Raw genomic sequence first — 72,089 nt, 5'->3', positions numbered from 1 at the left:
TAAAAATTATATTTTGAGTGGTCTGCAAGATAATCTGTACAATTTGTACAGCAATGCCAAAACCTCAAAAGAACTCTGGGATGCTTTAGAAAAGAAGTACAAAGTAGAAGATGCCGGAATGAAGAAATTCATTGTAGCAAAATTTCTGGACTATAAGATGATAGACAGTAAGACTGTTGTCACCCAAGTTCAAGAATTGCAGGTCATAATCCATGATCTCCTTGCTGAAGAATTGATTGTGAATGATGTTTTTCAAGTGGCTGCAATTATTGAAAAGTTACCTCCATTGTGGAAGGACTTTAAAAACTACTTAAAACAGAAACGCAAGGAGATGAAGTCAACACCATCACGTGGTGGGAAAAAGTATTTCATAACTTTTATTGACAATTGCACTAGATATTGTTATGTCTATTTGCTAAATAGAAGGATGAAGCAATAGATGCATTTAGGCAATATAAAACTAAAGTTGAAAATCAGTTAGATAAATAGATCAAAATGATCAGAAGTGATAGAGGTGGAGAATATGAATCTCCATTTGCAGAAATATGTTTAGAAAATGGAATAATCCATCAAACTACTTCTCCCTACTCTTTTCAGTCTAATGGAATTGCAGAAAGAAAAAATTGTACTTTAAAAGAAATGATGAATGCATTACTTATAAGTTCAGGTTTACCACAGAACTTGTGGGGGGAAGCTATCCTTACAGCAAATCAGATACTTAATAGGGTTCCTCACTCAAAGACAAATATAATTCCATATGAAAAATGGAAAGGTAGAAAACCCAATTTGAAATATTTCAAAGTGTGGGGGTGTCTAGCCAAAGTCCAAGTTTCTATACCTAAGAGGGTAAAAATAGGATCTAAGACTGTGGATTGTGAATTCATTGGATATGCCACAAACAGTAAGACATGTCGTTTTTTGGTTCATAAGTCCGAACATCCGGATATTCATGATAATACTGTAATGGAATCAGATAGTGCTGAATTTTTTGAAAATATCTATCCTTATAAAACTAGACTTGAGTCATCTAGTGGGGGATCTAAACAACCTAGAGAAGAACCAAAAGAGAATGAACAAAATGAAGAAAGTCCAAGACGCAGTAAACGTTAAAAGACATCTACTTCATTTGGATCTGATTTTGTAACATTTCTTCTTGAAATTGAGCCTCAAATGTTCAAGAAAGCAATGTTATCTATCGACTCAACCTCTTGGAAGAAGGCTGTTAATAGTGAAATTGAATCAATATTAAGCAATCATACTTGGGAGTTGGTTGATCTTCCTCCAGGGAACAATCCCTTGGGTTCAAAATGGATCTTTTAAAGGAAGATGAAAAATGATGGAACTATTGACAAATATAAAGCAAGACTTGTTGTCAAAGGTTTTAGACAAAAAGAAGGTCTTGATTATTTTGACACATATTCGCCAGTGACTAGGATTACATCAATTCGGATGTTAATTGCACTAGCTGCAGTATACGGTCTTGAAATTCATCAAATGGATGTGAAAACAGCCTTCTTAAATGGAGAGATTGAAGAGGAAATTTACATAGAACAACCTGAGGGTTTTGTAGTTCCTGGTAAAGAAAAGAAAGTGTGCAAACTTATTAAGTCACTTTATGGGCTAAAACAAGCACCAAAATAATGGCATGCAAAGTTTGACCAAACCATGTTGTCAAATGGATTTAAGATCAATGAATGTGATAAATGTGTTTACATTAAAGATACTCCAAATCAGGAAGTTATTTTATGCCTATATGTAGATGATATGCTTATAATGAGCAAATACATTGCTAATATAAAAGCTACAAAGCGTATGCTTGCTAGTAAGTTTGATATGAAAGATTTAGGAGTTGCTAATGTGATATTAGGAATTAAAATTCTTAAAACTACTAACGGTCTAGCATTGTCTTAAACTCATTATATTCAAAAGATACTTGAAAAATTCCAATTTTTGAATTTTAAAAGGGCAAAGACTCCAGTTGATGTAAATCTTCATCTTGCAAAGAATAAAGGAGAAAGTTAGTCTCAATTGGACTATGCTAGCGTATTGGGAAGCTTAATGTATGTCATGAATTGTACACGACCAGACATAGCTTGCCCTATCAGTAAACTGAGTCGATACACATGTAATCCTAATCATAATCATTGGTTGGCAATGAAGAGAGTTTTGGGATACTTAGATGACACTCAAAATTATGCTTTACATTACAACAAATATCCAGCCGTTCTTGAAGGATATAGTGATGCAAATTGGATTACTGGGTCAACTGAAACAAAATCCACAAGTGGATACGTTTTTACTATTGGTGGAGGAGCAATATCTTGGAAATCATCCAAACAAACATGTATAGCCCGCTCTACAATGGAGTCTGAATTCATTGCTTTAGACAAGGCAGGTGAAGAAGCTGAATGGCTCCAGAATTTCTTAGAAGATATTTCATTTTGGCCCAAACCAATGGCCCTATATGCATACATTGTGATAGTCAAGCTGCAATAGAAAGGGCTAGAAGCATTATGTATAATGGCAAGTCTCGTCACATAAGACGAAGACATAACTCTGTGAGACAACTACTTTCTAGTGGAATTATTACAATTGACTATGTGAAGTCAAAAGATAATGTATCGGATCCACTTACAACAGGCCTAAATAGAGAGGGAGTTGAGAAATCATCGACGGGAATGGGACTATGGCCGAGAACAAGTCATCGTGGCGGTAACTCTACCTAGTAGATTGGAGATCCCAAGATCTAGGTTCAAGAAGATAAAACAAAGTCATTGATGACGGTTCAACATTGTCAAAGAAAAAAAAATTATTATTATTATCTTATGGTTCATTCTCATGATGAAACAATATTTAGTAACTAGGATAAAGACATAAGGACTTTTTAATGGTTTCTAAGTTTGATACAGGGAATATCAAATGGTGTATCTATGTGATAACACATTTAGAAATCACCTATGTAAGTGTGAAGTGTAATCCGCTTTAAGGAGAATCCAGTAAGGCCAGTTCTTTAAGAACTTACTATCCAAGATGTGTTCATGGCTGAAACGAACAAAACAATGAGATCTAAGAACAGCTCAAGGGTTGATTGTGTGACATATGTTGTCTAGGTATACACCAAAGCTCAACGGTTCAAAGATATCAAATCTACCGATTGGCCGAGTATATCAGATATATGTTCACTACGGAAAGTTTAAAGGGAAACTTATCCAGATGCGATTAACATTTACCTACAAGACACACAAGTTTTTTCATGCATATGTTTTAACAATAGCCTTCCCCATTCATGCGGGGGATTGTTGGGTTTTAGCAAGTGTGAATGGAAAAAGAAAAGAGAGAATATGAAAAGTGAGGGAACTACTTTGGAGGGAAAATGAAAAGTCATTTGCAAAATGCAAATGAAAAGTCATTTCTCCCATATCGGCAAAAGAAAGGAAATTGTTGTCCTTATAGAAGGAAACACTTCCATTACTTCTTAAAAGAGATAAAAAGAAGATGCCCCCTCGCGTCGTCGTCGTCGTCGCTTGCTCGGCTCGATTTTGACTTTGGCTTTGGCTTTGGATTTGGATTTGGATTTGGAAAATGATGTGATTGATTGATAAATTTTTTGGACAAAATTTATTTAATCAGTTTTTGTTAAATCAAATAAATCCTATTAATATTATCTCTTATAAATTTGCGGGTAACAGTAACATTACGAAAAGTTGTTATTTTTCTAAAAAGTCGTTACTTTAAAAAAGTAGTTATTTTTCCTAACAGACACATTTTTTCGAAAAGTTGTTATGTTTTCCAAAAGACACAACTTTCTGGATAAAATGGGTCTGAACAGATTTCACTGAACAGACATGTTCCTTGCTGAAAATAGCTATAAAAGGAAGTCAATTTTTGATTTTTTTAAAAAATACTGAAAATTTTTGTTTCTCTCCATTTATTTTTTCACTCAAAATAAAATCAAAGTATCGATCGACTGAGTTTGTGTGACTTGTTGTTGTTCTTCAGTTCGTTGAAGTTAATGAAGTTTGAGGTACCGCTATTTCTTTAACAGGTTTAATCCGTTTTATCTTGGGAGAAATTAATCCATAACCTTGGGTACAGTGAAGGGATTAAATTTCTTAAAGACACACAGTAGTTTCTTTGGACTCGGATTAATTCTTGTATTTTAAATTTTTTCTGGTTCATCTTGTTTCTGTTTCTGTTCATTAACTTCTTAAATATAAGTTATTGTAAGAATAACAGTTTCACCATAACATTTTGACGGAGGAAACTTATTTATTCCTCAATATCTTATCTTGCCGGTCTACGATCTCAACTGTAACTTCTTCGTAAGAAACGTTATCTTTCACTACTTACCCTTCAAGAATTGTGGATGACAGATCTCCAACGCACTCTTTCAACATAGAGACATGGAATAACGGATTCACCAATGCAAACACATTTTGCAAAACAAGCGCATACTCAATCTTACATACACCTCTCACAATTCTATATGGGCTTACAAAATGGGGAATAAGTTTCCCTTTCTTACCAAAGCTCATTACAGCCTTCATGGGTAAGATTTTAAGCTAACCCAATCATGCACATAAAAATTCAAGGTCTCTCATTTTAACATCGGCATGAGACTTTTGTGGACTCTGGGTCATTCTTAATCTCACTCTTATGAGTTGAACCTTCTCAATGTCCTCATGAAATAACTCGGGTCCTATCAAAACAACTTTACCAACCTCAAGCCATCTTATAGGAGATCTACACCTCCTACCATAAAGAGCCTTAAACTTAGCAATACCAATACCCGAATGGTAGCTATTATTACTGGCAGATTTAATCAAGAGAAAATAGTTATCCTAATTTCCCTTCCAACAAGGAAACCCTCAACATATATTGTAATGTTTTAATTGTTCTTTCCGCTTGATAATCAGCTTAGGAGTGAAAATTTGTTCCAATCTTAACTTTAATGCCAAGACCCTTTATGAAAGACTTTCAAAATGGTAAAGCAAACTCAGTACCTCAATCACAGATAATTTAAAAGGTAACTCCGTGAAACCTTACCATCTCTTTCAATTATAACTTTGCATAATATCCCGGTGTATAGTAAACTTTGACGGGAATGAAATGGACAACTTTGTTATTCGGTCTAGTATAACCCAAATCAAATCATATTGATGCCGAGTTAGAGTAATCCCACTAGGAAGTTCATGTTAAAATCTTCCCACTTCCAAGTATAAATGCTAATAACTTGGGATAAACCTCCCTATTTCTATTGCTTAACCTTTACTTTATGGCACTTAGGACATGTAGCCATTTTCAAAAATATCCTTCTTTTTCCAATTCCACCAATATATATCCCCAAAATTACTATACATCATGGTGTCTCTCGCATGAATAAAGTACCTAGAACTATAGGCTTCTAGAAAAATATGTTCCCTAAAAGTTATCCACATATGGGACACATAACTACCTTGGTACCTTAGTACACCATCTCTACCTTGGGAGAATGACTCTAAGTACTTTTTAAAAACCTTTTCTTTCAATTATACTAATGTTTGATCAAGATATTTATTGGCATACACATTAGCCACAAAGGATGATTCAGGAAATTTATGGACCATTACACCACCCTTGCTGGAATCCACCAATTAAACTCCCAATCAAGCAAAGTATGAGTGTATCGAACCAAACGACCTTGTTTAGAACCAGCCTGACATTATTTGGTCTTTACATCAACGATAAAGGATAATTCAAAACCATAATACACCATGACACCACCCTTGGTGGAATCCACTAATTGAACTCCCAATAAGGCCAACTTATGAATATCTCAAACCAAATATTTTCTCTCTTCATTAATATGTCCAACACTAGCCGTGTATAGTGAACTAAGGGCATCCACCACCATATTTGGTTTACCATGCCGATAGAGAACACTTATATCATAATCATTCAATAACATAAGACACCTTTATTGGCAAAGATTCAGATGTATTTTTGTAAACATGTATTGTAAGCTTTTGTTATCGGTAAACACATAAACATGTGCCCCATACAAATAATTCCCTCAAATCTTTAATACAAATAACACAGCCAGTGATTCAAGATAGTCGATAGAACAACCAGTGATTCATGATAGTATTTAGATTAGTTATTTTTATGAACCTGTAAAAACCTTGAAGTCTAGGCAATGACCTTACTATTTTGCATAAGCCAATATTCTAATCCAACTCTAGAGGCATCAAAACACACCACAAGCCAATCCATACCATCCGGTAAGGCCAACACCAGAGCAGAAGTAACTCTATCTTTCAATTCTTGGAAACTTCTCACACAAGCTTTGGACCATATGAACTTGGACTTATTTCAAAGTGAAGCGATCGAAGGAGACTCAATAGAGGAAAACCCTTCAACAAATCTTCTATAACAACCAACCAAATCCAAGAAGCTTTTAGTATATGTACGTGATATAGGTCTAGGCTAACTATTGACCGCAACTGTTTGTTTTGGATATACCTAAGTAACCTTGCTTGAAAATATATGGCCAAGAAAAGATTCAAATCTTAGTCAAAATAACATTTTCTATACTTTTCATAGAGTTCTTGGTCCTTGAGAATTCGGAAGGCAATCCTGAAATTACAAATATCCTCATTCTTGCTCGTTGAATAAATAAAAATATCATCTATGAATACAATTAAAAATATATCAAGGTATTGTCTAAATATCATATTCATTAAGTCCATAGAATACGTTGTGCATTAGTCAAACCAATGGACATCACTAAAAACTCATATGACCATATCAGGTTCTAAAGACAGTTTTTGAAATATCTTCCTCTTTCACCTCCAATTGGTGATAACGTGATCGAAGATCAATTTTTGAGAAATAACTTGCCCCTTGAAGTTGGTCAAATAAGTTGTCTATTCTTGGAAGGTATATTTATTTTTTATGCTTACCTTGTTCAACTACTAATAATCAATATGCATACAGAGTGAACCATCATTCTTCCTAACAAACAACACTGGAGAACCCCATGGAGAGATACTCGCTCTAATAAAACTCTTATCTAACAAGTCCTTAAACAGATCATTCAACTCTTTCAGTTCAATCAAAGCCATTCTATAAAAAGGAATAGAGATAGGTTAGTTATCGCAAAGAAGGTCAATCTCAAAATCTATTTCAATTTTGGAGGAACATCGAGTAAATCATCGGGGAAAACTTTCACAAACTCTTTTCCAACAAGGACCGACTCAAAATATGAGTTTTTTACCCCATATCCCTCACCCACGCTATATGGTAGATTCGTCTCATCCTGATCTTTTTCCTACATTTAAGGTTAGAAAAAAATTGACCTCTTGGCATATAGTTATTCGTCACGATAATTTAAGGTCGTGTTGAAAGTTGAATGTTTTTCGGCATTTATTGTATTGTTTGTGTTTCCTTTTTTTTGTTATATGATCCATTTAGGTTTCGACCATTTTTAGGTAGTGAAAAGAACTAATGTTCCTTATGTTATTTATCTCGATATTCTAAGGTCATTTGGCGCAAGTCAATTTTTTTGAGGCATTTTTTGTATTCTTCATGTATGATTCTTGAGTATTCGGCCATTTTGGGTCATTTACATATTATTCGGCCATTTTCGAGTAGTAACAAAAAGAAGTAAAATTTTGTTCTAAGGTCATTACTTCAGGTTGAAATTTTTTTTAGGATTTTTTGTATTGTTATGTGTGTTTTTTGATTTTTCAACAATTTTTGGGCATTTTACGTAATGTTCGGTAATTTTCGGAAAAATAAAAAAATAAGTAAAGGTTGTTTCATTTTTATACGTCGCGATATTCTAAGTTCATTGATACAAGTCAACAAAAAAATTGAGGCATTTTTGCTGAGTTTGAATTTTTCTTGACTTTTCATCCATTTTGGGGCATTTACATAATATTTGATAATTTTTGGATGGTTATGAAAAGAAGTAAACTTTGGTTCTCTTTTTCGTCACAATATTCTAAGATCAGTGGTATAAGTCCAAAAAACTTTGCGACGATTTTTGAGTTGTTTATGTCTGTTTCTTCATTATTCTTTCATTTTGGGACATATACGTAATATTCGACCATTTCCTAGCAGTTTCAAAATAAGTAAAGTTTTATGCTCTTTTTTATCAAGAATTTCTAAGTTTATTGGTGCAATTCAAAATTTTAGAGGCTTTTTTATATTTTATTATGTTTGTTTCTTGATTTTTCCGGCCATTTGTTTTATTTACATAATATTCGGTCATTTTTGGTAATTTCCAAAAGAAGTAAACTGTTTTTATTAAATTTATTATAATATTCTAAGGTCATTGGTGAAATTCTTTTTTTTTTTGAGGATTTGTTTGTTCTGTCTGTGTTTTTCTTAATTGTTTGGACAATTTGGGGGCATTTATGTAGTATTTTACAATTTTAGGGCAGTTACGAGAAGAAGTAATGTTTTGTTCGGTTATTCATCACGATATTCTAAAATCAATAGTGGAAGTCAAAAATATTTTGAGGCATTTTTGTATTTTTTGTGTGTTTCTTGATTTTTTTCGCAATTTGGGGGCATTTACGTAGTACTCTATCTTTTTTCAGACAGTTATGAATAAGTAATTTTTTTTATTATTCCTCACGATATTCTAAGGTCATTGCTTTTGGTCGATTTTTTATGCATATTTTTTTTGTACGTGTGTTTCTTGAATTTTTGGGGCATTTACACAATATTCGACCATTTTCGTGTAGTTACGAAAAGTAGTAATGTTTTGTTCTCTTATTTATCATGATATTTTAAGGTTATTGGTACAAGTCAAAATTTTCCAAAGGTGTTTTTATATTGTTTATGTGTGTTTCTTGATTTTTTACCATTTTTGGGGCATTCACATAATATTCGACCATTTTCAAGCAATTACAGAATGAAGTAAAGTTTTTTTCTGTTATTCGTCAAGATATTCTAAGGTCATTGCTGCAAGTAGAATTTCTTTTGGAGGCATTATTTATATTTTTTTGTGTTTCTTGATTTTCGGACATATTTGGGGCATTTATATATTACTAGTTCTGGAAACGTGCCTTACACGTTTGACCTCGGTTACTGTTATAATTTATATAGGCCCAAAATATAAAATAGCTTGACATTGTCTGATGTACTCCTATATGTCTTTTTGTGCATATAAAATAAACCTTTTTTAGTGTTTACTTTTAGCCTAGAACTTAAATATCAACATCTTTTTTTTGGTGAATGATGATCAACTTGTAAGGCTAGAACTAAGCCCCAAGGCTGAAATTTCTTGGGATATGAATACTCCAACAATCATTAAAAATAAAAAAATTGAATGAAGGACACAAACCAATAAGAAAAATAGTGACCAGTAAAAAAATATTACAAGAACTATTAGATTATGTGTTTCTCCAACAACCATGAAAATAAAAAAATTAACGAAGGCACAAATCAATAAGAAAAATAGTGACCAATAAAGTATACTCGTGACAGAAGAACTATTCGATGATGAAAACAAAGTGTAGTGGATTAATATTTTTTATCCAATTTATAAAGGAAGAAATTAAGTACATGAAAGGTTTGTGCATAAATGTGTTTAATGGTAGAAACTAAAAAGTTTTAACAATCAAATTCATTAAGAAATGAAAAATGATAAGTTGTAACATCTAATCATGTATTTGGTCTAGTCTAATTGTCATTATTGATTTAATTTTAAAAATTAGTAAAAGATTTTTTCATTTAAAAAATTGGTGAAGGACATTTTCGTAATCTAACTTTAAACTTAAAATCTTCCCACTTATAATAATATATGATTCGGCCATTTTGAGACAGTTACAAAAAGAAGTAAAATTTTATAATATTTATTCGTCGTGAGATTCTAAGATCATTGGTGCAAATACCAATTTTGAGTCATTTTTATTGTTTATATGTGTTTCTTGACTTTTAGGCCATTTTGGGCATTAACGTAACATTCAACCATTTTCAGTTAGTTACTAAAAGTACAATTTTTTCTATTATGCTTCATGAAATTCTATGTTATTGTTGTATGTTAAAAAAAATTGAGGTTTTTCTTTGTATTGTTTAAGTGTGTTTCTTGATTATTTGGAAATTCAATGTAATATTTTGCTATTTTCAGGCAGTAATGAAAAGAAGTAAAGTTTTTTTCTCAAATTCGTCATGATATTCTAAGGTCATTGGTACGAGGCAAAAAAATCTTGATGTGTTTTTTGTATTTTTTTTGTGTTTCTTGATTTTTCTGCAATTTTAGGGCATTCACGTAATATGCGGCAATTTTCATGCAGTTTCGAACAGAAGTTAAGTTTTTTCTGTTAATTGTGAAGATATTCTAAGGTGATTGTTGTAAATTAAATTTTTTAGGAATTTTTATATTATTTTTATGTGTGTCTAGATATTTCATTCATTTTGGGGCATTTATGTAATATTATATAATTTTCAAGCAATTAGATGAATCGAATTAAGGGACGACTCGAACAAGTAGAGACTAATTTGACAGGGGTAAGAGAAGATGTCATAAAACTGGAAGGATAGTTTCAATAATAATAGCCTCTTGTGAGAACTGAAGAACATGTGAGAACCATGATGGGAGAAACATCCCTTTCCCAAACTAGATTCATCGGAAATCAAGAAGAGGGAAGCGATGTCAACTTGGCTGGAGAAAAAAATGGGAAGAAATTTTGGAAACCATAACCATCAGTTTTCGAAGGAGGTGATCCATTAGGATAGCTTTTTAAAGAGGAACAACATTTCGGAGTAAATGTAATTTTAAAGTGGAAAGATTACAGGCAGCATGTGTTTGTTTGGAAGGAAAGGCCTTAAATTGCTACTAGTGGATAGGGCATTGGCAACCAATGTTTTATCCTGGGAAAAATTCAAAGGTAGTTGTTGAATCGATTTCATAATTCTCTAAAGATCAATCAATATGTTGTTTTAATGGGGCTGAAGCAGGTTACCACAATAACCACATTTCGTAAAGAATTGAAAAAGGTGTTAGCGTCTGAGTAGGAGGTATTGATTGACTGTTATCTGGCATATTTTTGAATGGACTAAAACAGAAAACTTGTAACTTGTGGAATTTATTGAATGTCTAAAAAGGTTGTGACTAGTTATTCATAGGTTATGCATTATATCACAAAAATTTATTTGTGTCTCGGGGTGTTATTTATGGTGTTGGCAGTGTCCCAGTGATTTCTTGTTGTAATATCAATGTATCTAGTCTGAAGCATCAATATTTGTTCCAATATTTACTACTTTAGCAGTAAAATCAACATGTGCCTTTTGGAAATTGTATAAAGTCCCCTTTTAAGCAAGTTGATAATCTTATGAGAAAATGTACTACTATGAACTAAAATTTTGTAAGTTACTACTAACATGAGACATTAGCCTATCATGTTATATTTAAGGTTGAGAATGAGAAATATATGAGCAGTTAGACTATCATGTTATATTTAACGTTGTCAATGAGAAATATATGAGTAGTCAAAGCTAATATTATCAGAGGAATATTTTCTCAAGGATTATATACCCTATAAAGTTCAGATAAAGTGAAAAACTAAATGGTAATCAACTTGCTTAAATCTGTGTAATATATATGAAAAAAATGACATAAAATAGTCGTTCAATAAAATAATGACTCGCAAATATATACTCTCTTAAGTTTCATGCCATCAAAGAAGAAGAAGCTTGCAAAGATAACAACACATCAAGGGTAATGACTTAGAGCTAATAGAGATAGGCCCTGTTAAAAATTGTACAACGTTAGCCCCTATTGTTTGGTTTGAATAAGTCTTCTATATATCTATATTTTAGCTTTCAGTTGATAGTTGTTTTCTATTAACGTGATAGTTTTCCTATTGTGTAGTATTTGCAGAATTGTGTTCCTAATTTTTAGGTGAGTTGGTTTAGTGGAATTACAGTAGTGTTTTAATGGGAATATGATTACATAATATGTAAACCTATATAAGTCTACAGAGCCTATTGAATAAAATCATCCAATAACAATCTCTGCAACCAAATTTGGCTATCTTTGATTCTTCCAATTATTTCCTTTTTCAAGCATTGATTTCTCTATCAAAGTTGTCTTCGTCATGCCCTCCCTTGATATTTGATATGAACAACACGAGGTACATCAAATAAAAGTTTTCCCAGGAAGCACTCACTTTTGAAAAGATGCAAATTCCATTTTCTTCTATTTTAAGTACGTTCATCCACATTGGAACATGGAGCTGGCAAGATGTCTGGGGAACGAGAATGGGGTGTCTGTCCACTTTTCTGATATGATAGAGAAGAATGACACTAAGCAGTATGAAGATAAAAATTTTACTTTTAGGAAGTTGATTATAATTTTTATTGTCTATCCATCGTGAAATTAACAAGAATCGCAGATTGGGTGTTGGTGATGAAATTGTCTATATTGGTATTGTGATTTATCAAGTCAATTTTTAAATTATTTTCTAATGTTCGTGAGTCACGAATTAGGAATGTATATTTTTATATGTACTTCAGATTGGAATATCTTGATTCTCCAAAAAAATATGCTTTTATGTACTTGCATAAAATCGGCAGACAGTTGTGTAATGAATCAAGAATTCGGACCAAAAAAGTTACTTGATGTGCAAAAATTTCTACACCCTCGATGGATATTAGCTAAACTATTATTTTTGTCCCGAATACGTTAAATAACAATGTAATTGGATTTATTATCCCAAACGTAAATGCCAAAATGACACATTTATCCTATGTTATAGCTCTTCTCTGAAAGTCCCTTAACAAACAAGTTTAAAACTTAAATATAGTAACAATTTTCTCTGATTCTCGCTCAAAGTTGGAGTAGAAAATATAATTTGTATCAGAAATTTCTTATTAAGAAACTTGGGATTTATTTTAGTTCATTTGTAACAGTAAGAAGAATTGGGTGGATGACACCACCAACTGAATACAAAGATTTCGTTATCAATTATCCCAATTGACCTACAATATTGATGAAATCAACAGTTAACAGGAAACCTAGGGGATAGGAAATCAATATCACATAGAGGTAATTGTGATACTCTCCAGTGATGAACATTCATGAATATGCTAAGTCATCTTCAATGATGCTAATCACCTTTTGATCTCAAAGCTTCTATGCATATAATCTCTTTTAGGTCTCATCTAAATGTCAATCTAAACAACCCAATACCTTATTCTATTCTCCTTTCAAGAATCGGGAAATTCGATCCAACCTATAACCTCTTTTTCAAGCAAGTCGCACACATCAAACCTAAATTGCTAGTATTAAACTAATTACTCACTCTAATTAGACTCTTTTGAGCACCAACCAGAGATCGAAATTAGGATTTAAGTTTCTATCCTTAATACTTAAGTTAAAGTCATTTTAATTAGATGAAATTCATGTATGAACAAAAATAAAACAAGCATAGAACAACACCACTACATTAAATCAACACCCAACCCCATTTTAGCACCGCCTAGATCTTGGGGTTTAAGCCACCCATAAAAAAGTAAAGAAAATATATTATCCATGAAATAAACCATGGGTAACTTGAAATCAAGAAATTAATGGAAGCCCACGTTTGATTCAACTTCAATTTATCAAATTCAAATTTCATGTTATAAAACCCCAAAATCTAGAAACTGAACTTTAAAGGTGATCTGCTCTAAAAACTCTCTTTACCTATCAAAAAAGAACCTTTTGAACTATTTTCTACACTTTCTAAATACTATATCCTTTGGGATATTTATAATTTTCCAAATTTGTCCCAAAATCTTTTTCACTACCGACTCAACAATATTAGTCGGGCTCACCATACTTTCTCGGAGAATTGTTTTTCTCTCCTTAGCTCGCCTAATGATTCTCTATGATATAGGTGATTGAATCTAAGTTGGAGAACTCGATTGAGTCCAGTTTTCATGTTTTTCAAATCATCGAGTAACACCTTGGTTCTTCTTTCAAGCATTATATATTCTCTTTACACATTATCACTTAGGATGATGTATAATAGGATCACTTTTATCATTCGGCATATCTCCATCTCTATTGAGTCCGTCAACCACTTTTGATAGATACAAGTTTTGTACACTATCAATTTGCGCGAGCTCATTCTCGTTTGGAAATCCTCCCTTCATTTTAGGCGATAAATAATATTTACTTTACAGTTATTTTTTTGTATTTCTTACTATTCTCTCAAACATTAGTCCATGCCTTAGCCAGTTGTCTTCATAGTTGCAAATTATCAACATTCTATCAAAATAAGAAAAAAATTGGTATTGAGGACACTTATTATTGACGTAAGTGGACTTTAAATTTGTGCAAATCTACCAACCATTAACAACCCCAACTTTAAATTTTGCTTCTCCTCAAGTATATCAAGAACACATAAACCTCAAAAAGAGTAACTTCAAGAGTACTTAATAAGAGCTAACATGCAAGTCCCAGAGAAAGACTACTATGGATAACATGTTATGCTTAATTATGATCACAAACTTCAAATGATGACTACATAGTATAAAAAAAGGTCAAGCTTACTTTATCCTCCGGTCTAATGCAAGAACACGTTTAAAAAAATGCATTCAAGTGCCCTTCATCAAGACCGATTTCATATTCTCACAAAGCAAATCAACAAAGGTTGTTACGACCCAAAGTACACTGTAGACGTGAAATGGTATATAAGACCGTGACAGGCCCTACACAAGTCACTTAGAATACATCATATAAGATAACAAAATGTATCGACAGTTTATAACAAAAAGAGTTTCTAAAAAATTAACGGAAGTATGATTATATTGCAAGCCATCTTATACAGAAGAGTAATAAAAAGGTCATCATGTTCAAATTTAAATGAACAGACAACACAAAATAAAGGCTTTGTCTTTTGAATATGATGACTCACCAAATGTCAAGCTTATACTAAAAGATCCTTAGCTACAAAGATGTGGAATAGGAGCGTCGCAACTTACACTAGTGGTGCAAGAGTATGCGTTAGTACACAAATGTACCAAGTATGATAGCAATGCATAAAAGTTACGAAATCATGTTAAAGGGACATTTTCATAATATGCAAAGACCAAGTAAAAAGTAAGATAAAAGGGTTAGAAAACATAAGTCGTGATCATGATCACTTCATGTAAAACCATCTTTTGAGAACATTTTTGTTACTTCTTGAAGTAATATTAGTTTATTATTGTGGGAAGTATCCTCAACTAACATAGAGTCCATGTGAGCTATAACATAAAATTCGGTGTCTACAACTCCGAAAAAGAGGTGTCCTACTTGCCATGGTAATACAATGAACATTAAACTTGGGTGGATCCACTAGATAATGTCTATGTAAGACAACATACTATGGGAGAACATAGGTATGGGATAAGGATATTGCTACTATAAACCCGACCTCAACTATGAGAGAGCTTCCATCTGAATATCCTCTCTATGCTAAGCATAAATTCACAAAGTATTTCTTAATATTAACTATTGTCTTTAAGAAACACGGGTAGTCTCTACTTGTCTTATCACGGGATATATCTTAAGACCATGCGTCCGAAAACCTTTCACTATCCATGATCTTTTCAGAATAGCTTTTAAGACCCATAGTCATTCACTACATGCTAGAAATTCCCTACTTCTAATGGAAGTATTTTTGAAATTTGTGGTCTATAATCATTAATGACATATATGTATACCATACTAATCAAGACCTAATTTAGAAAAATAGCCTGAAAAATAGCCGATGTTAGAAGAACAAATCTTGAGTTTGAGGTAAATATTTGGGTCTGCTTACAAATTTCACCTATGAAGAGTGTGATGAGATAAGAGAAAAAAGGGAAATTTAGTCCCTGATATGTGAGCCCATAACAGATTTCGAGACGTATTGGTAAATTCTCTTATGATCTTGATTTACCTAATATTTTGCATCAGTGCATCAAGATTTCCTTGTATCCTTGCTGAAGAAATGTGCTGGAAATTTTACATATATAGATCCCTTCGAAGGTTTGAGGGTAACAAAAATCTTTCTTATGAGAGAGTTCCAATTGAGATTTTAGACCGGCAACTCGACAAGTTGAGTAACAACTAAGTTGCTTCCGTGCAAGTTTTTTGGAGGAATTAGTTATTTGAGGGTGCTACTTGGGAGGTTGAGGCTGATAAGATATCTTGTTATCCTCTTCTCTTTCATTCTAATGCTTTTCTAGGTTGAGGTATTTAGTACTCATGGTTTACTCTTTTGGTGTCATGTTTCATAGATATTTCCATGAGTTTCTCATTTATTCAAGATTCATGAAAAACTTTAATTTTGAGAAAATTAGCTAACTTGTTCTATTTCTTCATGTCTATGTGCATATGAGTCTGAATTGCATATAAGCTTCATGAAATGATATATTGAAAATGTTTAGCTTGGATTTGATGTTTCCTCCTAGGATATGTGAATTATGTGATTTCATGCATGATGTCCTATTAGATTAAATTCTTACCCTCTTTATTATATATTAAACCTCCTTCGAGGCTGAATGTTCCTAATGGGGGACATATTGCAACACCTCGAATTCAAGAAAGCCTAGAAAAGAAACCTAGTGGGGTAACTCACAAGCCAGAAGTGGACCATGGAACACTCAATAGAGCCCTTGATAGGCCATGAAGGGGAACATTGTCCGTTAAGGGTATCGTGGTAAGTATCGCAGACCTACCTTGCATGATTCCTTCTAACTAAGTCATTGATGGCCTGTGGCGAGGATGATGGACTGTGGTGTTCATCGTCAAAGTGACCCACTAGCAAGGGTTCTTTCCCTAGCAACTAGTCAAGGACCACAACTTCCATAACGACTCATGGGGTCCTTGAATAGCCGTGAAGGACACCACGAAGACGGTAGCATTTGTTTTATGTCAAGGTCTTTTGAGTCTTTTTCTAGTTTTTTTAATCCAATACTATGTCGTTTTTCTCTTAAACCAAGTCCCTATATGAAGGTTTTTAACCCCCCCCCCCCCCAAATCCCCCAATTCAACTCATTCTCCCTATTTTCCAAAAAGAAAAACAAGTCTTCATTTCCAAAAGTATTTATCTCTCTAAAAATCATGAAGAAGAACGAGTTAACCTTGGCTTTCAAGTCCAGTCTCTCATTCCTACTATTAAAGACACACTTTTGGTATTAAGGTATTATAGTCTTCATCCATGGAGTCCTTTCCTCCATGGAGTTCCGAAATTCTCCAATTTATAAAGCTAGAAATTCTCAATTGGGTTACGAGTTTCTTATATGTCATGCGTTACTTTAAATGTTGATTCATTTGATTTATTTATGAACTTTTATGAATAAATTGAGATAATTCCATGTTTTAAAGATGAATTCGCATGAATCCACGCCTAACTCATGTTTTCAAGATTATGTTTATTGACAATGGGCTTTGAACTATAATGAAAAATTATGGAATTATACATGTTCTTATGAAATTGATGAATTATAATGTAAGTTGCTCTGAGAGTAAATCATATATGTTGTTGTTGTTTTTGTTAATTTATGTAAAAGAAATTATCGCAAAAGAAATACTTAGGTTGAATGGTTTATCACCTAAATTGAATCAATGTTAAAGAGCTATTGTAATGAAAACTAGCTTAGATTGGTTGCTCCAATGTACCTTTACATGGATGGCATATGACTTAGCTTCGTTTGGAAATATGACGTGCCATCCACGGATAATAAGGACTAGTTAAGAAAATGACTTTATTGTGGGGTATACGCTTAGCATTGAGAGGATATTTATATGAAATCTCTCTCGTTAGTAGAGATCAGGTTTCTAGTAGCAATCTTTTTACTTAATACCCATTTTTGTCATTAGCTAGTTCATCTAATGTCACATCAGAGGAGCACCCCCTAGAGGAGCACCCCCTAGACGTAAGCGGCGGCGTCGTATTCGGAGAGGACTAAGACTAGCCTCTTAGCATACATCATTACATTCATAAGTAAAAAATGCAGAAAATTCAAAACTTTTCTTCTATATATATTATAAAGTTTACATAGACCTCTCGCTTACACATAATATATTTATATCGACTATACATAGACCCTTGATATAAGAAGACTACATAGTCTCCTACCTTTATTGCACACACACACACACACACACACATATCTGTATATATAGTCTTAAACGGTTGTCTCATCTCATAACCATCTAAACAATAGTATAACAATTGACATAGCCCATACGTCATTACAATAAAGCCACATATAGGATATACAATCTTTAGTACACAAATGAAAAGGGAAGAACTAAAAGTCTTATAACTAGGAAAAAACCAATAGCTTGATAGTTGCATTGCCCTTGAAAAGTGAAAACCTACCCAACTTGGAGAGTGAGAATTCCAAGTGTTCCTTCAAATGCATCTCAAAAGCCCTTCAACGACCGAAACCTAGAATATTAAGAAAAAGGGAGAACAAGGGGTTAGCACATCACATGTACTAAGTATGAGACCATATAGACACACACATCATAGAAATCATGCTAAAAGGTACGTTTCATTAAAGCGTGATATTTTATTTTGAACAGCCTTATGCACATTCCAGGACCAACAAACATAAGTCTAATCAAGCCACACATGCACACCACCATACTTGAGTACATAGTCAATACAACTCTATCATCAAGTTATAACATCAACAAGAATGTTTAACAGTTAATCACATTATAACAAAAGCAAGACAATTACTCATGAGCCCTTATTGAGTCCACTAGTGAAATGACTAAGCAAAGCTCCATAACCTTACTTAATCATGTAAGCCCAACAACAATTATAACCAATGTCCAACTTAACATATCATATTATGAAGAGTACATAACATCATACTTAAGCTATAGAGACCAAACATATATTTATAAGTGAATTCAACATCATATGGTGCCATCAACATGTATGATCATCATATACATACCATTTATATTTATAAGCATATTCAAACATAAAAACATCTTCCTAAGACTCCCCTCAAGGCTAACTAGTGCAATGCATAGGTAGAATCACATACCCTCACCTAGACTAAGCTAAACTCTTAGGTCATCCTAGTTAAAGTTCATTCATAACTTCATTTTAACTTTTGTGAACACTTTCGTTAATTGATGTAGACCATAAGATCTAGGTGTGAAATTCGGAGTTGTAAAACCTAACACCAATGGAAGGTGGTCTACTGGACAAAATAGAACCAAACATAAATGTAGTTGTTTAGGTAGATCCACTAGCTAGTGTTCCTATGGGGGAAACATAGTTAAGGAACTAGGAGATATGTGTGAACTCTCTACACGTCATTTAGCATTTGATCCTTATCTAATGAGAATCCATAGGGTGAGTATCCCTTATAGGGGAGTCAACACCTCATGTGAAACTATATATAGGGTGAATCTTCCTCTATGGAAAGTCAACACCTCCCACTGTCAAGTTCTCTCGTTACTAAGCTAATGTCCCATTTGAAATGTTTTTAACTCATACATTACTATCAACACTTAGTTTAGGTCATAGGCTCTATTCCTTATACAATTATCACCATCATAGCACAATAAGAATTACATAAGTATTTTCCTTTCATTATAATTCATACATGTGAGGTTAGCATATTTACGTATCACATCATGATAAGACATATTGTTAAGTTATCACCATCATTATAGCATTTACATCATAGATAACATCTCACAAACCATAGTCAAGACATTTCAATTCAACATCATACCAACCCTATCAATCTTGATATAACATATATTTCAATGCAACATCATAACTTAATCACAAGTAATCATAATCGAAGAAAAGAGTTGAGATCGCAAGGCTTACCCAATCTCCTTCATAAGCCATCATCCATGGCTTTACCATCAACCAATCCATTCCAATCAAAAATAGGTGTAGCAACATTATACAATAGTAATCTAACACTACTAAGCAAATTATATCATCACCATCCCAATCAACTTCAATTCATAACCTAGGGTTTGAGGGAGAAGTATTCATCATGAATTCTTCAAGAACTAGGTCTAATCTCAACCTTAGAATTCCCTAGGCATCCCATAGATTGAATAAGATGGTTACAACAATAAACATATTCATAATCCCCCTTCTATTAACACATATGAACAAGGACTTGGAGAAATTGGGGAAAGGATATGATTTATAAAAAAAATCCCACAATTAGCATCAATTACACAATAATATACATAAGATTAGTCATAGGCAATCATAATTCAACATAATCAATAATCAATTTCGACTTTAGAAAAATTATTTGTAGAGAAAAGCCCTAAGAATTTGGGCAATTGAAATTCAACTTTTAGAACCATATGGGGAAGGAATCCCAAGAATAAAAAACCCATACCCTTAATGAAGATTTATCCCAAAAAATTGAGTGAAAATCTTGGAGACTTTGTCATATTCCTCAAGCTTCTTGTTCTTCAATGGAGGATGAATGAAGAAAAATAAAGTAGAGAGAAGTGAGAGCAATTTGGGTTTGAAGTTGAGTTTGTGTTTTTTGAGTGGAAATGAATGGAAATTGACCTAACGTCAACATATAGTCCACCCCCAAAATACCCAAACTAACCCTTATTATATTTAACTTCCAAAAGTGAAGTTCAACTTGACGTCACTGTGAGCTCCCCCCTCCCCCCCAATCACCACGTCCCACTTCACGGTCCGTGAAGTTCTCAAAAGACCATGGTGGTGGTTGTGAAGTGGTAAGGCAGTAGCTCCCCCCAAGGAGCCCCTTTCCATTTCTCCCCCCAAAGAAGGAATACTGAGCACTTTCTCCCTTCTATGAATATGCACCAAGGCCCGTCAAGTGGCTCGTGGTGATCTGAGGCAGTAGCTCACCATCTCCAACCAACTCACCTCCTTTTTGGCTAAGGCCTTTTCTTGGCAGCCCTTGCCCTCCGTCAAGTTCACCACGAGTCGTGGAGTGGCTCGTGGTGTCTTGGACAGTAGCTAGGCTACCTTGTCATATTACCCCATGTCTAAGGCCCCTTCATGAGCTCCCCACCTTGTCCGTGGTCCTGACCATTAGCCGTGGTCATTCTCGTGAAGAGTGAGGTAGTAGCCTCCCTTCTTGGGCAGCCTTGGCCTCTTGTCTTTGGCTTGCCCTTGAAGGTTGGCAATCCTCACTTGGCCTAGAATCCTTAAGACTTACTTTGAAACTTTATATATATATATATATATATATATATATATATATATATATATATATATACTCTCATCATCTATGCTAGATAAATAAAAAACCATTATACACTTTTTTCAACCCATCAAGACACCCCACTAGCTTAAGTAGTAAGTTCACCGGACGTTGTAGACATTCCTTGCCGTTTCAACTCTAAAGATTTCTAAATGTTTTATATTCATCATTTTAGGCCTTAGTACAGTAAAACAACCTTTAGACACTCTTGTTAGGCTCTAGAACACATATTAGTCTTTTGGAGTGTTACATCTACAATAGCTAGAAGTTCATGGTCTTACCTTGTAAAGTAGGACACCTCCTTTTGGTGTGGGGTATAAACCGAATTCCATGTTTATAGTTCACATGGTCTCACATGTTAGTTAAAGGTAAATCTCCCATAATAATGAACTAAAGTTACTACTTGAAGTGTCTTATGAAAGTTTAAATATGTTATGTGCAATGACCATGTTTAACTTATGATTTATGTTTTCTCACTCTATTAATTCATGTTTTAGCTTGGTCATTGTATTTCATGAAAATTTCCATTTTTAGAATGCTTTTAAATGTTTTTTTCATGTCTTTCATATCTATTGCATTTTAGTACTAATGCATACTCTTCCCTACATTTATGATCCAAATGTAGGGTCTGACGCTCCAGGTTCGCACTCCCACAGCTAGGGATCTTTATTAGAGATTTGAAGATTAGAGATTCCTCATTTTTTGAGGACCAAGCTTTCATTCGTTCGTCTTTAGTTTTATGTTTTGGATTTGATGTACGGGTTACGTCCCAAGCATTTCTTTGTAATAGATGGATTTGAGACTTTGTGAATTTTCCATTTCGTCTTATCAAACTCTATGATTTGATTTACACTTTTAAATCTCATATAATTCCTATTTTCGTGTACGAAGAGTGCTCAGTGGAATGTATGAGGCTTTTTGGGGTCTTTTACGCTATGTTTCACCCAGCGTCTACCTTGTATCGTGATAATATGGGACCGTCAAGTCATGGATTGTGAACCAGTGGAAATTGATGATCAATAATCCACTCGGATGTGAGAATCAAATCGCTGAATTTCATGTTTTTCTTTTATGTAGTACATGGTTTGCATATCATTGAGCATATAAAGAGACTATGGAGAAAGCTGAGGAATATTGATTTGGGACATCATGAGCCATGGCTATCTATGAGAGATTATAAGGTTATCCATAGATTTGAGGTTAAAATGGTTGGTTCTAAAACCTATGAAGCTAAAACTAAGGACTTTGACTCTTTTTTGATAGATACACGCAATTCTGTGGGTAAATTGTATGGAGTCACATATAGTAGGTTTGATTGGGCACTAGTTAAAGCTAGATGGCTACTATTCATTCAACCATTGGAAGAACAAATAATTGATCCATAATACTCAGATCACTCACCTCTATGTGTTACTTGACACAGGAGGAAGATAGAAGACATAATCCATTAAAGTTTTTAAAACATCTAGTAAAGCATGAGAAGTTCTAGAGGACAGTACAAAGGATTTGGAAAAAAATACATAGTACTGGTACAATGTGTGGGGTGTGATATCAACTTAAGAGTGTGAAACAAGCTGCGAAAGAATTAAATACATTCGAATATCATTGAGTGGGAAAGAGAAATGGACATGTCCTAAATAGAAGTCAGCAAGCTCAATTTATTGAGCCATTGACCAAGCAAGAAATAGTAATGTCAATATTAAAAGACATATTTTTTAAAAGGACTTGGGCAAGCATGGGTGAGAAAATCACAGATGCTTTCTTGCATTTCTTTTCCACATGTATGATGTGTAAATCCATTGAGTCACCTTGTAACTTTGATTCTTAATGTAACACATTCTTCAAAAATATCTGAGTATAGACAAATGGATATATATGTAATCGTTAGTGGACACATTCATTCTATCATCTATAGTTATCCATGTGACACTTGACACATCTAGTATAGCATAACAAAAGGACAAGGCGTAAGTAACCCCTATACTATGACCAAAATTTCTGAGATATTTTAACTAAGCTAAGGTCCTATAACCCTACTCGAACTCTTTTTATTGTAATTTTGTACACTTTGTGGTGGCACACTGCATGACTCCACATAGTTGAGGCGTGTGTGAGATATTTGGATACCACGTAAGCCAAAAAGTATGTAGAATTATTTATAAAATGGACCGAAAGGATAATAAGACCTTAGTTTAATTAATGTGTCATTAAAATTTTGTAATAGTCTATGGGATAGTTATATCATATCCCTACCAAAAAAACAAATTTTACATTCTCTAATAGAAAAATAATAAATTCTTACACAAAATTAGATTCTTCTGCCGACGGGGTGTACCCAAAGCAACAGCAGTCCTTGAAGGCAGTTTTAAAAATAATAATCTAGAAGAAAGGAGACTTCTGAGTTTTCCCATCACATGTTTTCTCAATATAGTTTAAAATTAGTTTCTATATAATATATCATTAGTGAAAAATAACTAAGTGCCTGAATTGCAAGATTGTATATTTACACACTTAATTCAATAAATATAAATATTTTATTTTATGTCAATAAACCTATGTATTAATATAAAGCTTGATGTTCAGCTTGCTGATGTGGCATATCTCAATAATCAGAAAGCCTATTTGTTTATTGTCTCAGATTTTGGAGGATTCTTTTTCCTTTTTTTGTTCAGGCTGCTGATTTGGCATACCTCAATGATTAGGAAGCCTATTTAATTATTTTTTTAGATTTTGGAGGATTCTTTTTCCTTTTTTCAGATGTAAAATGATTTTAATTAGCTATTGTTTAATTTTCTCAATTTAAGGCTATAATAATTAATGAATTTTAATTAATTAAATCTTGAGAAAGAGAACATATCAGTAGCTCTTAACCATTTACTTAAATAAAGTGTTTTAATTAATTTAAATTTTGAGAAATAGAACGTTTAAATTTCTAATTTTTAATTTTGATTAATAGCTCTAATCTGTTTCCTTAAATTAAGCTTACAATAACTGGTGAGAACACTTATAGTTTTAAATTATGAATTAACGCTTTTCAACGTTCAAAATATTAAAGTCCTATAAATTGGCACTTTACTATTTAATTTTCCATTAATCTTTTCATTCTCTTTATAATTTTATTTGGATTTGATTTGATGGTTTGCTAATACTATTTTAAAAGTTAATAGAAAAGATGTCTAATTTTATATTGTAATTTCTCATTTATCTTTTCATTCTCTTTATAATTTTCTTTGGATTTGATTTGATGATACTATTTTAATAATTAATGAAAAAGATGCCTAACTTTATATCGGTCTAATTTTGCAGGAAGTTTAAAATGATTTGACAAGATCTTCCTATGGAAATTATATTAATTATAATGGAATATTGTGAAGGTGAGAACAACATCAACTTTGATTGTCATGCAAAGTTACATATTGTTCTTATAATTTATATATTTTTTGGCTTTCTACATGATATTTGGTGTCTACATTGCAGTGTGATTATATATGATGTCACAACAAGCAAGGCTCCATATGGAAGGAGCACTTCCTACTAAGGAGTTTTTTCGTACTCAAGATTTGACGAGATGTTTAATTAAGAGAGTAACATTCTTCTCCAATACATATCATCTTTTCATGTTTTTTAAGAAGGGTTTACCACCTTGTGAATGTAACATTTTAGTTTTATTGTGAAATATATGTTAATTTATTGTGTAGATAGTTTTTTCCCTTTACAAACACTACTAAAAAAAGGCCAAAAAGAGACCTAGAAATGGAGACCTCAAAAATAGGTCAATAATAAGAACCTCATGAGGTCGCTATATAAATTAATATCTTTTAATTTTTTTTAATGTAGGAGAGACCTCGTGAGGTCAATATAATGAATAATATTTTTTACCTGACTTATTTAAAAAAAATTAATTTTTAATCTAATTCTCATAAAATTGGAGACCTCATGAGGTCTCTAATTTTTTAACTATTCAATTAAATTAAATTAAATTATTATTTTTTATTTAACAAGTAGAGACCTCATGAGGTCTCTACTTGTTAAATTAAAAATAATAATTTAAAATATTTAAAAATTTAGAGACCTCATGAGGTCTTTTAAGCAAAACCAAAAACCTAGGCAAAATTAAAATAGCTCTTTCTTTCCGCTCTCTTAATTTTTGGTCAACCGCGCGCCTCTCTCTCTTTCTCACTGCCCTCGTCGACCACCTCTCTCTTTCTCACTGCCCTCGTCGACCGTCTCTCTCTTTCTCGTCGTCGACCGCCTCTCTCTTTCTCTCTCTCTGTCGACCCTCTCGCTCATCGCTCTCTGTCGACCCTCTCGCTCATCGCCAGCTCTCCGCCGCCAGCTCTCGCGCCGCCGCCAGTTGCAGTCGCCTCAGCAGCAGTGCCTCCATCATCAGGTAAATTTATTTATTTTTGGTTATTGAAACTAAATGTGTTAGATCATTGAGGAGGTGTTTGAGGTTAATTTGATTGTATTATTATATATTTATATCTCATAGTGATATTGTAACTTTGCACATATACTTATGTTGTTATGAATCTTTAATGAAAAGAACCTATTGGTAAAATGTGTGTGATACTACCTTGAAATTTCAAGTCCGTTGAACTAAGGATACTTATGTAAACTCTGCAGCTGATCTCGTGGCATTTAATCTTTATAATAAAAAACTATGAAAATGGCATCTAATAGCAAGTTGTGCAAGTGGATGTTAGGATAAACTGAAAGATAATAGTATAAGCATATTCAGTGATCTAATAAGCTGAAAAATGTTCTGTCAAGCACCAAGTAAACATGAAAAAAAGGTGACTACCAAGAAAATATTTTGACCTAATTATAACTAATTTAAGGATCTCAATGATATCAAAGATATTGAAAGTTAATACTCAATAAAAAACTCATTTATAATTAAGCACGAAACCACTCACGAAATGTTCCCAGGAAAGTACTGAAACTTAGGCCATGTACTGTACTATGATACAGAAGTCTCCATTCATGCAGCTCGTCTTGTGGGAGGGCCCATATATATGCCAAGCATATTCCTTTCTTAACAATAAAAAAACAGGGAAGGAGAAGAGACAGAATAAGAGCATTTTTCCCATGTTTTTCTAATAGAAGCTTTCTGATGAAAAGATGTTTCTATAGGGAGCCACCTTGTTAATAATGATAAAATGTAAAGTTATTTTATGAGGCCAAACATGATGAATGAGAAGGCCATAAGGATCTTTTTTAAGAAGTGTATTCATATGAACCTTTTAACTCAAAGTAGAAAAAAGATGTAAAAAGAATAAGATAAGAGAAAACAATGTGCTGTCATAGACATGTGAACAATTTCACGTGGGAAAAAGATGACTTGTTTGCTCACATGTCATTTTCCCACTCATTTGTATCTAATGCAAACCTATTAATTTTCCTACTAATTGAGTTTGCTTTCAAATCTCTAGTCATTTTAGAGGTTTCATTTGGAGGCAATTCTTACACATTCATCATTAGTAATTTGGAGATTGTAATATGCTGATTATTTTTCAGTGCATGAATGTTTACTTTGATATATTGCAAGTTGATATACAATATATAATTTTGAATATTCTGAAACATTATAAAAACAAAGTTCTCCTATCATTATTTCTTAAGCATAAGTATCAACACTAGTTGATCCTATTGATGACAAAATTGATTTTCTTTTGAAATCAATTTGTGTCCATCTAGTGTTGACACTTAGCTTTAAATTTTAGAAATAATTATTTGTTAAGCATAAGTACCAAAACTAGTTGATCCTATTGATGACAAAATTGATTTTCTTTTTGATAATCAATTTGTGTCCATCTAGTGTTGACACGTAGCTTTAAATTTTAGAAATAATTATTTGTTAAGTTTGTAACTATCGTGTTAGTATTAAGTTAAACTAAACTAATGAAACTTAGAAATTTGTTAAGTTAGTTAATAAGTTAAACTTGTTACTATAGTATTAGAATTTAGTTAAAACTAAACTAATTAGACTTAGAAATTTGTTAAGTTGGTTAATAAGTTAAATTTGTAACTATTGTTAAGTTAGAATAGATATCTTCAAGCTTTGGAGGATTTACAAGAAACTCTGCCTGAAGAAAATTGAGGTATGCCACTTACTCAAGAACATGATGAGAGAGTTTGGTTAGACTTGACTTGTGGGCCAAGTAGATATGGGTATGCATATGGAATGCCTCATAAAAACTTTTGTGAATTTTCTTCTGAGTTTGAAGGTCTAAATAGTTTAAATCATGATGAATCAATGAAGAAAAATTTGGCTATGGAGAAAAAGATTGTTGAGCTATCTAGCCTAGCCGAAGAATCACGGGCTAGGGAAAGGCGGTTGGAATTACAGTTTGCGGGTCTTAAGGCTCAATTCGATGCATTACTTGCCTCGGGAGGGATTTCCCCTTGTTCTGGTGATGTCACTTTCCCTCCTCGACCTCCTCAATCTCAACCTACTCAATATCCAATGTATGGTCAACAAAGAAATATGACCCATGAGAGTAGTGATGAAGAAACTGATGAAGAAAGTGATGATTATGTGGCAAACACACTACTACATTAGTGAAGTTTAGACTTGTGATAGTTAACTTATGGATCATTTTGTGAACTTTATAATTTTGTGATGGGAATTATTTGTTTTGTGAATACATGATAACGTTGGAATGTATTATATAACTTATGGATATCATGGTTTTTGTTTAATATATAATTATGTTGAAGTGAGTTGCAATTGAGTTGATAAGCGAATATTTAGTAAATGTATTGCTTCAATTGAGTTTTTGAAGCTCTTTGAGTTTGATTTGGGTACTGAATTAAAATGACAGGTGATGAGAAGCCGCAGAAATAATAATTTTCTGCCAGTTTTTTTCCAGAAAAAGAGACCTCATGAGGTCTCTTTTTTGCATTAATTTTCCAGATATTTCATAATAGAGACCTCATGAGGTCTCTTTTCTGCATTATATTTTCCGTAAATCACGAGGTCTCAAAAAATAAATGGAGAAAAGAGACCTCATGAGGTCTCTACTTTAAAATAATATAAAATTAAATTAAATAATATCTTAGCGACCTAATGAGGTCTCTTTATTAAAATATAAAATTAAATAATATAATAAAATTGTGACCTCATGAGGTTTCTATATAAAAAAATATAAAATTAAAATAAATAATACAATAGTGACTTCGTGAGGTTTCTTTTTTGTAAAAAATCAGATAATTTGTTGGTGACCTCGTGAGGTGTCTGTTTGGTGACCTCATGAGGTGTCTGTAAAAAAGTGACCTGCATTTTATTGACCTAGCGTTGAGGTCTCTTTTTCGGTCTCTTTTTTTCCGAAAAGAGACCTCGTGAAAATACATAATACTTTAGTATTGTAAAGGTAGCTGATTACTAAATTGTCGATATTATAATGTCCGTCATTTTTAAAAATGTTATTCAAACATCTTCATTACCTTTACAACCTTGATTAGTCATTAACATACAAAATAAACTATGACCTCCTAAGTATGTCCTATTTCTTCCCTTTTCCTTATGTGTATTTTTTTTGTTCTATCTGTCTGTTTATTTGGTCAACTTTTGACATTTCTTTTCTAAAAATATTGTTTATCGAGTAAATATATTTGAACGGGTTCTAATTTTCCAATTTGTTATCATTTCTCTCTATTTTGTCATGTATATATTTAGATAATAGTTATATGTCTTATTTAAATTTTAAAGAAAATATTATAATCATAATTAAAGGTAAAAGGATTTTCATATTCGATATTAATTACTTTTTTCGACATACTCTAATTTTAAAATTATAAAAATACTCTAATGATAGCGTACCGTTGATTATTAAATTTAATAATAAACAATTGAAAAGACATTTTACATTAATGAAAGGAGAAGAATGAAAAAATTAAAAATGATGATTAATTTTAGAATATGGAGGGATGGAAATTGAAAAGGCCATTATTAATTGTGATAAATTCGTCAAAGGTTTCTGACAATTCATAGCAACAAATAAATACGAAAAAGAGATTTTAGAATGAAAAAAAAGTAGATTGTAGCTTATATCTATAAATTACCATATACTTTCATTTACTTATTTTTTTTATGTTATTTCTATATTTCAAGTAAATTTAATAAAATTAATAATAAAATTTGTCCCATAGAAAAAAAATGACATTATTAGGATATTGAAAGAACTATAGGAAGTTTCTTTTTTTGTTTGAGTTGATTTATTTCAAAAAAAAATTGGTATACTATTAGTTATCAATCTTATATTACCTTTTATCTTTTCTTCTTTATTTGATTGTTTTCTTCATTTTGATATTTTTTATTGGAATAAATAAAAGATGATAAGAAAAGGTTTAAAGAAAAATGAATATTTACAATTGTGTGATTTGTTAATAAGTAGTCACAACTCACCATATGACAGACTTTATTTTACCTTTTTTTTTATACTTAATCCTCAATTTTAAGAAATAGTACTAATGTATTTGGTATTACTTCTAGTCTAATAAATTAGCCTATTACCTTTTAATATTACACATTAATGAAATAGCACATCCTTTCATATTTCATTTTAATGGAGAATAAAAGAATACTTATATGCTCCATTAATTAAGTTCACCATTTTCTTTTATTTAAATACTAAAATATAATGAATTTGCATTTTTTGAGACCGTTCATGGCTATAATTACTACTCATTGCAAGATAAACATAGATGAATTGAGCATGAGTTTTATTTGTTTGAGTTTAGATAGTCAGAGATTGGACATTAGTAAAGATTGGATGATGAATCATACTCCCTCTGTCCCTATTTAGTTGTCCACTTTAGAAGTGACACACATATTAAGACACCAATGATTATTATAGTTTAGTTACAATTTTACCCTTTAACTTAAAAAATTATGTAACTCCCCAAATTTAATAAATGCATTTTCTGGTTCCAAAAAGCATGATTACAACTTAGTAGTACTAGAATTTTTCAAGAATTAAATAAGGGCATATTAGGAAAAATATTATTGTCCTTTCTTGATTTGTTAAAATGGACAAGTAAATAGAGAAAAATATAAGAGGAAATATGAACAAGTAAATAGAGACAGAAGGAGTATCTTTTTTAAAATGAGTAATTTGATTTGATTTAAGTTCTTTTATCATTGAAGAGTACATATCACAAGTTAAAAGATGTTGGCCGATATGAATGACCGGATAATATACTTGAAGGTAAAACCAATTATTAAACAAAATTGAGCGATATTTTTTTACCTTTCTCCCTACAATAAAATTAAGAAATAATGATAAAATCAAACAATATGATATAGTGGAGATATAATTAATCGAAAAGAAAATTAATTCTAACACACATATTTTAATACTCGCATGAAGCATGGCAATGTTGCATAGTATATTATATAACCAAAAGAATACAAGTTACTTCATTAATTTATTAAAATTTATATTTAAGTGTCCTAGAAAATATTATTGAAACAGGGTTTAACCAAACGGTGAGATGATCAATCAATTTTTTGATGGAGTAAACTGACTAGGTGGGTCCATTAATTAGCCATTTCCATGATATTTTACTTCTGAAAAAGAAAAATTTGGAGTAAAGGGACTAGGTGAGTCAATTAATTAGCGTGAGAGAAGGAGAGGAAATAAAGTGTACTTGTTGCTACCTCGAAAATAAGGATATAGAAAATATAACGACACTTTAGCCACTTGAAAATATAAAACATTACTTTATTATCTTAACTACTGTAGCAACATTTGCCTAACTATGGTTGTTTTTGCATCTTTATAATACTTTGTTTTGACAATCCCCTTTGTCACTTCACTCTCCTTCCATTTTGATAGTTTCAATCCCAATTATTAGAATATCAAATATGAAGCGGATGCTTATTAAGAAAATGTTGTAATTTATCTCACCAAAAATGATTCAGAGTTCAACATAGGCCGAGCTACATATTTTAAAACACTCTATCTTTGGGACAAGGCCTCTGGGAGTGTCAAAGATTTGTCAACGCATTTCTCCTTCAGAATCAATTCTCAGGGAAGAAACTTATATGCTTATGTTCTTACCTATTTCCTCGCCCCTGCAGTTCCAGTAATTCCTGATACACACTTTGCTGCAGGAGAGGGACTTGGCCTTGCAACTGTTTATCAACAATATTCATCGAAAAACCACCATTTTGTTGCAGTCGAATTTGACATCTTTTGGAACTCTTATGATCCACGGGATAATCATGTGGGTATCGATATCAACTCCATGCAATTTGTTGTTAATGTGACCTGGTTTAGTGGCACTCCCAATTGTACGAGAACTGATACCTGGATAACTTATAATTCAATCTAAAAAAATCTTAGTGTTGTCTTTACTGCTTTCCAAACACAAGGGAATATCATAGTCACCATCCTGCAGAACCTATCTTACAATCTTGATATGAAGGAATATTTTCCAGAGTGGGTCACTATTGGCTTCTCAGGTGCAATAGGAACCTTCTCTGCAATACATACCATATATTCTTGGAATTTTATTTCTTATTTAAAATATAATGGAAACATAAGTGATCCAGATATACCCCTACCAAGTCCTGTGCCATAGTATATATCAAGCAGAATTAAGTCACGACAAGTGATTGGATTGTTTTCTGCTGGTTTTCTTTCAATAGTAGTATCTGTTTTAATATTTATTGCATTTTGGAGAAAGACAAAGGCCAGAGAAGAGGAAGAGGATGATACTAATGATGGTTCCGTGAACAATGAATTTGAAAGAAGTTCTCGTTAAAATTATACAACATCAGTCTTGGTTTTTAATTTGATCTGAGAGAATATTTGCCAGAATGGTTAACTTTTGGCTTCTCATGTGCAACAGGAAACTTCACTTCAATAAATACCATATATTTTTGGAACTTTACTTCTTCTTTCAAATATAATGGAAACATAACTGATCCAGATGTACCCAACCAAGCCCTATGCCAGAGGATACTTCAAGCAAAAATAAGTCAGGACTAGTGATTGGATTGTTTTCTGGTGGTTGTGTTTCGATAGCACTATCTTTGATATTATTGGTTGTTCCATGAACAATGAATTTGAAAGAAGTTCTTGTTAAATATCTATAGTTTTTGTAAGTATTTATAGGGCCATTAACCGATGGAATAAAATATATCTATCATTTTCTCTGCACACTGCTTATCTTACTCTTCCGCTACAATACTTTGTAGTAAACTTATTATTTTGTTCAGCTCTTCGTTTGGTATTAGAGCGAGGTTATTCTATGAAAATCACTTACCTATAGTTTTTCTTTCTATTAAGATGATGTCGATGATATGACAGCCCAACAGGCTGGTGACGAATGAAAAAGCTCAACAACAACAACTACATTACATGATTGACTTGTATATTGTCTTATATGCAAGGGAAAGATTAATTGTGGGAGATTGTCAGTGGCACTGAGGTGACACAACTAGAAGTAGAAGATGCAAATACCACATTACAGAAGTGGAAGATAAAACCAGGAAAGGTTATATTCGTCTTTAAAGCAACGACTGAAGAAGAGGATGTGCTTAAGCACAAATAACATGCCACTACCCCAAAGTAGAATTGGGATACATTCACCAGGTTATTTAATAGAAAAAATGACACAAGCCTCCAACTCTTAAAGAGTTAATTAATTTTGATAGCACAATGGAACATGACAATTGCACAATACTCTCATAAGGTAAAGATGTTATGTAGAGAGATTTCACAGTTAGATCCACAAGCTCCAATTGGAGGGACGATGATGAAGTGAATCATCATCATGCTCTGAAGCATGAATATCTTCATTGCTGCTACACAAGGATGGAAAATTAAACCTTCAATTGTAGAATTCAAGAATATTCTAGTTGGACGGGAATCTTTGGCCAAGCAAATGGGAGAAGCTTCACTTATGATGGAGCTTCACTATATGTCAATAATGGAAGCTGAAATTTCATGCCGCATGGTGCCAGTGTATCTAAAGAACGATGATAAGATGGAAGGTAGCCAAGGTAAAGAGAGAACTCGTGGAACGGGTGGTTTGAAGAATCACTGTGGAAAAAAAGTCTGAAGGGAAGTGCTACAATTGTGACAAGACGGGAAATATGGTGAAAGGTTGCAGGTCAAGGGAAAAATTATGGACATGTAATGCTGCCATTACCAAGGTTGATGAGGAATGGGATGCTGAAGCTTTCTAAACTATCAAAGACGAGGATCTAGACTTCACAACTTTAATATCCAATCCAATTGACTTGTTGATTGGATTGTTGGTTCAGGCTGCTCAAATTACATTATTAACCTCTTATAATCAAACATAATCAATAATGACAAATGCATACACTAACAAGTCAGTTTATGCAGGAAAAGGAACCAGCTATACAAAAAGAACATATTCCCGAAATGATGGAGTTCAGTTGATTGCTGAAATCAATACTAACTACGAGCAAAATCCAGCTAAGAAAGGGAAGCAAAATTTTGGTCAATCAGATCAAATATTGTCACTTGCAAATAATAAGAGAGAGACACGAAATGAAGAGAATCCTTCAAATTAACCGAGAAGGACACTAAGCTTAAGTAAAGGGACAACTTAAAGAAGCAATCACGTCCAACATTTTTGGATTGCATTTATGAGAAATCAAATCAAGAAATGAAAATTAGCCCAGCAAGGAAAGAATTGATTTGTCTTGCACAGATGTGATAGGAGGAAATTAAGTATATTCGTTGCTTCCTCGAAAATACGAACATAGAAAATAGAAGGACTTTTTTGCCAAATGAAAATATAAAAACATTACTTTATTATTTTGACTAGTGTAGCAACATACATTTGTTTAACTATGGCTATTTTTTGCATCTTTATCATACTTTGTTTTGATAATCCCCTTGGTTACTTCACTCTCCTTCAATTTTGATAGTTTTAATCCCAATGATCATAATATAACCTATGAAGCAGATGCTTATTCAGAAAACAGTGTAATTTAATTCACCAAAATTGGTTTAAACCTCAGCATAGGCCGAGCTAAATATTCTAAAACACTCTATCTTTATGACAACACCTCTTGAATTGTCACAGATTTCTCAATGCATTTCTCCTTTGGAATCAATTAATATGGAAGAAATAATTGTGTTGATGGTCTACCTTTTTCCTCGCTGCTGAAGGTTCAGTAATTCGTGATAAACTTTTTGCCGCAATAGAGGAACTTGGCTTTGAAGTTCTAATCATCAATATTAACTGAGAAATCACCATTTTGTTGTAGTTGAGTTCGACATCTATACTAACTATTATGATACACGGGGTGATCATGTAGGTATTGATGTCAACTCCATGCAATCCTATGCTACTGTGAACTGGTTTAGTAGAATTCCCAGTGGTACGTAAACTAATGCCTGGATTACTTATAATTCAATCGCAAAAAATATTAGTGTTGTCTTCACTGGTTTCAAAAAACAAGTGAATACTACAGTCACCATCCTGTAGAAACTATCTTACAATATTGATCTGAGAGAATATTTGCCATAATGGGTCATTTTTGGCTTCACAGGTGCAACAAGAAACTTCATTGAAATACATATCATATATTCTTGGAATTTTACTTCTTCTTTCAAATATAATGACAACATAAAACATCCAGATGTACCCCTACCAAGCCCTGTGCCAGAGGATTCTTTAAGCAAAAATAAGTCAAGATTAGTGATTAGATTGATTACTTCTAGGTGTGTTTCGATAGTTGTATCTATTTTTATAGTATTTGCATTTTGGATAAAGAGATAGGTGAGAGAATATGAAGATATATTATTGATGGCTCCCTGACTTATGAATTTGAAAGAAGCACATGAAAAAAGAGTTCTTGTACCCTGAATTGGTCTTATGTACAAATAACTTTTCACGGGAAGAGATGCTTAGCCAATTTAACTTGAAGCTTCTAGGGAAGATTTGCGGATGCAAACCATGGACACCAGCATAGACTGTGGGTCACTCTATGGTCCTTGGGTGGCGGCCGTGAGTCGCACCTGCAATATCTCAAAATCAGCACTGTGGTATGTTTTTGTATACAGGATGTTAAATTAGTAGAGAACAAGTTTCTAGTAGAAATCTCTATACCACATACCTGCGTGCTGCATAAGATGATTGTCTTAGATAGACATTATCTAGTGGATCCACAATATCTAGAAGTTCACTGTTTTACCTTTGAAAGTAGGACACCTATTTTCAGTGTGGGATAGACACTGATTTTATGTTAATAGCTCACATGGTCTGACATTTCAATTAAAAGTAAATCTCCCACAATAATGAACTAAGAATATTTCTTGAAGTATCTTATGAATGTTTAAATATGTTAGTTTCAATAACCGTGTTTACCTTATGATTTATGTTTTCACACTCTTTAAATTCATGTTTTAGTTTAGTCATTAAATTTTGTAACATTCCAGAAAATGTACATGTCAAATAAAGAGCCTAGTAGGTTTTTAAGAATGCGTATTGGGGTAAATAGGAAGCCCAATGCCGAATATTGAGAAATATTGGACATATTATAGAATATTGGCTTAAGGATGTTAGCCAATTTCTATGTATACACAAGTATTTAAAATATAACCCAAGCTTGTTTATGAATTGTGCCTTTAATGAAGACCCTAAGCTAAAACTATTGATGCTCAACTCAACACATTAGGTACTAGGTATCCAAGCGTCAATCCTAGGTATCATAGCACATAGCCATTTAAAATGATCATGTTTATTACTCAATACCCAAGGACATACTGAGGATCCTTCAGACAATAAGTAAACATTCCAAATGAACCTTAAAGAATAGTTAGTTATGAAAGTACACGCAGCAAACATTCCAAATGAAACTTCCAGAATAGTTAGTTATGAAAGTACACGTAGCACATGTGCAAGCACATGGAAAACACGTGCAATCGACCAAGGGACCACTCTAACCGATTTGGTTAGAGTGGTTGGGGACAACGCACGTCAGGGTCTAGCCACACGAGACTCAGCTCCCTAATCTGTCCTAGATCCTAACTAACTAACCTAGCTAACTATCTAACCTAGGACAAACCGTAAATAACTAACTAAGGGACCCGAGAACCTAAGACCTAGTAGGGTGACACCAAATCGTGTAACTAACTAAGAGACATCCTAGTACCTAACCTAGGATGGTCCAAAGGGTTTGTTATGGTCCTAACAACTTAGGGGTACTTTAGTAATTCCACTAGGAATCTTAATTAATTAAATTTGAAACTTTATTAACTAATTTATATGGACAAAACCGAAACCACTCAGCAATTTCCAGATTTCGGTTAAGTTAAGCATTCTTTTATTTCTAGTCAATTTAGGACGGGTGTTTTGGTAATTAGCTAATTAAGTTATTTTAGTTAATTTATATAGTCTAATATTGAATTAATTAACATTAATTTCTTTTTAAAGACTTAAACTCACGTTATTCATCAAAAACGCTACAACTAAAACCAAGTGAAAATGTAAAGAAACCCTAGGCGATTTCACGAAAGTTCTTCAAGGTTTTCTTGCAAAGTGAAAGGTGATTTTCGTAGATTTGATTCTACAGTAAGGTATGGGTTTTCTCTCCTGGATTCCTTTATCCAAGAGGCTTTTCAATCGTTTTAAAGTCAAGAATATCGAAACTAGAGCATATTGATTGTATGTGATTCAACTGATCATTATGTGTATGTTTTAGTGATTTATATGTTGAATGAAACTTACATGTTAGATCTAGAATCTTAGGGTGTTATTAAATGAGATGTTAAATGTTGTAATGCCTACTTGTGTTCTAGAAGATGAAATTGTCATAGGTTATTCATTGAATTGTTTCATAGGCTAATCAAAGATTTAAAGTTGGCTTATTTAATATGATTGATTATTATATTGTATTTATGAAGTAATTGGCATGGCTTGTGATAATGTTATGACAAGTAACTGGTGAAATTGTAATTTATGTCAAAAAATTGACTTGTAAAACTATGTCCAATCATATTATTTCAAAATCATGTAAAGTGATACCAACCTCTACATCAATGAACTCATAACATAGGGCATGCCAATCAATGGGACAAGTCCCAACATACCCTATCAACATAAACTTATGAATATAATAGCATTGTATAAGTAGTTATAACTTTCATAATGAATTGTACAAAACTACCAATAAATGTTGAACAAGTTAAGGTGTGTAATGAAATAAGTAAAAGCTTAAGTTATGAAATTGAAATAATATAGAGTTTTAAAAGAAGTGAGAAAAGTCTCAATTTCACTTAATCCTTTATCTAAAAAATGCTCACATAAGAGGGTTCTAGAGTCCGTGAGACAAATCTCAGTTGTACAATGATGATAATGTAAGACTTCAGTTCATATTCATCAACAAAAAATAAAGGGATGACCAGTCATACATAGAGTTAAGTATACCTCATAACTACAATCAAGCTTTCGTAATGTTTGATTCAACTCTAAAATATAATAAAGTAAAATAGATCAGATCTTTGCACCGATAGACTAGCAATGAGCTTCTGTCAGCACACGTAAGCCTCATAAGATAAGATCACCACCCAGGTGGACTAGGGTTTCCCCATGTCTCCTAGTCTTCGAACTATGTTTTCCAGCATAAAGGTACGCTAGCAGTAGGTTTCACTTTGGCCGGTGATTCCACCTCTCATCGGTGTGGGGGAGACACTTGATTTCATGTTTATCACACATGATCTATGTCAGTTAAAGCTCAGGAAAGTATTCGGGTCATTATAGCTATGAGTCCCTCTTTTAGGTCTGGTAAATACACTAACTTCGTTTCATTTTTGCCGGTGAACCCCCTTTTTCAGTGTGGGGTAGACACAGAACTTGGTTAACCTTAACAAGTGAACCACCTCTTTTTGAAGTGCGGGAGACACTGGAATTCATGTTATCTCACATGATCTACTTTCTTTAATTTTAAAGAATTCTTTAATAGAGTAAAAAATAATGAAAGTACCATGTTCAAAGTGATCAACAAAGTAAAGAAGTAGAAACGTACGTTCATAGTGAACTAAGTAAAGGAAGATCTTAAGAATGTCAATCATTAATGTTGATAACAATGATGTTTTGACAATTAGTGGTTTATTCTAATATTGTAGTATGAATCCCAGATCTATATATCTCAAATAATCAATAAAAAGGCATAGACAATAAAGATTGTCTTATAAGTATATTCATGCCAAATTTAATAAAGAATGAGAAGTATAACTCATTAGTAGAGTAGTCAAATCATTTCCTTAGTATTGTGAGTTACATACTCGATTCATTGTAGATATGGGACTACAATGAATCATTGCACTTGTAAGTAAAACATAGGACCAAAGGAGATCATTGAACTACACAACTGAAAGATGAAAAAGCCTGAAAAAATAAACTAAGGCTGGAGAGGTGAGCTCTCGGCCTGAGGGAGCAAAAATATTATGTTTTGTTTAAGTTGTTATAAAATTATTTTCATGATTCCAAGGTCTTATGTTCATATACAAAATGAGTTGTATGCATTAAGTCCATGAGAACATGTCATATTCATATCATGAATCATAAGTAACAATTTAAAAAAGTAAAGTGACTTACCTTTCTAGAAATGGCATGTTGCTTTAGGAAGAGCTTTCCTTGATCATGCATAGATCTTAAGTGTTTATGTGCATACACTCATACTTAGTACAAGTTTGTACTAACCCCATATATTATAACTATTTTTATAGGCACAAGTTCTAGAAAAGATTGAAGACTAGACGAAGCGGTTTGGATTAGCGATTTCTAGACCTTCGTAGGTCCTCTTGAGTTCGAGGATGCTACATTAATTATTATAGTTTAGCACATTAGATATAGATAGTGGGTGCATTCCCTAGCGCCTCATTTAAAACATTTGTTCAAACGTTTGTAAGAAGGCCGATTTGGCAAACTATTATTATTATTATGATCCATCATTTCATTTTTTTAATCTATTGATAGATGGTTGCTTAGTTTGAGATTATTAGAATATCACTCTTATGCAGTATTATATGAAGTCTAAGTTAACTTCATTATATTTTAAAAAGTTTTAATTTTTTGTAAATTAAACTGTATGATTGTGATGAAAGCTAAGAAGAGCCTTGTCAGCGACCTCTGAGAGGTTAACGACGCCAGTTGCATTTGGATTTGAGAATCCAGGTGTGAAAAAATGGTATTAGAGCATGAGGTTAAATTACCTAGGAACTAAGGCTCAACACAACCATGTTGCATAGTTTCTAACTTATGGTTGTGAAGTGCACCACAATCATGACTTAGAGACTTTGTGATGTTAGGAATCTTCCCTTCTTCTGCTCTTTATCGTGCTATCTAAAGCTTTGACATTTTGTGTCATTCTAGCATCTAACTTCCGTGTTGTGTGTCCATGGATAAAAATGAACACAAGAATTAGGATGGCTGAGTTGTCTTTTGTTATTCCGTTAGTAGCTAGTAAATTTGACTTGCAACCTGAGATATCGCACGAGCCATTTCTAGTTAGTACTCCTATAGGAGAGAGTATCAGGGCCTTAAAAGAACATACATATTGCCCAATAAATATTCTTGATAGAGTTACTTATGCGTATCTAATAGAATTAACCATGCTTGATTTTGATAAAATTTTGGGTATGGATTGGCTCCATGAATGCTATACTACCATAGACTATCTAAATAGGGTAGTAAGGTTTCAGTTTCCAAATAAGTTAGAGTCGAAATTGGAAGGGTGTGGTTCAAATCCAACAAGACAAATAGTTTACAATCTTAAAGCCAACAAAATGTTATCTGAGGGGTTAGGAGTCGATGAGAACCTTTATTACGAAGAGGTTTCCGTTGAAATTTTAGATCGCTAAGTGAAACGGTTAAGGAACAAGGAGGTTGCAACCGTAAAGATGTTATGGAGGAACCACATTGTTGAGGGAGCAACATGAGAGCCGAGGCAGATGTGAGATCCCGTTACCCTCACTTATTCAGTTCTTGATGTTATATATACTCTTTGTTAGTTTAATTTCGTTAATGAGACTCTAAATCTTAGTGCATTAAGAGGTTTTGGTGTTCAAAGTCCATAACTGTGTGTTTTATACTTGCACCATATGAGTTAATATGAGTTCATGCTTGCATTTATGATGCCGTTTTTGTATAGCATTTGCGTGATTTATGTGTTGCATGAGTGCGATGTGCAGTAAGTTAAAGTAGGATTGAGAAGGATGTTCGTCATTCTCAGATATGAATCTTCAAATAAGCTTAGAGTAATGTGCATCATCCAAAGTAAGTTGTCAATCAGATATTCACAAAGTAAAATTTCAAGTATGTTAATGTATTTTTTCGAAAATACCCTCTTTTATTCAACAAATGTGCAGTGTGATTAGGGGACGAATGTTATTAAGGAGGGGATAATGTAACATTCCAGAAAATGTACATGTCTAGTTAAGAGCCTAGTAAGATTTTAAGAATGCGTATTGGGTTAGATAGGAATTCCAACACCCAATATTGAGAAATATTGGGCATATTATAGAATATGGCTTAAGGGTGTTAGCCAATTTCTATGTATACACAAGTATTAAAAATATAATCCCAGCTTGTTTATGAATTGTGCCTTCAATGAAAACACTAAGCTAAATTTATTGATTCTCAAATCAACACATTAGGTACTAGGCATCAAAGCGTCAAGCCTAAGTACCATAACACATAACCATTTAAAATGATCATGTATATTAAGCAATGCCCAGGGACATACTGAGGATCCTTGGGACAATAAGTAAACATTTCAAATGAACCTTCTAGAGTAGTTAGTTAGGAAAATACCAGCAGGACATGTGCAAGCACATGGAAAACACACGTGCAATCGACCAAGGGACCACTCTAACAAATTTGGTTAGAGCGGTTGGGGACAACGCACGTCAGGGTCTAGCCACATGGGACAAAGCTCCCTAATCTGTCCTAGACCCTAACTAACTGACCTAACTAACTATCTAACCTAGGACCAACCAAAAATAACTAAATAAGGGACCCGACAACCTAAGACCTAGTAGGGTTACACCACATCGTATAACTAACTAAGAGACAACCTAGTACCTAACCTAGGATTGTCCAAATGGTTAGTTATGGTCCTAACAACATAGGGGTACTTTAGTAATTACTCTAGGAATCTTAATTAATTAAATTTGAAACCTTATTAACTAATTTATATGGAAAAATCTAAAACCACTAAGCAATTTCCACATTTCAGTTAAGTCAAGCATTTTTTTTATTTCTAGTGGATTTAGGAGGGGTGTCTTTTTAATTAGCTAATTAAGTTATTTTAGTTGATTTATATAGTCTAATATTAAATTAGTTAACATTCAGTTCTTTTTAAAGACTTAGAATCACGTTATTCATCAAAAACGCTACAAAAACTAGTGAAAACATAAAGAAACCCTAGGTGATTTCACGCAAGTTCTTCAAGGTTTTTGTGCGAAGTGCAAGGTGATCTTCGTAGATTTAATTCTACAGCAAGGTATGGGTTTTCTCTCCGTGATTCCTTTCTCCAGGAGGCTTTTTAAACATTATGAAGTAAAGAATAGCTAAATTAGAGCATATTGATTGTATGTTTTTCTAACTGATCATTATGTGTATGTTTTAGTGATTGATATGTCTAATAAAACTAACATGTTAGATCCGGGTACTTAGGGTGCTATTAAATGAGATGTTGAATGTTTTAATGCCTACTTGTGTTCGAGAAGGTGAAATTGTTATAGGTTATTAATTGAATTGTTTCATAGGCTATTCAAAGGTTTAAAGTTGGCTTGTTTAACATGATCGATTATTATAATGTATTTATGAAGTAATTGGCATGGCTTGTGATAATGTTATTACAAGTAACTGGTGAAATTGTGATTTATGTCAACAAATTAGCTTGTAAAACTGTGTCAAATCATATTACTTCAAAATCATGTAATGTGATACCAACCTCTACATCAATGAACTCATAACATAGGGTATTCCAATCAATGGGACAAGTCCCAACATACCCTATCCACATAAACTTATGAACGTAATAGCATTGTATAAGTAGTTATAACTTTATAAAGAATTGCACAAAACTACCAATAAACATTGAATAAGTTATGGTGAGTAATGAAATAACTAAAAGCTTAAGTTATGAAATTGAACTAATATAGAGTGTTAAAAGAAGTGAATAAATTCTCAATTATACTTAATCGATTATCTCGAAAATACTTACATAAGAGGGTGCTAGATTCCGTAAGACAAGTCTTACTCGCACCATGATGATAATGTAAGACTTAAGTTCATATTCATCAAGCAAATAAAGGGATGATCAGTCATGCATAGATTTAAGTATACCTCAAAACTACAATCAAGCTTTCATAATGTTTGAGCCAATTCTAAAAGATAATAAAATAAAATATATTTGAGCTTAGCACCGATAGACTAGCAATGAGCTTGTGCTGGCACATGTAAGACTCATAAGATAAGATCACCACCCAGGTGGACCACGGTCTCCTTACGTCTCCTAGTCTTCGAACTATGTTTGCCAGCATAAAAGTACGCTAGCAGTAGGTTTCACTTTGGCCGGTGATTCCACCTCTCTTTGGTGTGGGGAAAAAACTGGATTTCATGTTTAGCTTACCTGATCTATGTCGGTTAAAGCACAAAAAATAATTCGGGTCACTACAGCCATGAACCCCGCTTTAAGGTGTGGTAAATACACTGACTTGGTTTCAATTTAGCCAGTGAACACCCCTTTTGGTGTGGGGTAGGCACAGAACTTGGTTCACCTTAACTAGTGAACCACCCTTTTGATAATAATGAAGTTTTTACAAGTTAGTGGTTTATTCTAATATTGGAGTATGAATATATGTCCCCAGATCTATATATCTCAAATAATCAATCAAAGGGCATAGAAAATAAAGATTGGCTTATAAATATATTCATGCCCAATTTAACAAAGAATGAGAAGTATGGCTCATGAGTAGAGTAGTCAAATCATTTTCTTAGTCTTGTGAGTTACACACTCGATTCATTGTAGGTATGGGACTACAATGAATCATTGCACTTTTAAGTAAAACATAGGACCAAAGGAGATCATTCAACTTCACAACAGAAAGATGAAAAAGACTGAAAAATAAACGAAGGCTGGAGAGATGAACTCTCGGCCTAAGGGAGCAAAAATAATAAGTTTTGTTTAAGTTGTTCTAAAGTTATGTTCATGATTCGAAGATCTTATGTTCATATAGAAAATGAATAATATGCCTTAATTTCATGAGAACATGTCACATTCATAGCATGAATCATAAGTAACGATTTAAGAAAGTAAAGTGACTTAACTTTTTAGAATGGACATGTTCCTTTAGGAAGAGCTTTCCTGGATCATGCATAGTCCTTAAGTGTTTATGTGAATACACCCATATTTAGTACAAGTGTGTACTATTCCATGTATTATTACTTTTTTTACTGTCGCAGGTTCTAGAGAAGATTAAAGAGTCGAAGATGCGATTTGGATTAGAGATCTCCAGACTTTGGTAGGTCGTCTTGAGTTTGAGGATGCTACATTTATTATCTAGCTTAGTACATTTGACTATATGATTGTGATAACATCTAAAAAGAGGCTAGTCTGCGACCTCTGAGAGGTTAACAACACCAGTTGCATTCGGATTTCAACATCCGGGTGTGGCACATTTCATGAAAATGTCCGTTTTTAGCATGATTTCAAATTTTTATGCATGTCTTTCATATTTATTGTAGCTTTGTATAAAAGCATACTCTTGCCTACATTTATGATCCAAATGTAGGGTCTGATACTCCAGGTTCGCACTCCCACGACTAGGGATCTTTATTAGAGATTTGAAGATTGGTGAGTCCTCATGTTCTGAGGACCAAGGTTTTATTCATTTTGTCATTACTATTCAGCTTTGGACTTGATGTACGGGTTGTTTGGTAAAATACTACAATATTGATATTAAATTGGAATTGTAAAATAATAAATAACTTATCACCAACACTATGTCAATGGAAGACACTGCCTTGAAACCGATTTTGGCCCGACTCCAGTCAAATAGTAGTAGCATATCGTTCCCCAAGGTTCCACAGTTACAAATTTCTTGGTGCCTTTGAAAATGAGGGGCACTTCTATTTATATTACTTCCTACGGAACAAAGTGCAATTAATATTTATTTGACAAGTCCCAAAGATACTTACACTTTGGTCCCCTTTCTAGAGAATTCTACAATCCTTTGGGACCTTCTCTAGCCTTCTTGAGACTTCCAAAAGGTTTTAGAGTCCTCCGCACAACTCTACAACATTTTGCCCCTATCCGGATGCGTAATTAGGATGTTATTCTAGCAGGACGTCACACGCTCCACCACCGGATGATACAACGACAATGACGCATTGCTGCAACAACTCCTAGACTTTGTCCTTAAATTGTCACAACTTCATTTTTCTCCCGTGTGGCCTCCTATAGAGTTTGTCCCTTCCAATGCACTAGGAAAACGATGCAGGCTTGTTGACCTCACTTCCGTTTGGCTTGATAATCTATGATAGCCTCAATCTCCCGATCGTCTGAGGCGGCAATAGTAATGGGTGCCTGTTATGATCGGTTACAACTAGGATATTGTATGGCTTGAGGATGCTCGCATGAATTACCGTATGGATCTTGAAGTGTGGAGGTAACTCCAACTTGTACGAGATATTGCCCACCTTGGCAACGATCTTGAACGGAACCTTATATTTGCGCACTAAGTTTTGATGGACACCTCTTAGTGCCTTGAATTATCTTGGGTTGAATTTCACTAAGACCATGTTGCCTTCTTTATAGTCCGTGTCATTTCACTAAGACCATGTTGCCTTCTTTATAGTCCGTGTCATGACGCCTGCGGTCGGCAAACTTCTTCATCCTTTTGGATGCCTTGTCTAAGATGGACTTGGCAGTGTCAAGCTGCTCCCCTAATCCCTTGGCAAGATAGTAGAAACCCAAACTCTTATCCTCAAAATCAGCCAACAACGAATGCGGAGTTTGGGTCTGCTGGCCTATCGCCAACTCAAATGGTGCGCGCCCGATGGACTCACTGCTCTGGAGATTATACGAAAATTGTGCCATGTCTAGGAGTCTAGCCCAATCCTTCTGATGCGCACTAACAAATTGCCTTTGTAGCACTCCAATAGGTCTTTGACGCATTCCATGTGGCCGTCAGTCTGCGGGTGGAAACTTGTGGAGAAGTGAAGCTTCGTGCCAACTATCTCGAACAACTCTCTCCAAAAGTTCATGATAAAGCGGAGGCCTCGGTCGCTAGTGATATGTCTTGGCATCCCCCAATATTTCAGCATGTTCTTGAAGAATAATCGAGCAGCCTCCTTTGCGGTGCAACCGGCTGTGGTGGGAATAGAGGTAGTACCCATTGAAAACCTATCCACCACGACCATGATCGTACCAAACCTGTCGGACATCGGCAAGGAAGTGATGAATTCCATAGTCACGCTCTCCCATGGGCACTCTGATATGGGTAGTGGATCTTTTAACCCTCCCGGATGCCTTTGTTCCACCTTTTCTTGTTAGAACACAAGAAAAGTATGCACATAGCACTCGATGTTGTCCCGCATGTGTGTCCAAAAGTAAATAGCCTTAATCATCTCCCTCATATGTCGCTACCTAGGATGCCCATCCCATGGTGTATATTGGCTTTCCTTAATGATATTCCACCTGATAGACCCAAACTTGAGCATGTAGACCTTTCGACTTGTTGTGAGCAAAAGACCATCTTCTACCCAAAAGCGTCTGGTTTTGCCTCGAGCAGTCAATTCCATCAGATTCTTGGCTTCTGGATCGTATTGCATGCCATCCTTGACTACATCTTGAATGTCATAGTGAGTTGTAATGATGGCAGCACACTCGGCCTTCCTACTTAGTGTGTCGGCCATGATGTTGCCTCTTCCTGGCTTGTAATCTAAGACGTAGTCAAACTCGTCCAAAAACTCTTTCCATCTAGCTTACTTTGGGGTGATCTTGTTTTGTGACTGGAAGTAGCTAGTGTCCACATTGTCGGTCTTAAGAACGAACTTGGAGCCAAGTAATTAGTGTCTCCATGTGCGTAGGCTATGTACAATGAATGTCATCTCTTTCTCCTACACTATGTAACGTCATTCGGTCTCATTTAGCTTGCGGCTTTCGAATGCTATTGGGTGTCTATCTTGCATTAAGACTCCCCCAATGGAAAATTCAGATCAATCTGTATGTATTTCGAAAGAATTGGAGAAGCTGGGAAGCGTCAAGACCGACTCTTTTGTCACTACGGCCTTGAGACATTCAAACTCTCTTTGGCAATCCTCTCTCCAAACCCATGACTTATTCTTCTTTAACACCTCAGTCAACAGAGTGTCTTTAGCGGAGTAGCCATTAATAAACCTGCGATAGTAGTTCGCAAGTCCAAGGAAGGAACGTAGCTCAGTCACATTCGTGGACGCCTCTCACTCTTGGATCGCCTGAATCTTTGCCTCGTCCATCGTAGTTTTCCCTGGCTGATAACATGGCCTAAGAAGTGCACCTTGTGCAGGGAGAACTCGCACTTCTCCCACTAGACATAGAGCTAGTTCTCCCATACGAGTTGGAAGACTTTCCTCAAATGGTCCACGTGCTCTTCCAATGTGCTGCTATAGATGATATGTCATCCATGTACATTACCATAAACTCGTCCATGTGGGGATGAAATATCTTGTCCATCAGCGTGCAAAAGGAGGCAGGTTTGTTGGTTAAGACGAATGGCATCACCAACCACTCGTATGATACATATCTGGTCATGCAGGTTATCTTTGGCTCGGCCCCCTCCTCGATGCATACTTGGTAGAAGCCTTCCGGAGTTACATCCTGGTGAAGTACTTGGCCTTCCCAACTCTATCAAGAAAGTCTTCAATTAGTGGTATATGATATTTATTCTGTATTGTTACCTTATTGAGCGCCCGATAGTCAACACATAAGTGCAACAACCCGCATTTCTTCTTCTGGAATAGCACTGGCGTGCCATAAGGTTCCTTGGATGGATGGGTGACCGACCTCGAGGATCTCCTTCAAATGTTTCCTTAGATCCCCTAACTCGGGTGGAGCCATACGATAAGGTGCATGTGTGGGTGGCTTGGCTCCGACCTCCAACTTTATTCTGTGATTTACCTCGCGCCTCGGAGGTAGAGTCTTCGGCAAGTTATCTGGCACCACATCTTTGTTTTCTCTAAGGAACTTCTGTATGATTAGTGGCAAGGACTCCATATTACCATTGTCTTCTCCTGAAACTATAATGGTATCCAGAAACGTAGGTTCTCCTTTATTTAGGACCTTCACCATCTGCATGGACGATAAGTGGGCGTATCATTTTTTTTGGCACCTTGGCTAGAGGTACCATGCATGACCCTTCCCGCTCCATGACAATGAGATGTTGAAGGTAGGGGTTGATCATCGTGTGGCAGTGCTGGAAGAACTCCTTTATGTATGCCCCAATGATTCCTGTTTGCTATAATTCACGGAACATGCGCTTAATATCATACGTGACCTTGTTAGGGAAGAAGACTTTCTTGAATGATTCGTTGAATCGCTCCCACGTGTTTATGGTGCATGTACCCTTCCCAGTCTCGAACTCTTTGCGCCTTCAACATAGCATAGCTATCTTGGACAGTTACAACATGACAGTGTTAATTTTATTCTCGTCGCTTCTCACCTGAGTACACTTGAAGTAATACCCTAAGTGCCATAGAAATTTTTCAATCTCTTGAGAGTCATGGACGCACTTGAATATTGGTGTCTTGGGATCCTCAACCATGGACTCTCTATCACGGTCAGGAGATGTAAATCCTCCAACTACCCCGCCTTTCTTGAGTGTTTTCACTTAGACCTTTAGTGTATCGATTGTGCTAAGTTCTCCCATAAGCCGACAATATAAGGAAGTGATGGCCTCCTTCATCTCAAACTCGGCGCTCTCTAACTCTTTACAGATGTTCTCTTTCTCTTCAAGAGTGAACTCCTCAAGGGTCTTGAACTTGTAGTCGGCCACATTCATGCGTCGACAATATATCTCCACGGCTAGCCTTGCCACTTCCACCCTTGCGACCCATTATTCTTCAGCAGTGACGTGTATGGCGTCTTTGCCCAATTCATTGTCACTTGCTTTGGTAGTTGAGGTCAAATGAGATGTTAGCGTCTCGCTAGGTGTGGGATCGAGCATCTCCTCCTCATTACCCTTTTAATCTTTCTTCCCCTTTCGGTCCTTCATTCCACTATCCATACGAACGTTAGTGGTGCTAGCGTCGTTTACATCTCTTTCGGTATCCATTCCCTTAGCATCAAACCTGGATCTGATACCACGTTATCACGTACTTAGATTATTTGCTAAAATTTCGTGCAGCCCTCGACAACTAACTCGCTAATCTTTCAAGGTCTTGTAAGGTAAAGAAGCCTTTAAGACATGGAACACTAAGAGAATGCCTGAAAAGGACTTAGAGAGAACAAAAGAGATATTTTGAAGAAGGATTATATTATGCTTGGAGAATGCTTTACAACAACTTGGTGACTTTGCAAATGAGGAGCACTTCTATTTATACCACTTTCTAAGGACTAAAGTGCAATAAATATCTACTTGAAAAGTCCTGAAGATATTTACACTTTGGTCCCCTTTCTAGAGAATTCTACAATGCTTTGGGACCTTACCTGGGCTTCTTGAGCCTTCCAATAAGTCCTAGAGTCCTCCGCACAACTTTAGAACGTTCTTCCCCTATCCAGATATGGAATCAGGCTTTTATTGTGGCAGGATATAAAAATACGCTTTTATAAACAACATCTGCTGGGATCTTGTGCTACCAACTACCTGCTCTAAATTCAATGATAATGAGAAATGGGAATGTCATGAATACAAGTCAATAAGCTCAATTGATTGAGCAAGGGACCAAGCAAGAATTCTAGCTAATGAATGGATTGTGTAATGGATATCATGGTGGATAAAAATCAGCCAGCCTTTGTACCAGGTATATTATATTGGATTTTTAATCTTTCTTATTTAGCGTGAATAAAATATTTCACAAAACCTTCAAATGGATATATATGTAATTGTTAGTGGATGCATAGATTCTATCATCTATAGTTATCCATATGCCTCTTGACACATCTAGTATAGCATAACAAAAGGGACAAGGCAAAAGTATACAATGACAAAAATCCCTAAGACATATTTTAACTAAACTAAGGACTATAACTCATTTTATTGTATTTTTGTACACCTTGTGGTGGCACACTGCATGACTCCACATAGTTGAGTCGTGTGGGAGATGTTTGGGTACCACGCAAGCCAAAAAGTATACACAAATATTTAAAAAATGGATCAAGAGGGTAATAATACCTTATAATTTAATGTGTCTCTGAAATTTTGCCATAATCTAGGGGATAGATGTATCATATCCCTAAAAAACAAATTCTACATATTCTAATAGCAATATATAATTAGATTCTTACTAAAAATTAGATTCTTGTGCAAACAGGGAGTACCCAAAGCACCTATAGTCCTTGAAGGGAGTTTTAAAAATAATAATCTTGATGAAAGGAGAGTTTGTTTTTTACCCATTACATGTTTTCTCAATGTAGTTTAAAATGACTTTCTATATAAGTTATCATCAATGAAAAAATAACTAAGTGTCTCAATTGCAAGATTGTTTGTTTTTTCCACTTAATGCAATAAATATAAATATTTTAGACACTTGAAAATATAAAACATTACTTTATTATTTTGACTAGTGTAGAAACATACATTTGCCTAACAATGGTTGTTTTTGCATCTTTATCATACTTTGTTTTGATAATCACCTTTGTATCTCACTATCCTTCAATTTTAATAGTTTCAATCCCAATAATGAGAATATAACATATGAAGCAGATGATTATTCAGAAAACGGTGTAATTTATCTCACCAAAAATAGTTCAGTCATAGGCTGAGCTACATATTCTGAAACACTTTATATAAGAGACGAGGACTCTGGGAATGTCACAGATTTCTCAGTGCATTTTTCCTTCAGAACCAATTCTCATGGAAGAAACCTATATTCTGATGGTCTTAACTCTTTCCTCTCCCCTGCAGGTTCAGTATTTCCCGATAAACACTTTGCTGCAGGAGAGGGACTTGGCCTTGCATGTGTTGATCAACAATATTCATCAAAAAATCACCATTTTGTTGCTATCGAATTTGACATTTTTACCAACTATTACGATCCACGGGGTGATCATGTGGGTATCAATATAAACTCCATTCAACCTGTTTCTAATGTGACCTAGTTTAGCGGAACTCCCAATGGTAGATGCCTGGATTACTTATAGTTCAATCTCAAAAAATCTTAGTGTTGTCTTTAATGGTTTCAAACCACAAGGGAATACTATTTTCACCATTCTGCAGAACCTATCTTACATACTTGATATGAAGGAATATTTGCTAGAGTGGGTCACTCTTGGCTTCTCAAGTGCAATAGCAATCTTCTATGCAATACATACCATATATTCTTGGAATTTTACTTCTTCCTTAAACTATAATGGAAACATAACTTATCCAGATATACCTATACCATGCCCTGTGCTTAATCTATATGTACCCCTACAAAGCCTTGTGCTAAATCCAAATGTACCCCTACCAAGACCTATGCTAAATCCAGATGTACCCCTACCAAGCCACGTGTCAGAGGATACTTCAAAGAAAAAAAAAGTTAGGAGTAGTGATTGGATTGATTTTTGGTTTTTGTGTTTTGATAGCACTATTTGTTTTTATATTGTTTGCATTTTTTAAGAAATAGGAAGGTGAGAGAATATGAAGATGATGATGATATAATTGATGGTTCCATGACTAATGAATTTGAAGGGAGCACAAGACCAAAGAAGTTTTTGTAAAGTGAGTTGGTTAGATATACAAATAACTTTTCGCGGGAAAAGTTTCTTGGCCAGGGTGGGTTTGGATATGTTTGTAAAAGATATATGAAGGAATCCAACTCCTATATTGATGTTAAAGGGATTTCAAGGGAGACAAACCAAGAAATAAAAGAGTATGCATCAGAAGTTAGGATTATTCGGCTAACACATAAACATATGGTGCAACTCATTGGTCGGTGCCATCAAAAAAGAGAGCTTCTACATGTCTATGAGTTTATGCCTAATGGAAGCTTAGATTACAATCTTTACAAGGGACAAAGCCATTTTACATGTACAATAAGATTTAAGAATTCTGAAGGCTTGGCCTAAGTGTTGTTTTATAAACATGAAGAATCAGAACAACTCCTATATTCTGTTGGATTCCAATTTCAATGCCAAGCTTGGGGATTTTTTTTTACTAGGCTAGTTGACCATGATAAGGGATCTCAAACAACAGTTTTGGCAGGCACGATGTGTTGCAGGGATCTTGAATGTGTCACCACTAGCAAAGCTAGCAAGGAAACTGACATCCATAGTTTTAGTTTTGTCGCATTAGAGATAGCTTATGGAAGGAAACCTAGTGATCCCAAAGCTGAGGAGCATCAAATTAATATTGTTGATTGGGTTTGGAAACTTTACAGGATAGAAAATATTAGTGATGCAGTTGATCTTAGACTCTTATCATAGTTCAATGAGGAGGAGGTGGAGCGCTTAGTAATTGTTTGTTTATGGTGTGCTAATACAGATAACAATTACAGGCCTTCTAAAAGGCAAGCAATTTAGGTTCTTAATTTTGAAGCTCCATTTACCACACTCCCTCCACACATTCCTATACCGACATATTGCAGTACGTCATAATATGGATCAACTATGACTCCTATGGTTCTCGGATTTCTGAAGTACACTCTTTAAGGAATAGAGACCATATTAGTTCTTCAAATAACACAGAAGCCAACATCTTTACCCTCCGCAACGCTTCTGTACACAGGATGAAATTGTTTTACAAATAAATTGTTTTGCTTTCAATGTTTCAATTTGTAATGTCAAGCTTTTGCTCAATCCATTGTTATGAAGATAGTTGAATGTGTTAAGTCCATCCCATAAATTTTTGGTCAAATTTTGCTATTCAATTGCTACAAGTTTTTTTTAAAGGAATAGTAATTAGAGTTGAAAATAAATTATTTGGTGGTTGGCAAATTGGTAACATTAGCAACCCTTTTTTGACTTTGCTATATTATCTATGTCATTAATGACATAGGCATGATTTTCTCCTTCTCTAAATATATTATTCTTTCTCATTTGTAGAACACACAAAGTTAGAGAGAAAAACCATTTTGAGAGCAAAGTGAGTTATTCCATAGACTATATAAGAAAAATAGCCTGTGAAGAAAAATAAAGTGTGAGCGATATTTTAGTAAGGTGGAAACCAAAAGAGTGTTGTTCCTTATGAGTATAGTATTCATTTTTTGTATTGTATTCGTTACTACACGATGTAAAATTCCTTACCATGGTGATATCAATTGCTCCTCTTGGCATGTGAGTTTTCCCTTATTTAGAAGGGCTTCCACGTTAAATTTTAGGTATCATTATTTTCCTATTTATTTCACTTATTTTTGCCATATATATTTTTGTGCTTGTCCGCATTTTCCCAACAAACTGGTATCAGAGCCAAAGTTAAATCTGAGTATGCTCTATGGTTGCAGCAGAGTCTAAACATCCACATCAGAAAAGATTTACTTTAATTTGTGATAACTATATTTATTGAGAAAAATGATCGAACCCAATAATAGTAGAATGATTACTTTGAATGGTGTTAGTTATGTAATTTGGAAGGGGAAAATTGAAGATATTCTTTATGTCAAGAACTTTTACAAACAATTATTTATCACTATAAAGCCTAATAATAAAATAGATGAACAGTGGAATCTATTGCAGCGACAGTTTTGTAGATTCATTAGGTAATGGGTTGACGATAATGTGTTGAACCATATTTCTGGGGAGATACACGCTCGAACCCTATGGGAGCATCACGAAAGTATGTATGCTTGGAAGACTGGAAACACCAAAATGTTCTTAATAAAACATATGTTGAGTTTAAAGTATAATAATGGCTCTCCAATGACAGACCATCTGAATATTTTTTCAAGGGATCATGAACAATTTATCATCTATGGCATCAAATTTAATGAAGAAATTCAAAGCTTGCTTTTATTTTATTCCCTACCAGATTTTTGGGAAACACATTGAACTTCTCCAAATGGAGTTATGTCTATGGATTCCGCCAAGAGTAGTGTCTTGAATGAAGTGATTAGAAGAAAAACTCAAGGTTCTTCTTAGTTGGATGTCCTGATAACTGGCCACATGGGATGAAAAAAGACTTGTGGTTCTTAGTATAGAGAATAAAATGGGAGAAAATCCATAGGGAGACTAAAGGATATTGAGTGTTATCATTGTAGCATGAAAGGCACACAAACAAGTTCTGCAGAAATTTGAAGAGAGAAAATAAAAACAAAGAGGAAACTAAAGAAGATGGCAATGAAAATTGCCTGGCAACCCTTACCACCGAAGATCTAGTTATTGTGCTTGATGCGGATATGAAAAATATTGCTTGTGATGAGTCAAGTTGAGTTGTGGACACTAGCGCCGTCCTATACTCCTGGTGATTTTGTCACCTTACGTATGTGTAATGAGACTATTTCTAGGGTGGTTGGTATCGATACAATCTGTTTTGAAACTAGTGTTGGAACTAAACTAATTTTTAAAAATGTTAACATAATATTCATGTTCATCTGCACCTAATTTCTATTGGTGTTTTAGATGATGAAGGATATGTTAGTACCAACGGTGATGGAAAATTGATGCTCATTAAGGGTTCCTTGGTTGTACCTCATGAGAAAAAGCGTCGTGGTCTATACTGGACTACGACCTCTACTTGTGTTATTTTGGTTAATGATGTTAAGAGTGGTAGCTCTTCAACGTTATGGAACAAGAGACTTAGTCACAACAGCGAGAAAGGACTTAATGTTTTAGCCAAGAAGAATTTTTTGTCAAATTTCAGAAGTTCTAAATTAGAAAAGTGTGAACACTTATTGGCTGGTAAGAAAAATCAAGTTTCCTTTAAGTCTTACCCTCGTTTGAGAAAGAGAGTGTTGCTTGAGTTGGTGGAATCTGATTTATATGGTCCAATAAAGATAAAGACATTGGGTGGTGTACTCTACTTTGTCACTTTCATTGATGATTGCTCGAGAAAACTTTAAGTCTATGTCTTGAAGACTAAAGACCAAGTGTTAGGTGTCCTGAAGCAGTTTCAGGCTTCAATTGAAAGAGAAACTGGAAAGAAACTGAAATGTATCGTACTAATAATAGTGGTGAATATTGTGTACCATTTGACGAATATTGCAAGCATCAAGGTATTAGACACCATAAGACTCCTCCCAAGACTCCTCAACTTAATGGCTTGGCTGAGAGGATGTACCGGACCTTAATGGAAAGAGTTAGATGTTTGTTTTCGGAAGCAAAGTTGCTAAACTCATTTTGGGGTGAGGCTTTATTGACCGCTTCACATGTTATTAATCTACATTCTCTTATTTCTTTTCAAAGTGATATGTTTCCTATGGCCATTCTAGAGTGTTTGGTTGCAAAGCTTTTGTACATGTGCCAAAAGATGAGAGGTCAAAGTTAGATGCCAAGACAAGAAAGTGCATCTTCATTGGATATGGCCTAGATGAATTTGGTTACAGGGATATATGATCGAATTTAAAACAAACTTGTGAGAACTGTGATATTTTTTCCATGGAGAATCAAACACTAGAAGATATTGACAAAGTGGAGAAGCTAGAATCTTCAATTTTTGATGGTATAGTTCATCATGATGAAGTTCCTCACATAAGTGTGCATGATGTTTTTGGGATTGATAATCATGGTGACGCCTTGAATAATGCATCGAATCAACATGTTCATGTTGATAATAACAATGATATTGTTATTGATAATCCTGTTGCTCATGAAATTGTGGACGAGTCATATATTTTACTCTGGAAGTCCAACAGACAGTGATTTCCTTCCTCCCATTATTAACCCATTTAGTATGTCTTTCTCACTGATGGGGGAGACCCTCAATGTTTTGAGGGGGCCATGGAATATGAGAACAAGGATTAATGGATTGAAGCCATGCAAGATGAGACGAAGTCTCTTCATGAGAACCACACTTATGAGTTGGTAAAATTGCCTAAGGGAATGATAGCTTTGAATACCAAGTGGGTGTTCAAAGTTAAAGTTATAGAACACAGCTTGAAGCCCAGGTACAAAGCTAGATTGGTTGTAAAGGGATTTGGTCAAAGGAAGGGTATTGACTTTTACAAAATATTTTCTCCTGTTGTGAAAATGTCTTTGATTTGCACAATTCTAGGCTTGGATGCTAATCTTATTTTAGAGATTGAGTGGATGGATGTGGAGACGATTTTCCTTAACAGTTACCTAGAAAAAGAGATTTATATGATACAACCTGAGGGCTTCAAAGTAGAAGGTAAAGAAAATTTTGTGTGATGAGTCTTTATGGCCTAAAAATAAGCTCCTAGAAAGTCGTACAAGAAGTTTGAATTTTTTTATATGGGAGCAAGTCTATAAGAAGAATCTTTAGATCATTGCGTACTTGTACAAAATTTTTCTTACAATGATTTTATCATCCTCTTGTTGTATGTGGATGATATGTTTATTATAGGCAAGAATACATCAAAGATTGATGAGCTGAAGAAAGAGTTGTGTGAGAATTTTTCTATGGAAGACATGTGTCATGCCAAATAAATTTTTGGCATGGGAATTACTCGTCTAAGAGATGAAAGATTGATTTATTTATATCAGAAGAAATACATTGAATTTGCACTGGAGAGCTTTAGAAGAATATTAAGCATGTTAGTACACCTCTTTCTGGTCAAATGAACTTGAGCCAGCAGACGTGTCCTACAGCCAGGGAGGAAAAAGAGAGCATGTCCAAAGTTCCATAGTCCTTCATCGTCGGAAGTCTAATTTATATAATGATATGCACTTGAACTGGCATTGCTAACGCAGTTGGTGGTCAACAGATTTCTAAAAATCCAGGAAAAAGTATTGGAAAGCTGTGAAGTGGATACTCTGATAATTTAGAGGAAGCTCAGATGAATGCTTCTGTTTTGGAGCATCAAATCCAATATTGAAAGGCAATACAGATTCTGATATGGCAAGTGACCTTGATAACTGAAAATCCAGTACTAGATATTTGTTTACTTATAAGGGGAGCTATATCATGACAATCAAAGTTGCAGAAGTGTGTTGCATAATTGTAACAACCCTAAAAAATGAATATTCTACGTAATGCTTAATGTGTCTAGAATGCCTACGATAAACCGAGTTCACACGCATTATTGCGCGTAGAACCACACCTCTGAACCATTTCTACATCCAATCCAACTAACTTGGGGATTTATTTAAGCTAGAAATGATTGGGTCCAACCATGTAGGGTTCTCGAATACGAAGATTTACTTGAAGGAGTCTTTACCGGACATAAAAAGGGAAAATCTTTGGTTTGGAGAGTCTAGGGGTAAAATGGTATTTTTCCAGATTAAGGGTAGTATAGTAATCACCCTAAATATATAATTACTTATTTAATTAATAAGGTAGATGGGCATTTTTGGGAGAGATGACTAAAAATTGGCTCTTGAAGTGAAGTCTTACTCCACCCGGGTTTGAAACCTAGGTGGAAGCAATGAATGAAACTATTTTTAATTTAAGTTGGTAAATTAATGTAATTAATTTATATTTATTATTTATTAGCTGATTTAAAATAAAATGAAATCAAATTTTTAATAATTAAATAAAAACCTTATTTGACTAAATCCTAAACTATACTTCTCATCCTAAGAAATCTCTTCTCTTCCATGCTCATCTCTCTCTAACACATCTCTATCACTCACTCTCACTCATGATTTTCTCCGCCAAATAACTTCAAAAACAATAGGTAAACCAAAGTTCGTCACACTTGAATAACTCACAACGAAAATATAAGAAAACAAACGAAATCAATCACGTAGGCAAAGAGAAGTTTGTCCGTGGAGTTGGTGTTGACTTTGAGGGGATTTGGACGTGATTTTTGGAGAAGATTTTGGGCAGCAAGTCGAGGTTTGAACGTCAAAAAAGGTATAGGTTTTCTTATCTCTTAGTCCCTTTCCCAAGAGACCCCTTAAGGTCAATATTATTCATTCGAAAACTAGGGTTGTTTTCCCTCTTGCATGCCCCTGTCACTAGCTCCCAATGAATCATAGGTTGGATATGATTTCTGGTTGGATAAGGTATATATTATGTTTTCGTGATGAATATGATGATGTTTGTGTACTTGAAATCGTACAGAAGACAAGCATGTATTCGAAATTTTGTGCAAGTGTGTAAATGTGCGAAAATGTTATTGTAAAGTAGGTCTTGGGTTAATGTTTCAAGTTTGATATTGTTTTGGTTGTAATTTTACGTGTGTTAACCCATGTAAATCGTGATGTTCATTAAAATGGAAGTGTTGCTGATTTAAGTATCAATATTTTGGCTAAAGGAATCTATGAAAATGCACCCCAAAAATGTGTTAAAAGATCTATGAATTACAATAAGATTTCAAGTGAAATGTTGGTTACAATAAGCTAATAAACTGACTAAATTTCCAGCAAACTTACAAGCTTATTTTAGGAAAATGTAGAGGAATATATCTAGAAATTTATTGGAGAATAAAGGGGTGGGACCACCAGGATTAGAACATGTGACCTCACCCTTCTACTGCCTTGAAATCGCAAGAAAAGAAATGAAACTAGGGAGAATCGAAATGGGTATACTGGCTGAAAAAGGCGAGTGCAAAAATTAAATAAATAAAATGGGAGGCGTGGGAATCGAACCCATGACCTCCAGGCTGCAAATGCAGGGAAAGAAAAATAAAAGCGTGAGACGTGGGAATTGAACCCACAACCTCAAGGCTGGAAAGGGGAAAGGGGAGAAATAAATAAGAAAATAAAGTGAGGATGTGGAGGCTCAATCCCACAACCTCACTTCGAAAAGCATCGTAAGTCAATTTTTAAGTAAATGTAAAATAAGGATGTTGTGGGGGTTCGAACCCATAACATCCCTGTCACTAGCGAAATAAAGAGTGAATAAATAGAGTTTGTGGGGGTTTGGTCCCATAACCTCTTAGTCTAGGCAAATTGGGCAACAAAATTTATAATGAAAAATAAAAAAGAGTTGTGGGGGTTTGATCTCACAACCCTTCGGCCAAATAAGAGGAGAATTCAAGGAGAAAAATAATGATAGAATGTTGATGTTGGGGCTCAATATAGGGTCCCAATGTCATGAAGACTAAAAATAAAGTCATGGATAAATGTAAGTATTGGCCAAGGGGTTCGAACTTGGGTTCCCTTGCCAAAACTTCCGTATTGATACTTAAATCATACGTGAATTAAATGTTCAAGAATAATGCCACCTACTTAGTTCGAAATTGAGATCTTGACATACATACAAGATGCATAAGTCTTGTACTACATTATCTTAGAAAGATATGAGTCACTTAACATACTATGAATGAAGCCTCATGTATTGTATTTATAGACCCATAAGTTTAGCATAAGATTAAAAACAAGTGAATCTAAGATGTATGTAATGAAATGATGAAACCCTAGAAGGGTTAAGTACGAGTGTAAGATACACTAAATGAACAAGTGCATTGGAATATGACGAAATGAATAATGAAATGATGAAATGAACAATAAAATGATGAAATCCTAGAAGACTTAAGTAAGAGTGTGAAACTCACAAATTGCCAAGTACATTGGCATAGGATGAAATTAACATTCACGTAAAAAGGGGTGAGTAATTATGAAGAGCAAATGTGCTAATGTTGATGAATGTGGTGACAACATTTTATGAGGCTAATGTAAAAGATGAGAGCAATCTCAAATGAGCATAAGTAAATGTTACCAAAACGTACTCACCTATGAGTGTATAGTTAATGAAGATACCAGTCTCTATGAATACTCTAATGAAAGTATTGACATCAACACACTTAATACTAATGATGAGATGAGAAATCATTTATTGAGCTATGATGTCCTCATACTAGAAGTTAGCTTCTATGACGTACGAGTTGAATGTAATGGAACTTTAAACTGAGCACTTATAGACTAGCTCTGAGTGGTGATGCCTTCTTTTGGGAAGAGTAGAGGTTCATGTAAATTTCATGAGATGAGACTATCCGGCATGCCGGGCATGAGTCTCCTTATATCTCCTAGTCTTCAAACCTATAGTGCCAATATATGGATCTTGTGGGGTTCAATTTGCATGTACGCTAGCATGTATTGCGTCACTTTGGCCGGTGATTCCACCTCTTTTCAATGTGGGGTTTCATGACACTGATTTTATTATGCCCATATGATCTATGTCGGTTAAAGTTAAAGTTATCAATGAATGAATGAGGTCAGCCTCAAATGATGCACATAATGAAATGAATGATACCAAAGTTGGTAGGATAGGATAATCAAAAGGTGAGTTAGATCCGGATAATGACATTAGGTCATTCTTGGTCATTGCACAATGAACTTGATGAAATTCCTAAACTACATCCTAGGTAGAGCTGGTGTTTACACTGGCCCATGAATGAAATGAAATGAAGTGTGTATGAATAAATGAAGCAGACTCTGTGTTTGCTAAATCAGACTCCCAAGTTGAGGTCCCATATGAGGAGCCCTCATTTTGGGGAAGTCTTAATGTTAACCCCATGATTCCAAGGTCTCATGGCATATGAATGAATGATATGAACAACGTTATGTGTTATATGAATTATTATATGTGCTATGTGAAATATGTTATGTGGTGTTTGCAAAATGATAAGTTTGATGATGCATGTTGCACTCATGGCATGACTTTCCAAATCCAAATTTGTCAAGTCTACTGACTTGACTTTCCATAAATCATGTTGTTAGGAAAGAACTATTATTTCTCATGCATGTCCTTGGTGTGTTCTTGCATATACCCATACTTAGTACAAGTGTGTACTAATTCCATATAAATATCTACTTTTAGCTGCAGGCACAGATGGACGTTAGATCTTACAGTACGACATTGCAGCTATCCAATGTGGAGCTTTCATCCGGACATGGTAGGCCCTCATGCCTTCGAGGCTAGATAATGTTATTATCTAGCTTAGATGTAGGCTTTAGCTAGTGCAACATGTTCAAGTAGTGTTTCATTTCCCATTTCATTTTAGACTTTGTATTGGTGCCGTTATGGCAAGTACACATTTAATGCAACTACAACTTATTTCTTTCATTTGATAATCTTAATGTTAGATGGTTGATGGTGAACACTTATACATGTAATAAAATTTTTATTAAGCATGTTAGGAAACAAAAAGTTTCAAATTTTCCACAAAAATTAATCTAGATGAAGTAAAAGTGACGTATGAAGGCTTGTCTACGACCTCTGAGAGGTCAACGACATAGGTTTCATCTGCGGTCTAGACTTCGGTCATGAAAAAGTTTTTATCAGAGAAAAAAGTTAAATTCAGAGGATAATAAGTTCACATAAACCACATTTAGTAGTTTCTAAGTCATGGTACTGTAGTGTACCACCATCCTTTACTAGAGACTGCATGATGCATAGAAAAGAACTCCCTTCTTCTAATCTTATTGTGCCTTCTCTAATGTTGGATTTCTTGGTGTTAAGAGCGTATTTAACATCATCAACTCTTGAAGTTTCCAAAAGATGAATACAAGGAGAAAAGCATTCAGAGAGATTGGAGAAGCAACTGCTGGGTAATTCAGGTTCCTTCACAGGCTCTAGCTACTGGAAAACAGATGTCGGTTAACCCACCGTTGACAGATGGAGAAGTAATGACAACTTTGGTATAGATGAACCAATCTATCACTTTACAAGCTCACACTATTTTGTTTGATCGATGTGGAGAAGTCTGAGTTGGCTTCCTACCATGTAAAGAATGTAGCTCAATCCATGTATAAGGTGTGGCAGGATATCAGAGCCTTATGAGGGGGTTCTATTACTTGGGAACTTTTCAATATGGGTTTTCTAGGGTGGTTCTTTCCTAGATAAATGAAGGAGGCTAAGGTTGAGGAATTAATCAACCTTAAGCAAGGCTCGATGTCAGTCACGGATTACTCCATAAGGCTCGTAAGACTTTACAGCCTAGGAGAGTCCACCTTGTAGGAAGTGTGGCATACTGAATGGAAGAGAATGTATGATGGACTCTAATGCTTGTTACATTTGTGGCAAACCGGGTCACATGATGAAGGATTGTCTGAATAGGAAAAGTCAAGATCAAGGGATGTAGAGAGTTCAACCTAATTGTCCAAGAGAAGAGGCTCTAAGGAGGCAACGATTCTTTGCACTCAAGTCTAGGGGTGTAGGGGAAGGCTCCTCTGGTGAAGTCTCAGGTGCGTAGCCTTAATTAGTCTTGCATGTATTTGACTGTGTACGGTGCTTATGCACTAATATGAGGTTAATTTGTTTGAGTCATCATGTTGGTTGCTGATTTGTATGACTTACATGTTTACTTATGTTGTATGTTTTGATAAGACTAGTTTAGGAAAGAGTTCCTTAGTCCATTAATGTGTAGCTACTAGTAGGTTTCAAGAAAGTGCACCATCGTGTTAATATGTAAATCAGATATTCACCAATGGGGAGTATTGAATTACATATGTAGGTATACATTCTATAGATAACTTACTTATTGTTAGTAAAGAGTATTTTCATTCGGGGACGAATGTTCCTAAGGGGGGAATAAGAATAATGTAACAACCCTAAAAAAATAAATATGCTAAGTAATGCTTAATGTGTCTAGAATGTCTATGATTAGACCGGTTTCACACGGATTGATGCCCATAGAACCAGACCTCTGAACCCTTGCTACAGCCAAGCGACCTAGGGGTGAAATGGTCATTTTCAAGACTAAAGTTAGTATCGTATTTCCCTAAATATATAAATAGTTATTTAATTAATAAGGTGGAGGGGCATTTTGGGGAGAGAGCACCAAAAACTGTCTCTTAAAGTTTGTAGTTTGCCTAAAATTATAAGACTGTTGAATTTTTTCTGATCTTGAACCCTCTTTATTAAAATGACGGCTTGAATAAATAAGACTTGATAAAATAAAATAATGAGATAATTGGATCAGAGTGTCACGTTCCGACATGGTATTATTGGATCAGAGTGTCATATTCCGACACGGTATAATGTGATCAGAGTGTAACGTTCTGACACGCTATATGTGATCGGAGTGTCATGTTCCGACACAATAACATTAAAGTAAAGGAATCTTGAATTAATTTAATATACTCAATCTCATAGAACCCATTTTACAAATGAGTATAGTGTGGAGGCATGAGTCATCCTCGTTGTCCTTGATGTTGTGATTGATGGTGTACCTACTATGGTGTTGTGGTCATTGGTTCATGTGTTTGTTGCTTGCCACCTATCAAATATTGTAGTTGATTTTATTTTATTATTCAATATATATTGGTTTATATTTTGAGTTGGTCTATGATACCTACTCAGTACGTGTTCATTGTACTGACCCCTATATGTATTTTATTCTTTATTCTTTTGTAGAGTGCAACAAGTGTACCATGGACTTAGACTCGCTCTCAACTCTAACCAGTCTCCAGCACATCATAGTTCAGGGTGAGCTATTAATTCTAGCTCTTGCTGGATTCTCTCATTCACGTCTTGATGTCTTTGAATTTCGGACATGGACCATCTTTTTGATTATTTTGATTCCTTAAACACTCTCAGACTTTGTAATTTGGAAATAGATGTACTTGATGTGATAACTGTCAACTTTTGGGATAATAAGTATTCAACTTTATGAATTTATTTAAATTGGTTACTTAATAACTTTTGGAGCTTCCACATTATTTTTATCATTTATAGTTGAACTATTGGTATATACTGGGGTTTAGACTTGTTGGTTCACCCACCTACGGGGGTGGGTGCCACTCACGACTCATTTTGGATCGTGACAAACTTGGTATCAGAGCATTAGGTTTGCTGATCTCATAACACAAGGACAAGTCTAGTAGAGTTTTTGCGGAATGGTATGCGGATGCCTTTACGTTTTTTTGAGAGGCTACAAGACTTTAGGAAAACTTCATTCTTTCTCTCTTTCGTGCTATTACTTGGATCTAATTTTTATCTAGGTTATACGAATTGGTATCTGACCTTCTCACTCTATTCCGCAGATGGTTAGAACTACAGCAATAATTGTGCCAACACCAATATCAGCAAGATAGGGTGCGTACGAGCCAACAATTGGGGTTGTAAGTCAAGGAGGAGGAGCGGCAAGAGGTCGTGGTAGAGGTCGCTGGAGGACGCCCACTAGAGGCAGAGGACATACACCATGTCCAGCTACAAATAGAGCAGTGACTTTTCTACCGAAGGATGGGGTAGTGAGAGAGGGTAAATAAGGGGAAAATGAGCAGATTCAAGATAAGGAAGTACCACCCCAGCCTACCCCAAAGATGATTAATCAGGTTTTTACTTATCTTAGTGAGTTATCTGATCAGGGCCTGACACCTCCAGTGTTTTCTAGAACAGCACCTCAGGTTCAGGGAGTACAACATGCAACTGTTGTGGCTCCCCTCATGGATGGATCATTGGAAGAGGCACGTTTCCTCGATTTACTACTGGGCCTATAATGACAGCTGATCAACATGACCTTTTCATTAGGTTGTTAAAGTCTAAACCTCCAGTCTTCAAGGGTGCTGAATCTAAAGATGCCTATGATTTTCTGGTTGATTGTCATGAGCTGCTACATAAGATGGACATAGTAGAACTATTCGGTGTTGAGCTTGTGACCTACCAGTTTTAGGTGGATGCCAAAATATGGTAGCGGTCGTATGTTGAGTGTCAACCAGCAAAAAGACACCACCTATGACTTGGGCATCATTTTTTAACTTATTTATGGAGAAGTATATACCCCAGACTTTGAGGGATAGGAGGAGATATGAGTTCCTGAGCATAGGGACAGGAAGGATGTCTATTGCTGCTTATGAGGCCAAATTTCGTGCATTATCCAGGTATGTCACTCATCTTTGCTTCTGTCCATAAGAGCGTATTGACCGCTTTGTGAAAGGGTTGAGCTCAGATTTTCAGATTCCAGCCTTCTAGGTAGCTGTTTTATCAAAATCCTTTTTGGAAGCAGTTTATTTTGTGATAGAGGTAGAGGGGGTGAAGCCAGACGAATTCACAATGGCGTAAACATTTAAGAAGTTACGTAAGGGAGGTTAGTTCAGTGGTTCTTACTCTAGAGGGAAGAGTTCAGGAGGTTACCCAGCTCATCCCATTCAATCTTCATTGCAGGCATCAGTTGGGGTCCATCGAAGACCGGTCAGCCTTTTTCTGAGTTTGGAGGTTATCTCCAGACTTTGTCATTTTCAAAGAGACCTATACTTGACTCCAGGAATTTTTATGGATGTGGAGAGGCTTGACATATTAGGAAATATTGTCCAAAACAAAGTTATAGATCCCGCGTAGTTAGAAGTAGAGGTGGTCATGGTAGAGGCCGCCATTCTATAGGACGTGGTGGAGGAATGGTGGTTACCAGTTCAGTCGGGGTGGCAGGCAGGTTAGAACTACTGTACCGCAGCTTAGTAAGGGAAATGGATATACAGGTGATAGGGCCTATTGTTATGCTTTCCCCAGGAGGTCTGAGGCAGAGACATCGCATGTTGTTATCACATGTACCCTTTTGGTCTATTATTGCATGGCTTTTCTATTGTTTGATCCTGGATCCACATTTTCATATGTATCTTCTTCATTTGCTACTAGTCTTGATTTATATTGTGATTTGCTTGACATGCCAATTTGTGTATCTACTCCTGTGGGTTAGTCTTTGATAGTTTAGAAGGTGTATAGGTCCTTCTTTGTGACTTTTGTGGGGAGCCATACTTATGTAGATTTGATTATTCTAGAGATGGTTGATTTTGATGTAATTCTGGGTATGACTTGTCTTTCTCCAAATTTTCCAATTTTAGATTGTAATTCTAAAACTCCGACATTGTCCAAGCCTAGGACAGATCCGCTAGTGTGGGAGGGTGACTCTATTTCTACTCCAGTTCGTATTATCTCTTTTCATCGTGCTAAGAGGTTTGTGAGTAAGGGTTTGTTAGATTTCTTGGCACATCTCAAGGATGAAACTTCCAAATTGCCTTCGATTGAGTGTGTTTCGATAGTCTGTGAGTTTCTAGATTTGTTTTTTGCAGACATTCCTGGTATGCCACCAGATAGAGAGATTGATTTTTGTATTGATTTGGAGCCGGGTACTTTCCCCATTTTCATTCCACCTTATAGAATGGCTCCAGCTGAGTTAAGGGAGTTAAAAGAGTTGTTAGGTAAATATTTTATTATATCGAGTGCATCCCATTGGGGTTCTCCTGTTTTATTTGTGAAGAAGAAAGATGGAACTTTTCGGATGTGCATAGACTACAGAAAGATGAATAAGGTAACTATTAAGAACAAGTATCCCATTCCTTGCATTGATAATTTGTTCGATCAGTTACAAGGTTTTTGTGTCTTCTCTCAAAATGATTTGAGTTCGGTTATCATCAATTGAAAATACGGGCAATAGATGTGACAAAGATTGCTTTTTCAACCATGTAGGGACATTATGAATTCTTAGTAATATCTTTTAGGCTTACGAATGCCCCTGCTGCTTTCATGAGCCTGATAAATGGAATTTTTAATCCATATCTGGACATCTTTGTTATTGTATTTATTGATGATATAGTGATATACTCAAAGAGCAGGAAAGAACATGAGGAGCATTTCATAATTGTATTGGAGTTGTTCAGTGTAAAAAGGATGCCAAATTCTCCAAGTGTGAGTTTTGTCTCGATTCAGTGTCTTTCTTGGGGCACGTGGTTTCTAAAAATGGAGTGATGGTGGATCCTTCTAAGATTGAAGCAGTGAAGTGTTGGGTAAGACCTACTAATGTTTTAGAGGTAAGGAGCTTTGTTGGTTTAGCTATTTAATACAATGGATTCGTGAAGGGATATTCTTATATTGCTTCCCAGTTGACAAATTTGACAAAGCAGAATGTTCCATTTGTATGGTCCGACGAATGTCAAGAAAGATTTTAGAAACTCAAGGCCTTGTTGACTACTGTACAAATTCTTACCTTCCCATTGGAAGGTAAGAATTTATTGTTTATTGTGATGCATCTTATTCTGGTTTGGGTGCAGTGCTAATGGAAGAAAGAAATGTAATTGCTTAAGCTTTGAGGCAATTGAAAATGCATGAATGTTACTATCCGACACATGATTTGGAGTTGGCTACAGTTGTATTTGCATTAATGCAATGGGGACATTATCTATATAGGGTCAAGTGTGAAGTTTATACAGATCATCGTAGTTTACAATATGTCTTTACTCAGAAAGATTTGAATTTGAAGCAGAAAAGGTGGATGGAGCTATTGAAACTATGATATTACTATTTTATATCGCCCAGGAAAAGCTAATGTTGTGGCAGATGCTTTAGGTAGAAAATCAGGGAGCATGGGTAGTATAGCCTACTTACAGGTTTTTAGAAGCCCATTGTCTATAGAGGTTCAGACTTTAGATAATGACCTTATGAGGCTGGAAGTACTAGAGAAAGGAGGATTTTTGACCTCTGTGGAGGCAAGATCTTCTTTTCTTGACAAGATTAAGGGAAATCAGTTTGCTGATGATAAGCTGAGCCAAATTCGAGATATGGTAATGCAAGGAGAGGCTAAAGAGGCAGTAATTGATGAAGAATGCATCTTGGAGATTAAGGCAATGACATGTGTGCCCCGTGCAGATGATATTATTCACACTATTCTAACAGAGGCTTATAGTTCAAGGTAATCTATACATCCTGGGGCAACCAAGATGTATCGTAATCTAAAGCAGCATTTTTGGTAGAGTAGAATGAAGCGTGACATTGTTGATTTTGTTGCCCAATGTCGTAATTGTCAGCAGGTAAAGTATGAACACTAGAGGCCTGGAGGGACACTTTAGAGAATGTCCATTCCTAAATGGAAGTGGTAAAGAATTGCAATGGATTTCGTAGTTGGCCTTCCAAAGACATTGGGTAAGTTTGATTCTATTTGGTAATTGTTGACAGGTTAACTAAGTCTACTCACTTTATTCCGGTCAAGATGTCTTACAATGCAGAGAAGTTAGCCAAACTCTATATCTCAGAATATGTTCGATTGCATGGAGTTACACTTTCCATCATATCAGATAGAGGTATGCAATTTACTTCTAAGTTTTTGAAGACCCTACATGTTGAATGTGAGCGAAAAATTCAAGTGTTGAAGGATATGCTTCGTACGTGTATGATAGATTTTGTTGGTCATTGGAATAAATTCTTACCCTTAGAAGAGTTTTCGTACAACAAAATCTATCACTCAAGTATTGATATGGCCCCATTTGAGGCACTGTACTGGAGGAGATGTAGGTCTGTCATTTGTTGGTTTGATGCATTTGAGGTGAGACCTTGGGGTGCCGATCTTTTGAGGGAATAATTAGATAAAGTAAAATTCAATCAAGAGAAGCTTTTAGCAGCTCAGATCAGGCAGAAGAAATATGCAGATCGAAAGATTAGGGACTTGGATTTAATGGAGGGTGAACAAGTCTTGCTGAAGGTTTCACCCATGAAAGGTGTGATGCAGTTTGGTAAGCGAGGTAAGCTTGGTCCGAGGAATATTGGTCCACTTGAAGTTCTGAAGAGCGTGGGGGGAGGTGGACTATGAATTGACATTGCCTCCATGGTTTTCAAGAGTGCAACCGGTATTTCATGTGTATATGCTGAAAAATTACCATGGTGATGAAATTATATTATTCGTCGGGATTTAGTTCTGCTTGATGAGAATATGTCTTATGAGGAGGAGCCTATTGCTATTATAGATAGAGAGGTCCGCAAATTGAGATCAAAAGAGATTGCCTCTATCAAGGTTCAGTGGAAGAATCGGCCAGTTGAAGAGTCCACTTGGGAGAGTGAGGGTGATATGCATGAAAATATCCACATTTTTTTACCGATTCATGTATTTTTTCTCGCCCTTACCTTTCTTTTGATCGTTCAAGGACGAACGGTGGGTAAATTGGTAACTGTAACAACCCTTCTTGGTTGTTTTGAGCACTAGAACTTTTTATTTTATAAAATACTTTTCGATAGATTCTATGTGGGCCTTTTAGACTATTCGTAATTATAATTATGAAATTAATGTGATAGTTTTTATAATTAAGTTATAGGTTGTTAAAGAAGATAACATTAAAATTAATAGTGGGTCACTTTTATAAATGTCGTGCTACAGGAAGTGTACAGAACTTTGTTGGAATATATTTGAATTGACTATGTTGTATTGTTGCAAGAGATCCTAAATTGCAAGATCCACCTTCGTTAAATTTTAAGACTCCTTAAAATAATTTAATCCCTTGTGTGACAGATCTTGTTACATCGAAATAGATATATGTTTGACTAATCTGTCTATTTCCTTTTCAATGCATTTAATGAGTTTCCTTTGTTTTTTAAGTCCATATTATTTTTATATTCCAATTTCTAATTATCCTAATGTATGTTATGTGGATGACCAGAACCTTTGTTGTTGTCTAGCAGTGAACAAAATAATACTGCTCCCTCTTCCATTTATTTTCTAATGCTTTTAAGGGTCATTTAGTTTGAGGATTAAAGGATGAAACTCAATAATATAATATTATAATGGTATTGTTGAAATTGAGAAAGAGATGGGCTACTCCTACAATATATTTAATGGTAAGCTACTTGTTTCGCAAATAAGTGATTAACGGTTCCTATTACTATAATTATTATTTATCGTTGTTAGTATATGTGGGTATAAGAAGGCATAACATATACACTTATCAACCTATTATAAAATTAAATATGGAAATTAATTCAAAAACTACCAAATGATTACCTAAAGATTATTAAAGAAGTCATGGGTTAATGTAGGGGGAAAAATTTGATGCAATAAGTTTTTACATATTTCATATATGCATGTGTTATAGCTACATGCAATCGGGTCTTGCTATTAGTCCGTAGCCGCTGGTTTGTGACCTGTGGCTTCCATCTTTATACTTTAAAATATTTTATTCTCACATTATATACTAGATCATAAATATATTGAGATAGGTAATTAAATATTACATGTATTGAATTACATAAATTTCATTAAAGTTGTGCTAATTGGAGGAATTAAGACTTATCCTTAGGTTTAAACTTTAAGATATTGAGTATAGAGTTAGGTGAATTGATGGGTATAGGCTAGACACATAATAATTGGAGTGTTTATGCTCTTATAAACTTACACCTTATGTATATATAATTGATAGATTGGAAGAATTCGGAGGCAATAAGGAAAGGAAAGACATTGGAGACGTAGTTGCTTGACTTCTATTCTTCGGTGGAGGTAGGTTATGGTTTATTTCTATTTGATAGATAATATCTAAATAGTGATTTATATGTATTAAATGATATTGTAAAGTCTCCTATGTACTTGATTGTGTAGTTGTATGTTTTGATTGTGTGGTTTGTGGTTGACCTAAAATTATGAGACTATTGTATTTCTGATCTTGAACCCTTTCTATTAAAATGACGCCTTGAATAAAGAAGACTTGATGAAATAAAATAATGAGATAATTGGATTGCAGTGTCACGTTCTGACACGGTATTGTTGGATCGGAGTGTCACGTTCCGACACGATATTATGGGATCAGAATGTCACATTCTAAGATGATTTATGGGATTGTAGTGTCACGTTCCAACAATAACATTAAAGGAAAGGAATCTTGAATTAACTTAATATACTCAATCTCAAAGAACCCATTTATCAAATGAGTAAAGTGTGGAGGCATGAGTCCTCATAGTTGTGCTTGATGTTGTGATTGATGGTGTACCTACTATGGTGTTGTTTTCATTGGTTCATGTGTTTGTTGCTTGCCACCTTTTAAGTATTGTAGTTGATTTTATGTTATTATTCAATATACATTGGTTTCTATTTTGAGTTGGCCAATGATACCTAATCAGTACGTGTTCATTGTAATGACCCCTACTTGTATTTTCTTCTTTATTCTTTTGTGGAGTGAAGCAAGTGTATCATCGACTTAGACTCACCCTAAGCTCTAGCCAGTCTCCAACACATCACAATTCAGGGTGAGCTATGAATTCTAGCTCGTGCTAGATTCTCTCATTCACGTCTTGATGTCTTTGAATTTCGTACATGGACCATCTTTTTGCTTATTTTGATTTCTTAAATACTCTTAGACTTGGTAATTTGGAAATAGATGTCCTTGATGTGATAACTATCAAATTTTGGGATAATAAGTATTAAACTTTAGAAACTTATTTAAATTGGTTACTTAATAATTTTTGGAGCTTCCGCATTATTTTTGTCATTTATAGTTGAACTATCGGTATGTGTTGAGCTTCAGACTTGTCGGTTCGCCCACCTAGGGGAGGGGGTAAGAGTGGGTGCCACTCACGACTCATTTTGGGTCGTGACACATAAACATAATTTTCTCCTTCTATAAATACAACATCTTGGTCATTTGTAAAACACACCAAGTTAGAGAGAAAAATCATTTGAAAACAAAGTGAGGTATTCAATAGTCTATATAAGAAAATAGTCTGTGAAGAAAAATAGAGTGTGAGCAATATTTTAGTAAGGTGGAAACCAAAAGAGTGTTGTTCATTTTGAGTATATAGTAGTCACTTTGAGTATTGTATTCGTGACTACACAGTATAAAATTCCTTACTATAGTGACATCAGTTGCTCCTCTTGGACCGTGATTTTTCTCTTATTTAGAAGGGTTTTCACGTAAAATTCTTGGTGTTATTATTTTCCCATTTTATTTTCATTATTTTTACCATATATATTTTTATGCATTTCCGCGTTTTCCCAACAAAATGAATCAAAATTCTTGTTCAAAGTTTAGTGAAAAATTGTTGTAATAGCAGAGAGTCTAGACAAGTTGTTGGGCCCGAGGATAAACCACGAAGAAATAGATTTACTTGGGATCCAGGTTGTGTAGTGATAAAAGGGTTATTACTGCAGTTTCGAGAATTTTATGCATATTGTGAAAGAAATTGTTTGTTCCTCTCATAGAGTCTAACCTTGTTAACCTCAGTCTTATATTTATCTTTAGTTACTAGTTATTTCAAAATATTTTTCATAGTAATTCTGTAGTGGCTATTGTGATTTAGCTATCAGATTAGTTGAGTATTAGTATAGAGAATTTTGGTTCGTTACAAAAATACTCTATTCTATTCTTAAATACATGTTTGTAGCTGGAATTTGAAATGATTTTGAGTGAGATACATTAAGGATGGCATGTATGTCGTACATTACCTCGCAGATTGTAGCTATAATGACTCTCCACTACTACTGAAACTAAAGCAAATACTTGAGGTACTATAGGTTTTGAGTATTCACATTGCTTCCAAATTTTTAGTTTTTATTTAATCGTGGCGTCCGAATAGCTTTTATACGGCTCGGATAATTCCACAGGAAATTTTGACTATTATAAATTCATTAATATTTCATTTTCAACTTTTGGTGTTGGACTTGATCTTTTGAATAGACAAGTGACATGACTGCAACAATGATATCAGTGGGAGCTAATTTTCGACATATTAAAAGAAGTTTTATTATATTAATTTGACTATTTGGTGTCTTTTTATAGGTAACAAGATAAATATCTTTTCATCTTTTAAGTTATATTGTGCATACATCCCACTAAATTATAAGGCAGAAAGATTGTTACTAAAGTAAACATATACAATCGGTTAAAATAATTCAATAAGAAAATATATATTCGCGATTGTAGTTGCAAACGAGATTGACTTGGTATATTTTAGAGCACACACATTTAAACTCGTAATTTTATAACAAAATAAAAATGGAACACCATTAAATAGTTCAGT

The 72,089-nt window shown here is 34.6% G+C and overlaps 1 long non-coding RNA gene and 1 pseudogene across 1 annotated transcript; one reads left to right on the top strand and one right to left on the bottom strand.

The window, feature by feature from the left end:
* Positions 1-17,968: 17,968 nt before the first annotated feature.
* Positions 17,969-26,451, bottom strand: LOC104649678 (uncharacterized). The gene is made up of 2 exons (XR_743577.4): positions 26,118-26,451; positions 17,969-18,401 (listed from the first exon to the last, which is right to left on the bottom strand). It is a non-coding gene; the product is annotated as an uncharacterized lncRNA (long non-coding RNA).
* Positions 26,452-30,990: 4,539 nt separating this feature from the next.
* On the top strand, positions 30,991-52,033 carry LOC109121271 (L-type lectin-domain containing receptor kinase IX.1-like; annotated as a pseudogene).
* The last annotated feature ends 20,056 nt before the right edge of the window (positions 52,034-72,089 follow it).

The sequence above is a fragment of the Solanum lycopersicum genome, chromosome 10 (genome assembly GCF_036512215.1).
Source record: "Solanum lycopersicum chromosome 10, SLM_r2.1".
NCBI lineage: Eukaryota > Viridiplantae > Streptophyta > Magnoliopsida > Solanales > Solanaceae > Solanum > Solanum lycopersicum.
This window is presented reverse-complemented; position numbering and strand designations above follow the sequence as displayed.